The sequence below is a fragment of the Anser brachyrhynchus genome (assembly GCF_964034855.1).
Source record: "Anser brachyrhynchus genome assembly, chromosome: 3".
Taxonomy (NCBI): Eukaryota; Metazoa; Chordata; class Aves; order Anseriformes; family Anatidae; genus Anser; species Anser brachyrhynchus.
This window is the reverse complement of record NC_137696.1, coordinates 81693074-81765162: the sequence shown is the minus strand read 5'-3', so window position 1 is coordinate 81765162 and position 72089 is coordinate 81693074. Positions and strand designations below refer to the sequence as shown.

Genomic DNA, 72089 nt, shown 5'->3' with positions numbered 1-72089 from the left:
TTATATGTACCTGTTGCCTATCATTTTTATTCTGCTCAGTAATACTGAGATGTTAATCCCTGCAATGGGATTTCCATTTTACCATGTGCAGAGAATTTAACTGTAACTTAAGTTATAATTCAGCATGTCAGATCAATGATGTCAATGAATGCTGATTTGTCCCAGTAGCATTTGTTGCTATTACTACAATAATGAAAACAGGTGGAATCATTTGATGATGTCTGTTGGGAGAACCTTTATAAAAGGCTGATCTGAGTTAGACTTGGATGGTGTGCTGAATTACTTTTCTGAGAGTGACATAAGCTTTTACAATGCTCTACAATTATATATATATTTAGCGCATTAAAATTACGAGGCAAAAATGGTGCTTGTTAATAATATATCTTTACTTTAGGTACACCATTTTTACATTGTGTTACTTGTGCTGCAAAAACTTAAAGCTATAAAAAAAGGAAAATTTTAAATTCATATTATCTTTCCCAAGATAACTTCTTAGTGCTAATTCTTCTGTTATCTACATTTTGTTTAATTAAAGTATTTGATTCAAGATTCCTTTCAAGGGGCATCACATTCTTCTCTGGTTTTTCAGTTATGAGTCAACCTATTATTTATTAGTTTCTTCTGATGTCCCTTGTTCAAAGGTTTGGCACATCTGCATGAAACTGAAAAACAGAATAATGTAGAAATATAACATACTGATTTAATATATCAAATATATACTGATTTAATATATCAAATAATTGCATACTGATTAATGCTTTCTAATTTAAACTAGTATCCCTCATTTTTTAAAAAAAATATCTTTCTCTCCAGATTCTTGAAAACCTTTGAAAAATAGCATCCAAATAATCAAAACCTATTTAATAACCTACAGGTTGTTAAATTTTACTTTTTGAAACTGTACACTTCTGTATATTTAAAGATAAATCACACCTTTTATATCATATACTGAAATAGATAAAACACCTACATTACACGATTTAAAAATTCTACTCTGTTAATAGCTGATGGAGCTTTTTCAATCCTGTTTCTTTTCACTTTTTTTTTTTCTTGATTCTCTTCCTTAATTTGATGTCTTCCATGATACCTTGTCACAGAGCTCAATCATTTCAAAGATTTTCTGAACCTTAAGAATCTAGGAGCATGGAAAAACGTGAATATTTATAAGAACTGCCTTGAGGAGTTTAAGAAATGACAAAGACAGAAAATAACCAAAGTTATAGCATCACTAAATATAAAGTGAAGGATGTGGTTGTATAGTCCTAGACCTCTGGTGCTAAAGAAAAAGCAAATGAATATTTGGAGTTAACCACTACAGCAAGCTGATGACTTGAAGTAAGGAGAGGCTTTTTCACATCTATTTTATGTCTGTGCTCGTCTCCTCTGTATGTAAGTTGCTTTGGACATTGTTTTTTTTCTTCACACCTAACCTTTCTAGTGTCAATTTGATGCTGTAAGAATCCATGCCTTTAAAGAAATGATGAATGTGTTTTTTTCAGCTGCAGAATAAACATTAAAGTCCAGTTGTATTTTACATTAAAATAGCACGTTTACATAGGTAAATTTCCACTAACACATTCTGTCTGTGTCAATACATATGCATGCAAGTGTTCAAAACTTAAGTACTCTTGCTTACTTGGAATAGAACAATTTTTTTTTTCACTGATTGAATGAGCCCCCTGGAGTTTCCAGCACAAACTATTGCTGTATGTGAATGTAAAAGTTTGTTTCTGTCTGTAATTATACATATCTTTTTGAAATTGGTTTTATATTTACGTCGTTCAAATTGAATTTCTGCAATGTTTGTAGAAAATCAGCACACACAATAAAAATGCACAAAGCTGGATAAAATCATGTAAACTTTAACCAAATACCAGTGGAAAAGTTTTGTCTCATTCATAAAGCTCTCTTTAATTTTGTTCTTGTAGAAATGTCTTTTCATTTTATTCAGAAAACTGCAAGGTTTCTGTGCACTGGAAATTAAAATCTTGACTATGTATTAGATAAGTGGTCCTTTTCAAAGTCGACCTTACTTTTCACCTGTTCACCCTTTGAGGTAAAGCATATTTGAATGGAAAGGCTGAACTAATTGCAAATTAAGGATCCTTCTATAGAAAGAGCATGGGAAAGAGGGAAAGGAAAGAATGGAAAGATTAAAATGACTATTAACCAGATAACCATAGATTTTAATGTACTTGTTTACTCCAAAATAAAGACTGTGAGATAAGACACTATTGTTAGTAATTCTGGAGATTTACTGCTGCTATAAATTAAGATTTATGATGTATTTTCTTCATTTGTTAGATTTTAGGTAGATACACTGACTGCAATAGTCAAACAACTCTACTAGATGCATTGTTGAAAGTACTGAAGAAAATGTACAGATAGCAAGGCATGTTGTAGACATTGAAGATGAAGGCATGCATCTCCAAATCAAATGGACACAATTTTATTAAGACTCTTAGATTAGGACAGCTCCTGTTCTAGCAGCAGTTCATTCTACACAGTTGGCATTAAGCAATTCTCTGATCTCAGACTTAATGCTGTTCATTTATATCAATAGTCCTGTTAGACATGATATTTTCTAGGTCCTACAGCTTCTTCTGGCCACAAGGGCTAGCTACAACTGAGGGCATACTGAGACCATACAACTACAACTGAGGGCATACCATAAGACCACTCCAGTAAGATCCCATATGATGTGTTGGTTCTAATAAACTTGCTTGGATCAGGTGTGTTGGTTCTAGTAGACTTGCTTAGATCAAGCTGAGGTGGGAATGTGGATTTATAACACAAGTTCTCATATTAGTTGGGGGCCGCTGTAATTTGCTGCATTCTAAACAGTCTATATGTGGTCTTCCTGCTTGCAGCAAAGAACCAGCATAGCCCCCATCTGGAAAAAATATGTGATTACCTCTACACAAGGCAATCAGAAAGTGTTACCTCTTAGGAGAAGTTGCAGAAGTAGTTAAATGCATTAAGGAAAGCAGGGCATGCAGCTGAAGGACATCTCACATACTCCCTACAGCTATACATGTATATGACTACGTACTTCAGTGTAATTTTATCTGGGTGAAATGGTCTGTATTGGGGCAGCACGATAGGTTGCCAGTGTGTAAACAGTCTCTTAACATTTTGCAGCCCATTATATTTTGCTGCCTGAGGCAACCTCCTGCTCTGTGTGGTTATACAGCCCTGTTTTTATTTTCAGTTGTTGTCGGATATGAGCCTATATATCATTCCCTTCAGGAGAGGCTGGATTCAGCATTGCAGTATGTAGCTTAATATCAGAAGCTGTGATGGCAAACAGCTACTTAAGGATCCTGTTGGCCAGTAGAAAGTTACTGTGTGAAAAGCAAAAGTAAAATAACAATAAATAGACAAAACATGAATAATAGGCTTTACTAACTACTTTCATTTCTATAAATAGGGCATGTGGATAATAAAAGTCTGTTTCCCATGCCCCATGCCTGAAGTGCCATGTGCAAAGGACCAACCCATAGCTGGCAATGATTCCAAATATATTGTTTTCATGTCAGCAAGTCTGTTTGGGGGATTAAACTGTCCTTCCCAGATGGGCAAGCATTTGGTACTTCCCAAACCTGCAGTCAAAAGGATTCTGAATGCAAACATGAAATTCAAAGAATGGGCAAGCATTGGTTGGGACGATAAAATAAGCAGATTAGCCAAATGACACAGTCCTTGTGCTCAGAAATATTGAAGCCTTTACAGGGAAGCTGCTGTTAAAATGAATCATCTGGTAATTGTTAACACATGCTGGTACACCACTGCTATTTACTGTTATAAATGCAACAAAAACATGGTATCTTAAGATGTATGAACTGATATTTAATCCTTTTTCATCTTGAACCATGAAGTAGAAGCATCATAACATCTTATTTGGGACATTCTTACATGTAAGAAAAAGCAACAAAAAGACTTAAAAATAAATATTATGGTGAGATGTTTCATTGAGCTTTGAGAGAGAAGTCTCATATAAACAGGCAGTTGAATGGAACACTATGGGAATCTATGATTAACATCATAGAACGCTAATACTAGTTAATTTAAATAGTTCTACCTAGTCTTTATCCAAAACTCAGGATCCTGTGGGTTGTGCTTGTTGGGAGGAAAAACTGACTCAGCAGTCAAACAGGATGTCATCCTGTTTGTTTCCAAAGGAACACAGTGCTATTTCCCTCAAGACGGCAAGAACCATTTTCTGTGTTTGCAGTTCTGGGCTCCTTTCAAGCCAGCACTTAGCCAACAAGCTTTTTCTTAGTGCCACACAGGCTGTGCTTTGGTAACTGCATGTCTCCACTCCTCTTCCTACTTCCACAGCATTTCCCGTGCTTCTGTCTTGTATGCACAGAGACATCTATTTCAATGTGACCAGTTCCCACCCTGTGGGTGAAATGACTCAGGGCTGCATCACTGGAGGAGCTTCTTTTGGTACTCGTCCCTCTTTATAAGCTCTCTACTCAATAAAGGAACTCAAGAGCTTCTTCCTGTTAGTTTAAAATGTTAAGAGCTACAGTTGCTGACAATTCTGTTAACTTTGACTAAAAACCCTCTTTTACCATTTTTGTTTTTTTAACAAACTTGTGATTTTTTACTACCTCTGTTTTCATGCGCCCACATAGACATATTTGGAGGTCTGTTTAGTGCATATTGTTCTGTAAAATTATGTGTTCATCAGACATTAGTAAGTTTCATGTTGGATATGCAGGAACTTCAGCACCAAAAATCAGTTCTTGGTTTTGAAAATATTTGTTGTTGTTTTCAAAACTCCTGGATTTTTACCAAGGGCAAAGAGAAATATTTCTTCCAAAGCTGGAAATGTTTTTGAGTTAACAGTCTCTACAAAACCATTTCATTTGAGACCTTTAACTTTTGTCTGATGTTTCTGGTTTAAGAGCTACATGTTAGTTGCCTCAAGCTTTCCAGATGGTCAAATGCACTTGATATTTTTTTATTTGAGGAAAGGATTTCTAAATTATTTGTTATTAATTACATTCCTACGGATAGTTCCAAAATAACTTCTTTCTGATTTTGTTGGCATCAGAACACATTTTTTTTTTTTTTGCCTCTGAATTCAGTGTGAACAGGATTTTATTGTTTCCTGTAAATTATTTGTAGCTCTGGGGGAAAAAACTGACAGTCACAGAGAAGGAAGGAAGGAAGGAAGGAAGGAAGGAAGGAAGGAAGGAAGGAAGGAAGGAAGGAAGGAAGGAAGGAAGGAAGGAAGGAAGGACAAACAAGGAACTCACATATACACATCTAGTCTCTCACTGAACCCATAAAAATGATGGGTGTCAGAACACATAATTTAAAATTATTTTGTCAGGAACTCTTCCCACTACCACCTCTCAGTTCAACAGCAGTACAAAGCCACAGAACAGATATCAGCACTCCATCCCCATTCTCAAAATTATTCAGACAGCTAACTTCCTTGGAAATATATATTTTTTAAATGTCTAATAACTTTTAGGGTCTCTTTTAAACTTCATGCCCAGTAAGTTCACATGTTAGTGGTGTACTATTCTGGACAAAAATGTGCATCCCTTTATTTTTCCAGAGATGTATCCTTAAAATGGTTACCTTAAACCAAACCTTCATACTTCCAATAGAGTGTGTGCATGTGCATCTGAGTGTGCATGTCTGTTTTTTCTGCTACTCTTAGCGTGAAAAGGCAAGGGAACTTGTGTAAATACAGGTCCTACTTGCAGTAGTGACTCAGGAAAAAAAAATGCCCTGAAGTCTTCTGACTGGAGCACTAGTTTTGGCTTTAATTACTATAGCAACAAGAGTCTACCTATTCAGAAAATAGCTGGCAGTGCCTCAGAAAGGACACTGAAAATCTTTTAAACAAATAAAATATATAAAGAACAATTTTCTCTAAGCAATAGCGGCAGCCTTCCTAAGAGACTGCTACAGCTGGCTGAAAAGTTTTCAGTCAAAATTTGCTTTAAGGGAAAATAGATTTTTGATGGATTTTTTTTTTATTTTTCATTTTTTGAAAAGCATGTTCTTTCTGAAAAAAAAAAGGAAAAAAAAAGAAAACAAAAGACTCCTTTTTACTGAACTCTTGTCCAGTTCCTCATGGGATTTCAATGCTGGGTGCCAAATGCTGCTCTTCTCTTTTGTAGACAGATTTTATTCTCTGCTCTCTCTCACCACGACAGATATTTTTAAGGCATACATACATATTGACTTATGGATATCATAGTGTGTGACTCTCAACAGGTGATGTAGGAAAACTTATGCACAAGGCAACTGTAGTGCAAGTTCCATGGAATGCTACAATATTTCTGAATCCAAATGTGCTGTTTTCAAAATTAAACTAAAGGAGTATAAAAAAAATTTCAGTTTCAGGACAAAGGAAATCTATTTTGATGCTTTCTAGATTTCCTCTGGGAAATGCTGGCCAAGAGGGAGTGCCCTGATGACCTATAAGGATTCCCATTTTTGTATGTTAATTTTTGAAGGTTAACTGCAGCTTTCTAATCATTGCTCTCAAAACCTTGGAGAGGCCTTTTGGAAGGGGCCCCATCTCCTTAAGAAACAGATGTGAGAAATACAACAGAATTCAGTTTAAGACTGAACTCTTCATGAATAAGCCTTCTGTAGTTGTAACTAAGGCTAGAGCTACATTTCCCTCACTTCTGCCAGAAGAGCAGCTCTATCAGAGTTAGTAGAATACTTGCTTCCTCCCCCCCCCATAACTGTTCATTCCCATTCCTCTGCTGTCATTTCCTAACGCTCATCTGTTCCTCTGTAGTTATCGTAGTGGCTGTGCAGAAACGGGGTTAAAAAGCAAGTCTGCATAGCTGAGTGGGTGGCAAGCTGCAACACAGACATGGAAACAAGCAGCCAGACTGGGGAAGTTACTCTTCAGTTTTGCTGCCAAGTTATTATAAAACTACACCCTAATGTGGGAAGATCCTTGGCCTTGGACTGAGACTCTATTCCATGGGGAAAACTGGGTTGTAGGTACTATTATTTGCAACAAGACCTTTATGAAACTGCTATATTTTCAGTTTGCTAGTTCCAGTGATGATTTAATTAATACATTCCAAGTGGTCTGTCCCTTTTCTCTCTCTCTCTCTCTTTTTTTTTTTTTTAATTATCCATAATAATTCTCTTGCTATTCCCATACATTTTCAGTACTCCTTTGATCTCTAGCATTCCTCCCATTACTGGGTTTTGTTGTAAAGTTTTCTTGGAGAAGTAAAGCAGGGACAGGAGGTGTGGTCAAGGCATGGTTGAGACCTGAGGCTCAGCCTCCTTCCATCACTGACATGTGGGAGAGATGCTGCAGAACTCCCTGAGGCTGAGGGACTGCTCCTTCCACACCAGGGACTCTTCTCCATACACCTCCACTTACATACGTACAAGCTTTTCAAAAGGGACATTCAAAAAACAGTTTATCCACATTAATTTTTCTCGTCAATGAGTATCAAGCTTCGATACGGTACATCACAGATGACATATGTAGATTTTGGGAAAAAATAGCTTTATTTTCTGCTGAGTAGGAACATTTGCCACTCAGTGATTTTCAGTAGTGTTGAGACTGAAGTCAAAGCATAATGCTTCATAGCTACTACATGAGGATAGGCTTTTTAGAAAATGAAGAAATAATGGCACAGTTATCTGATATAAAGCCTTTGATGAAGCTAAGAATGATATCCACAAGTATTGAAATTACTGTTGCTGCAGATATGAAGAATGAATCCCTTCCTCAACTGTTCACAGTATTTTGTGATAATGCAGGCATTTGTAAAATGAACAGGGGAGAAAAAATGTCCCTCAGAACAATACTAAAGTTTTTGCTCCATGCATATGTTGCTCTTCACCAGAGCTTCCTATATCTTAAATTAGCCAGGGGCCACTGGTACCTTTGTACTTTGCTACTGGAGGTGAATACACTCTGGGAAATTTAAAACATGTGTGAGGAAAGTTCTTTTTCTTATTCTTTGGTCAGTTCCCTTTTTAGAGTTGTGTCTAGCATGAATTTTATTACCCTCGTATCTCTCATTTTTATTATGCTTAGAAATGGCCAGGCCACAGAGCAAGAGAATGGTTCTCTGATGTTCTTTTCCATCACTTCCTCGCTCTCCTTTATTTGTATAACATTCTTTTCCTATGACAGTGTTCCATACCTCTATCATTTCCACACTCCAGATTCCATATCTCTGCTACACTACATCTTTTTAATTCCTGTAATAAAACATTTGCCTTATACCGGTAAGTCATGTTGGAGTCTTCATTGCTTATTAACTCTATAGGCAATCATTCATTTCTACATTTATAGCATTTATAGCCTTCAACAGGATATTTAGGAAATGAAATGAGAAATGTTTGAAAGGGAAAAATGGTTACTACTACTACTAATAATAATAATTACTCAATGCACAGAATACTTATGTAGAGATAACATGAAAACTGTTGGATGTGCAGTGCTATCCTCCTCATCAAACTCTGTTTAAAGAATAACACTTAGCTTTTCCATACGTGAAATACCCCACAGCTTATTTCTGTCTCTACTAACTGTACTGCATGACTGCTTCTAGGGCCACCTCACTACTGCATCCAGCCTGAAGAGACAATGTGTATGAACTCTAAATGATAATCTCTGATACATTTAGAACTAGAGTCCATCCTTCCCTTTGAAGGAAAACACAGCCAAAAGTTTTATTTCATCTACCAGAATAATTATCAAGCCAGACTGGTGCTCACCAGTTTAATTCAGCTTGAAGGAAATTAGAACAATACTCTATGGGTATTCTTTTCCACTGAACAGAATTTTTCTTTCTTGTTCAGAAAAATTCTGATCAAATTAAGGATTCTATTTTTAGAACTTTCCACCACTGGACGGAAGAAAAGGAACCTACAAAGAGTGATTTATCCTGCCTAACATCTGACCTCTCCTTGATGATCTTCATTGGTGCCCATAGACCAAAATCCTAATGAGGCAAACGTGCAGAGATGGGAAAAAGCTGGTTTTTGGCTTTGGAAAAATCCAAAAAAAAGGTAAGAGAGGATGGAATTATTTATGGTTTCCCATGGTTTTGGCTATTGTTACATTATTCCATGATTTTTAATTTATTTTTTTATTTTATTTTTTATAGGGACTTAAAATTTTAGGTGCAATTTTGTCTTTCACCATGTCATCTTTCTTTTGTCATAGATCTGCCAGGTGAGGACTGTTTTGATTAAATGACTGTACAATTCATAGTTTTTGTTGTTTCATTTAACAATATAAAAATACATTATACCTTGGTCCTATTACTGACCAATACTAGAATAGGTATCTGACTTTTAAGGAATGTATGTCATACAAGTACTTGAATTCTGCTGATGTGTGTGTAAATGTCGTTATTAACAGTTTGCATTGTATAACATACATTTTCAGCGGCACAAAAGGCACTTCATCTTGACGTCTAAATTAGTGTATTAGAAGAAAGGAGAGGAATGTCTATTACAATTGTTGGAGTCTTATCTCTTTCACTAAGTGAGAGTCTTGAGGACAGCTCTCCTATGAAGAGATTTCACATCTCCTTTTCTTTATTCAAGTGTCAATAAAAGAGATGGCTAAATGACTCATAATATATTGTGCAAATATATTTTCAAATATTTACATGGCTACTCCCATAGATTCTTAGAATTCTTAGAAAATTCTTAGAAAGCTTATATCTAATGTGAAAACTGATTTACCTGAAATGACTGTTGTTAACATTCAGGTATATTCTGTGTTAGTCAGCTCACACAATTTGGAGTCAAACATTTCTGCATTGTCTTGCATACATTAGGAGGAGGTTTTCTAACTAAGAACATTTTTTTTCATTCATTTCTCCCATATTTTATGTTATTAGTATAACAAATTAACTGTAGTGGTGGGAATGTTCTCTAGGAAAGGGATTTTTAGTAAGCTATTTGTTTCATTGCTGTAACACTGAGAAAGGTACTGGAACCCTATTACAGGATACAAGCTGTAGGCCTTAGAAACAAATAGCAAAAGATTTCAAAGAATCGGGGGAAATGTGAAGCATTAAGTTATTTTAATGAGAATAGATTAGGAGCCTACCCTAACAGGATTGCCCATCACTTTAACTTTTCATCATTAATTATTTTCAGATTTCAGATATCAAAAATATACTATGATATTTCTACTAGTTGTTTGGCAGAGTATGGCTTATCTCCAGACACAACATCAACCTTGTCAAAGAATATATGAAAGTCAAGACCTTGTTCAAATAATGGGGCAAAAAAGCTACAATTATTTAATTATTGGTTGTTTCACTAATCATCTTTGATCTCTCCATTTTCTTTTAAAGTTTTGCCAGACTGCCTCTTTATTAACACTCTTCTCAGAAAGAGAAACTACTACTAGATGTCATGTCACAGCATAGATGTAGATACTCTGACTGTAGATGTGTATTCAGCACTGTCTCTATCAATGTCAGTAGGAGCTTTGCCACTACTGTTTACGATAGTATCGTTCTGCACAGTGTTGAGAGAAACAGTGGAGAGCTTTGGTGCACAGCACAGTGTGCGTCATGGCATGCAAGGTCTGTTGGCTGATGCAGGCTTTCCATAGCAAAGCATCTGTCAATCTGTCTGAATATGGATAAAGACAGAAGAAGTATATCTTTCTTGGTATACTGTTTCATCATTTAAAATCGTATTTGTAATTACTTTGTTGAATACACCTATACTTGTTATATTCCAGTGGAGAAATGTCAAGAATTTTCCACACTCAGTGCAAATGCATGCCTACCTAGGAATCTAGAAATAGAGCTGAACTACTTCAGGAAACTTAAGCTACAGCCATGCAGGTCAATCATTTTCTGTTTTAAAGTGAAGGCCTAAAATCTGTTAAAAGCAACATGGTCACCAGAGAGATGTGGGCACATGGTCCCCATAGGAATAACTCAATACAAATCCTGAAGAAAAGAATTAGATCTTTATGACAGCAGTGAAATTCAACAAGCAATCACTATTCTGAAAGCTTTTTATTTTTCTTTATTAAAAACATAAACTGGATTACATTGGAAAATATGTCAATAATTGTATTTTGGTGGCAAGTGGTTAAATAGAAATGGAGATTGTGTCTTTTATTGTAAAAAAGCTGACAAGATAAGGAAGAAAAACTTCAATAAAAATTAGCTCCCAAGCAAACTCTCTGCAGTAACTCTGTACTGGAGGAACTTTTAAGCAATGTATTACTGATCAGGAAAAAATAAATCAATTGTTAGGTTATATGCTATAAACAGTCATCACAATAGCTCACACTCACCAAAATAGCTTGAAAGGATAGCTGAGTGACAAATCATGAGCTGTTTCAGAAATAAAGAATGCATGGTTTTCTGTAATCCTCCTGACTTTCTAGCACACTAAAATGCTGAAGAATACAGGCCTTTGTGAACTTTAGCTAGCCATTTTTCATTAAAACACAAATTGTCTTTTATGGTTAGTGCTTAATGACATAAATATATAAATATATAAAGTGAGATAAAAAATAATCAAAGTACACCTGGTTATTATTTGTAAAGACTTAACTGTAAGTTTTTAATGATTAATTTATCTGGCATCTAATACCTTAATAGATCATGAGAAACATCAAGGGAGGAATGTGGTACTGCATTTTTAAAGTCTCTTTCACTCTCACTGAATGATAATAAGCATGGAAGCTATCATTAGTCTTGTTAGATGATGGTTCCTTTAGGAATCTCTTATGTGTTACCTTTTAGAGGGAAGGTCAGAAAAAATCCCCCTGGGAGTCCCCTTGCAGGATACAGCTAACACAAGCGTAAACTGTATGGAAATGGCTAAATTATCTTTAGAGAGACCTTGGTCTTTCACATCAATCAGACCTTTCTGAACTAGTAAAACAGATAAGCATCCTGCTGGTAAGACTGTTACTATCCATATGTTTGTCATGACTGTCACAACAAATTTTGAATGAAAAGACCATTGTCATACTTTTCTAGAGGAAAGTATGTCTGTCGGTAAATGCTAAAGGTAGGTGCAATTTATTTTAGTAAGAGCTACATGAACTATCAGTATAAAAATGTAATGTTTAAGGTTATAGTGAAAATCCACAGAGTCAGGAAACATAAAAGTTAATGCTGCAAGAGCAACCTCAACATTACCACTGCGCATATCTTGTATATTTTATGGTATAGATTTTACAGCATAATCAATAATCTATTAAGCTTCACATTTAACAAGAAAACAGGATTACAAATGGAGTATTTATAGAATACAATCAGTAGTTGTTGAAAACTTTGTGGATTTCTTGACTTTTCTTGACTTTGGCTATATAGACTTGATGTTCTGTATTTAAATTTGTTATAGTTTTGAAGATTTTGGGGAAGATGGGAAGAGAAGACTGCCTGCTCCAAGTGGTTTATTGCTTTTTCTTGTCAAATGCAATTTTTAGCTTCCCATACCATTAAGGAAAGGTAGAAGGAAAGACAAAAAAAAAAAAAGCTTCACACTTTCATGCTGGTCTGTTCTTGTCCTACTAAAACAGGTTACGTGGAGTAGAAAATAAAACAATAAAAGAATGTTTGCATTTTGACCACAGTGACTGTAAATCTTCTTACTAAAGAAATTTGTTACTAAAGAAAGAAATGTTAAATGATACAATTTTTATTCTCATACAATCAAGCTGAAAATTTGGATGCACTCTACAAAACAATTGGAAATGCAATGGAAGATCCTTGGTAACTGTAATGAGAGAGCTCTTTCCAAAGCCACACAGCAGAACTGGTAGGAAGGATACTTTTGCAATAAAAGTCACAGTTTTGGCAAAGTGCACATTTTCCCTAGGGACATTCTGATTTTCCTTTAAGCTTTAATTTTTAATCTAAGTTTTAAATTTCTTCATAATAGAAGTTTTGAACAGTAATTTAAACTTTAACTTAGCTTTACAATTAACACACATGAGATATTACCGTTCCTCAGAATTTTATATTTGGATATAGTGATATTTTGATAGATTATTATATTGCTGTGATAGTTATAGAAGCATTCAGGCATTGCAGAAGAAATAATTAATTCCTTTATTAAATACCTTAGGGTCATACTCAGATGCTATTATGGCACCCAAGGGGAACCTTGTCATGTGCAATCAAGGTGATGAATAATTTGAGCCAACAAATATCCAGGGCTCCCAATTGCCCTGTGGGAAATAATGAGGAATGCTGGACAGGCTTGTGTGAGGAACTTCACATATGATGCATAAACAGCCGTTCTTATGAAACCTTGGCTATTAGTCCATCTCTTTTGTAAGAGTAACATTCATTTACAGTATAAATGAATTTCAGAAAGCATAGCTTAGCTTTCTGAAGTTAACTGTAAGTTCATTTTACCCCTAAGCTCATTTTTACCCCTACCTTCTCTGTGTCAACTCCTGTCCTTTCCAACTCGTATTTATTGGGTATTAAGGTTATGCTGGCAAAATTGTACAGGGTACGGCTGGCACTATTCCAAAGGTATGATGTGGTAAGGTAATTGCTAATTATTGTACCAGGCCATGCTGAGATACATCAGAAAACTCTGTTTGAGAATCCCACCAGTGTTTAAGCATGAAATATCCCTAACAGCCCTCACTGTTATAGCTCTGGAGGTCTTTGACTGTCTCCAACTACCTTTGCTGGCACACTTTTGTCCATGCTTTTTGGCAGGAATGGAAGCATTCCAGTCAAAAATATTGATATCTCTTAGGACAGGTGAAGTTTTGAAGATCTGATTTATTTCTTACCTGAAGTAGCAGTAAAATTCTAAACAACTCTTTTTTGAGATCCTGATTTTAAAATAATATCCTCTGCATGAGAGGTAGTAATAAACTTCTTTAAATCCACTGAACACAATCCATTTTGAACAGCGCTTCATGTCTGAGATACATTTTAGATTCCCTAATTCAATTCCCACCATAGTCAGGAGTATTCCCTTTCCCCTTACCTCATTCAATATTTTTAAAGTGTATCTTTCTCTTCCAGTCTAAGAGGTGATGGCCATTACGTTTTGTTTTGTTTTGTTTCAATGGACTAGTAATGTTCACAATGATGACTAAAAAACATATCTTGCTGGATCCTGTGAGAGATGCTATAAGTAAACAAAAAAAACTATTGAAGTACCAAAGTAAATATAAGTGTTATGCTTAAACTAAAATTAACTTACTGATCAACATCTTCTCAACAGTTCTCTGGAATGGAAATATATCCAGGTATGGATAAGGAAATGAGGATGATAACCTCTCCCTAAAATATCAAGTCTTTTTCATAAATCTTTCTTTTTCAGGAAATCTGTGACCAAGATTACCTCCTTATAACAGAGGAGAAAAGAATATATCCACAGAAATTTCCCCCCAAAAGATCTCACAGTACTCTGGCTTCGCTGACTTCTATCCTGTTTGTATGACTATTCCCATATGTTGCTGCCAGCAAATCTCCTCAGTGAAGTCTTTCCAGTGATTTTCCATACTTACACTCACAGAATGGATACACATGTGCCTGTGAGTTCAAAACACATACCCTTCTGTTTCTGTGGCACCAGGAGGACACCACTTGTCTCCCATTTTTTGGTCCCTTTACCTCATTTCTGCTTCTCCATTTACACTTCTCTGACTACTTCTGTATGTTAAAAGGCTTTTCTTCTATCTTATTTCTCCTGAGATCTAGCTTTACTTTGTGTGTGTGTGTGTATTCTGTAATTCATTGTTGTTTTTTTACAGTTCTCTCTCTCTTTTTTTTTTTGGTCAAAATGTTCATCAAAAAATGTTTGTTGTGGCTTTAAAATTTCACTTTTTAATTTTCCAATTTTTTGAAATCTGCATTTTGTTTTCTATTTCTTTTCCTTTGATTAGCGGCTTCCTTCCTCCCGCCTCCAAGCTGCATGTAAGCTGTGAGGGAATTATCATTAATTCTTATGATCCTGGCTACTGCTTATTTTGCCTGTTTCTCTACCCACCTATATTTGGTATGACTTAGAATCAGGAACAGGAATGACCACCAGAAGAAACATTTTTCTTCACTTCATTGGTACTGCCCTATTTACCTTAGCCAACCATGAATCTGGCTGGTCTCTTCCAGTGAAAATTAAAATAAATCTCTTTTGAATTAGGTGTTCATCTTTTGGTCACAAAAGTGAAATTAGTCACTACTAGGTCTTGCACTTTAAAGATTAATCTGAGCCTAGCATAAATATGGATGAACTCCTGGAGCCAGCAGCTTTGCACAGTCTTAGTTTCATCAGTGAGATCCAAGGAATCAAGTCCAATTCTCCTTCAGTTTATGGCTCTGGAGAAAACTCTGTGTTTTTTTTTGTTTGTTTGTTTTTAGTTTGCTTGTTTGTTTGGATGAACCTATTGCTTCTCTAGTATCTGTACCTCTTTTACCTATTAGACATTTACCTTGGATGTTAACTCTGCCCATAAAGAACAGTTCTCCACTTCTCACAGGAAGATCTGTTTCCCTTTTTCAGGTCTCAGTGTAGGAATATTTATGTCAAGAAGACTGTTCTGCCAGAGGAGGTTTCCCATGATCTCTCTGTCTTTACCTCTCTCCCTCCCTGTCTCTCTCATTTGCCATTAAGAATTTATAAAACGTTTCTCCTAAAAGGAGTCAAATACAAAAATCTTCACTTCCCTTTAATGCTTCTTACTAGTCAGTGAACTCAGAGATAAGTACTGCTCTGTGTCATCCACCTCAGCATGAGAGAACATGAATCCAAAATTATCATGAGATAATGGACACATTCACAGTAATCAAAGCAGCAGCGCTTTTCTGTATAACCACCAACCACCATATGAGACCCAAAATTATCCTGTTAAAATAATCAGAAATAGAATAGGATAGAATATCTTGACCTGGAATATCCCAGTTCAGGGGATATCCCCAAGATTCAACTTCTTTTTCTGGAACACCAACAAAAAGTGTCAGTTATTCATCAAGCTCCAGGGTCAGTTTGTTCCTGAAAGAGGTGCCTTTCCCTTGATACTAATTTTTCTTGATGTTCCCTATGAAACTGAAGTGAAAATTATCCAGTAGGACTGGATGAGATTATTTTTGTTTCAGCACAGATGCCCAGATTTGCTTCAAGTAAAAAATTTATATCACTGTATCTTAAATTATTCAAATAGGGTCCAATATTAAGAATATTTGAAGATGATTATTTAAGAAGGTATACTCATATCTCTTAACGTGGAAAGAGAGTAATCAATAACTGAAAAGAATAGCTTAAGTAGATATGATTATGTAGGAAGAGAAAAAGTTCAGTTTTCCTGGGAATGTCATATTGTTGCACAACTGTAGCTGTTTTATCTATAACAGAAATTTTCTCCCCAAAATTATCAATAAAAAACATTATTTAAGATGTCACTAGCATTTGCTTTGCCTGTTTAGAATGAGTCTGTGTCTTACTAGAAAAACACACACACAAGGAACACATTATGTTTTAGTGATGATAGTCCTTACGTTACATCTACTTTTTGTCTTCACTAAGATTTTGTGTTAAAAGTATTCTTGTTTTGTCAATGGCAAAATTTAATATTAGGCAACAGCTTCTTCACCCATCATATAGAAAGCTATTTTACTTTCATATTGTTACACAATACATTGAATTAGAATTATATCGACAGAAAACTTAATGTGGAATATTGTTAAATAGTGAAATAACGTTTCCTCCATCAAAACCACATTTTAGGTAATCAAAGTTATAGAGCACAAAAAGTTGTGTATATTTGCAAGTAAAACATAAAAAATCTTCTTCCTCCAATATTTATAACACTTCTTACTTGTACTACTATTGTTTCTCTAAAACTACGTTTAAATGAATGCCTGAAATGCAACCCGAACCTGCAATTTAGCTTCAAGTAAATCAGAATATTCGGTGTAAAGATTTAAGGTGCAGCTGTTTCTGCCATTCATTTGGGTAATCACTGTACATAAATTTATACACCATGAAAAGCTTTTATTCGTGTTCATATGGTGTGAAAATTGAAAGAAAAACTCTAAATTAATTACCTTTTTAAACAAAGCAATTTAAATTTATCACATGCAGCAAGGGAATTTGTTCACATATCATAAAGCTTCTGTGAAATACAGAAATGAAATATGAGCTAGGAAAAAGGGTTTACGCTCTGCAGAGACTTTAAGATGTGAAAAGCAAATTAACTGTGCCTGACTTCAATCAACATGCTCTTATGAGTTTGGATAAAGTCTACCTGCAGCAGCAGCCTGGTGCCCTATGGACACTCCAGAGGAATGCAGAGCAACGCAAGCCTCAGTCTGGAACCACCTGAGACATTTCCATCCCCAGCTGCAACTTTTAGGATACAGACTTCAGCTGTTGAGGTAGCACATTATTATTTTCCCTTCACACCTTACTAATAAATGTCAGTTTAAAGCCATTAGAGCGCAATATGTCTTCCTGAATACAATAGAAAGAACTTACTCTCTTCTGCTAGGAAATGTCATTTTCTTCAACATGAAATAAGTTGGTGGTTATGTAGAAAAACATCGCTGCTCTGATTTCTGTGAATGCTTCCATTATTTCTCATTATGAACCTCAAATTCCTTACTGCATATGCTTGATTATATCCAAGTATACTACCAGTGATTTATTCAGGTAGTGTTTGCCAGCATGCATCCACCTTTAATTTACACTAAGAAAAAGAAACAAAGTCTGATGAAATAATTTGCAGCCTGAAATTGATCTCATGAAAAGAAAATATAGTCAATGTATTTTGCCATAAGAAAGCAATGCTATAGTTGCCCAAATACAGGGGTGCAAAGATATTTTTGTTTGCTTTTATCTTTCAAACTTAATAATGCAAAAATGTTTGCTTCTCAGAGAATATAAAATGACTAGAGGATATCATTCAGGAAAGGAATATATTTTAAGATCTAATTCTTAATCACTGTTGTTTCAGCATGCTAACAAAATCAATGCTAACAAAAATCACTTCGTTTTAATCTGTTATTCTTTTGTTCTGTTAAAGTAACTCAAGATCAATACGTATTGATTCACTCCCTAATTATATTAATTTTACTTTAGAAATTAGGGAGGCCATAATGAGAATGTGAAGTTACTTGAAGACAGTACATTATACGTAGTCTAATTTAGCAGGAGTCTGTGCATGAGATTAATTCATTAAAGGCAGCCAATTACCATACAAACAGGGAAGATAAATAAGATTTCCTCCTTTAATTTGCATTTTATATATTCCTTTGTAATTTTTAAAAGCATAAATGAATTTACAGCCTAACTATACTTTTAATGTATATCCATTTTATTCCTGCGGCACATAATTGTATTTAATTTTAACCTCTAACTTTTTCTTCTAGGCATAGCATTTCAGAAAAGGAGATCATTAGATCTAGATATGAGACATTTTACGTGACATTTTAATTATGAAAAATAATGAAATGTTAATAGTTTTAACGTTCCAGCTATTCTTTGCACTAAACTTTTCTCCACTTACAGATAGTAAAATGTTCAGTTGATAGATAAGGACATGACATATCTTGGCTGAGGATCTGGCTCACAAATATAACTGTGACACAAGTAGGTATCCATAAAGATAATCAAAAACTTTTTTTTCAGTTGGATAGCTACATATTTTATCAATGCAAATGAATGTCTGCAATGACTTCTTTGAAGGACTTTTTTTTTTTTTGATGAGGTTAAAACTGACTTTATTACTTTTTATTTTATTTTTTTTCCCCAGGATGATTACCTCCTGGTCATTTTTGTACTTTATCCCTGTGTAATTTGGAGAATTTGAAATCTACATGAGGTACTTGATTCCTTGTTGTCTTACAGCAGTAGGACTAGGAATATTTCCACTGAAATATCACAGAAGTAATCACTCTTTTGTAATTTATTGTCTGTAAAGGGAGTGTCAGAGACAAATTATCTTTAAAAGAAACTTACTGTGATATTAGGCAATTTGTAATTCTCTTTAAAACAACAAAAGATCCTTTAGCTAAATGAAGATTACCATTTGCAAAAGACAATAAATCCTGTCATCCATTTTTTAAAGTTGGAAAGCTAACAAACAAAAAAGAAAACAAAACATTTTGAAGCTAGAAAAATAACCGAAAAGGTATACTGCTTGACATCCATAAAATATTATGTAATAGAGAGAACTGATAATGGTTCTTGCCATACATAATATAATCATACAAAAGGTTTGGTCCAGTCAATTTCCTTCCCAACAGCCCTCCCCAACTTTTTTATGTTGACCTATGATAAAACTATGTTTGATAGTACCTCTGTTCAGGAGCTTTCAAGTTGTAACTATAGTTATGTAATGTGGACCTCAGGACAAACCCATACAAAATACAGGTCATGGGCAAGGGGAAAAAGTTTCTTAAGTAGGAAACTCTGGAGCTGGTGACCAGTTTCAAATATATGTATTCACAATAACTCATACTGAAGCTGATATTCAGTGTCAAATCCTGGCCCTCTGCTGCCAAAACTCAGTGTAAAATATTTTGCTAAAAGGAAAGACATTTGGTTTTCAAGTAAACTTATATGTTTCTTCACCTCAAGCTAAGTTGTCTTTTGGTATGGATTCCAGTCATGGTTTTTATCAGCAAGGAAGATATTAGCTGCCATCAATATCTTTAACTGATGCCAGTGGACCATACTGAGGACCTGGACTAGATTTACTAGCTTGCTTGAGTGTCCACAACACAGACACTAGTGCTAAAGAGTAACAGAAACAGCTGAAGAGATTAGGCTACCAGTTTTGGTGAAGCAGTTTTTTACTTCAATTTCTCTGTATGCTGCAAGCTCCAGGAAGCAACAAAGAGGAGTTAAAAGCAGTTTTAGCAACATCTGGTGCCTTCTTAAATCCAAGCTGCCTTTCTCTGCCAGCAATAATTATCTGCTTCATGGAAAAACATGACCAATATGAAGAATCGTTATTCGTATTGCAAGCAGATTGCCAGACAGATAACACATCATGATAATGATGATGACGATAATGATATATAAATGTTATACATACTGCATTCCTATTACATTCCTGCATTGAATACAGCCCTGCAGAGCGTAAAGGAAGCTCCTTATAGAAGCGTTCAGCAAAAACGGGGGATGAGATTTTCAAAAGTGATCAACATCTATTTGTCATAGGATTTTCTACTGTTGCCCATGACTGTAACCACTGAACACATGCTGCAGCAATGGAATGCTTCCACTGTATCTGGGTGCAATTTGAGAACAATGGGAACTGTCATCCCATTAAGCTTTTATTTCATTCCCCCCCACCCCGTCCCACTAACAGTCTGAGGGTATATCTTAGCTCGAAAGGCTGCAGTAGTAACATGAGGGTTACTGTTAAATGAGAAACAGGGTAAATTAGCTTGTGCAAACCTTTGGGTTGTGGTGCTCAGACTACCAACAGCACATAGGTTAGCTAAAAGAGAGCTGACTCGGCTGTATCTGTAGTCTCTAAGTCTTCACTGCAGCATTATTTCACACTCTTTGTCAGAGTTTGACCTTACCATAGCCATTTTGTACAAAACTCTTCTACGAGCCTATTCCTACACTACTCAGAGTGCACATGCCAGTAGCAGTATACTGTAGCAGTAGTACTGTAAAGTATACCTTTAGTCTATTCACCCAAATTTGTGGTGAGAACACACATTCTTTCAAACACTGCTAGATCTATGTATGGTCCCTTCCAACTAGTGCTGCCCCTACAAACCAAGGAGTGACAAGACCTCACCCTGTTCAGAAGGAAAGAGTCAGGCCCTGCTAAGATCCCTCAGATTTGCTCCCAGAAGTAGCTTCTCCTAAAAGTGAATACAGTTCCACTAATGTAACTATGACTCCCTCACACTAAGATAACTCGAAAGAAAATTTTAACTATGTAGTTACTGTACTGAGGAAAACAGGTGTAGAAAAAATACTACTCTGATTTTGTACCTTCTGTATCTACTAGTTATCTTCTGAAAAGTAAACTAATTTAGGTTGGACGGGACCTCGAGAGGTCATCCAGTCCAACCACCAAAGGTACTTCGTTATTTTTCTGTAATGTAGATATGAAAGACCAAACAGCAGGAAAGAAGTGGATCAGTCTGGATGACAGTGCTGAGCAGACAATCTCCATGTTTCTTTCTCTGCCATCTCATGATTGGGAAACTCTGTTTAAAAAGAAAAGGCAAAAACCTTCTTACAATTCCATGCATTTATTTATTTATTTTTTTTCAGACAAAACTAAACTATTTTCCAATAAGCCAAGCTTTGTGAGGATGTGTCAATCATTTCTAATTTACAACGTCTAGTTAGTAACTTGAAGTTGATAAATCAAAATTAGCTGACAGTATTCACTAGCCACTTCAAACAAGCTTAGATATTCTTAAAAGGTTCCTTGACTTATATATAGGCATAATATAACTGGAAATGAGTTAAACATTGGATTGCTGTCAGCTTCAGAAGTCTAGAATAGCTAGAATTGTATTACACGTTTAATAAAGGGAAGGAACAAGCAAAAGTTCAGTTCCCAAACAAAACTTTTCAGAACTTCACCACAGGCACCTGAACATAGAAATACAATATATCTTTTATAATTAGAGTTTTATTGCCACAAGAATATTATGTATATAGCTACAACATTCTAAAGAGTACAGGCACTTGATCTTTCAAACTACACCCCAGTCCTGAAAGAAGGTAGTCACACAATCTGCGTTGAAAGCAGCTACAGATTTGGAGTTTCAAGGGTGACTATTCCTCCCAAGCACCAACCTCTACCTTCTATCTACAAATTCTCTTATAGTACCCATAAGCATGTTTTCTAGCCCTATATTTAGGAGGCAAGATGTGAAAGTTAAGTTTGATATATTTGTCAATATTATACCTTTTCAAAAACCACATTGGGGTGAGGGGCAACAAGCAACACAAAAGTAATATATACAGCAGTGTTTGGAAGAACTACCTACAGCTGAGTGTGAACAAGCCAAGTAAACAATGGCACAGTATAGACACAGCTGAAAGCATTTAATTAGTTTGTACAATTAGAGCAGTCATGTGAGCAGCCTCAGCTATTTTCCTTTTCCAGCAGGACTAGATCTTGCTCAAGCAAACACACTGTCAAAATACATAAACCCTTTTGCTTGAGACAAGAATTTAGGAATGCTCTGTATTCCCTAGTCAAGATTTTTAATGACAGAACACCATAACTCTGGAACTTCAGAAATCTATGGGTGGTTTGCTCACTGAATGCGGCACATTTTCAGTACCCAGTACAGCTGATTTTATTTGCTGATTTGGTCACTTATGTCATGCTAATATATCAGAGAGGTCTTTTCACAGTATGAAGCCCAAAGCCATCTGGGGTTTCAATTTATAGTTGGCAGCATAACATATATGCTTGGGTTTGTGAGGTTCAGTCTTTGGACTGTTATAAGACTACTGTTGAGAGCTACCCATTAGGGAGGTGGGTTTGGAGGCATAGCTTAAAAGCTGTCATTTCAATAGATACTAACAGTTTATAAGCTATCTGTCTTGTAATTTCATGCATGAAACCAAACAGCTACCTTTCTAAAATAGCTTTGCCTTGCCACTTCTGGTCTACTTGTGTACCATCTTGGAGACCTGTTGAACTCTTAAACAAGGGCCTGATTCTGTATTGAACTGATTGGCAGACAATCTCCACACTCATTCAGCATAAAAATTTCTGAAACACAGAGGTTTCTGAAATAAAAATTGGGCTTTCACAGTCTCAGAACAGTTAGAAAGGCTGCTTTTCTTTTTTAATGTTCAGGTCCTGTGTACGTTTCTTAAATGCAGACCAACTGAGGGAAATCATGTTCTCTCACAAATGAGGTAAAACGGCCTTATGTGACATGTGGCTTCAGAGCCACTGAGGCTGAGTGGCTCTTCTCCTGCGTGACTCCTTCCATCAGTAAGCTGTCATGCAAAAGCAGGCACTAAACTCTTTTCACCAACTTTCCAAGAAAACTGTACACAGGTTGCACACCAGCTGGTGATACTGTTGTTTCTGTCCAGGGCATACTCTGGGCTTTTGGCAAGCCTTCATGGTTTATGTGCATATAAAATCTCAACTTCAAGCAGGTGAGAGGGCTTCCTGAACCTGTGCCTCACATACATCAACTGTGATCATGGATACCTGTGCCCGAGTGAAGAACAAGTCACGAAAAAAGGGAGTTTTTAAGGATGTATGTCTTCCTCCAACACATGACGTCATGAGTGCTCCTAAAAGATCCTACCACAAAAATAAAACCAAAGTAGCCCAAATCTCTGCTGAGGGCTGTTTGAAATAACCAAAATAACCTGCTTGGCTTTGCTGTTACACATGCTGGAAGAGTTCCTCAGTCAGCTACAGCTGACAGGCAATTAGGAAATTGTTCCTTACCATTTCACAAGCTGTCAGTTAATGGCTCCCAGCTGAAGCACAGACACTGACTATGCAAGTGCTAATGCTGCTTCACCAGAAACCACTGAAGAAGCAAAGCTGAAGACAATAATTCACTCAGAAACAGGCAGGAAAGTTACTGTTAAGAAACAGTGGATCCCAGCTCTGATACCTAAGACGTCTTATGGGGTTTGCGTCCATCTCCAGCACTCATTTGCAGGGGACAGGCTAGTAGAGAAGCATTAATGCAGTGAGTTCAGCTGGAAGCCATTAACTTACAGCTGGGAGGCAGTAAGGAGCAGTTTCCTAAACTGCTTCCCAGCAATACCTCTGTGAGCATTTACTTTTCAAGACAGAGTCAAGCTGATAATATAAGACTAAAAGTTAAATTGAACTTGCTGCATGCCAAAATCAAATGAGCAGGTTGGAAGTGCTCATATGCTTGGGAATAAGCAAGAAGTAGTTTATGGAGCTGTTTTCTATCATCTCTCAGCTGGTTGATCCTGGCTCCCAGCTAAGACCTGGTAACAGACTGTGAGGATGCATGCAGCCCCTTTGAAAGCAAAATCAAAGAGGTGAAGACTGAAAGCCATGATTCTAGTGGTTTAAATTTGCATCTTAACTTTGCTCTGAAACAGCAGAAGAGCTTGCTCAAAAAACAGTAAAGCAAATTTGAGAATAGAGAGCAACCCATTATGTACATCTTAAAAACACCACATAAGTCCCCACATTTGCACTTTACAGTAAAAATTGTTGAGCCCTATTTCAGAGCTCGAGGACATGCATGTTTCCTCCAGACCCTCCTCTATACTCCAGTCCTGAAACATTTTCTGTTCGGGTGATGAAGACAGTGAACAAAAAGAATAGGCTCATTTAGACACTGATGTGGTTATTTAGACAATGCAGACTGCCAATAGTCCTTCAAAAATTCTTTGAGGGATTTTTGGTGTACATGGTTTATTTCTGAGCATGCTCATTGTTTTGATACCTTTCAGCTCTAGCTTTTTTCCTTTGGTGTTTAAGGATGGAAGGTGTCCACTGCAGGTTTGCCAAGCCCACTCCTAATAACAAAGACTGTAGTAGTGACACTCAGTTGACTTTGAGAGGTGGGCAGAAATCACTCAGTTGACCTCTGAAAGCATGAAATAGCCATTTATTTTGTCTGAAGGATACTTGACAAATTTGACATTGCCTTATAGTGAATTTAAAATTTTTCCCCTTTAAGATGACCAAAAAATGAACACTCAGTTTCAGACCTGCAACATATTTCTGAATGTAAGTAGGAAATATCAAAGCCTTTTTTGTTTCTATATTGATCTTCTCAACAGATACATATAGGACAGTTTAAATATGTTTTGCTCCAGTTTCAATTCAAGAATATTAAAAAAAAAGTCTTTCCTATTTGCTTGATTGGAATTATTATTTCAGTGATGTTCAGTTTCACTACATGAATATATACAAAACGTTGATTTAGAGAAGATTTTAGGATAGTCCATCAGTAATAGAACATTCCAGTTATAGCACAGTTGTACTTTCGAACTAACTTTAATATAACAAATTGTTATTTCTTGCTTTTATGGTAACAACTGCATGCACAGAACTTTGCAAATAGATTTAAAGTTTTTATATTAGTGCTTAATTAATTGGTTTACCCAGTCAACAACAGGGTTTTCAGTGACTATTCCTGTATTCTGCAATAACTATGACAATATGAATACAAGCTTTATGTTCTTCACTAGCAAATTAAGGCTTGCTATGTGAATCTTGAACTATATTATATATATATATCTTGAATTAATATGAATCTTAATACATTAAACTTTCTTCAAATATATTTTCCTCTGAGGATTTTTTTTTCTATAGTCTTATGTGTACTACTAAAAAATTTATACAGTAAAACTTACTTACTCCAAATGGGCGTTTGGTCTGAAATGTCAACTTCAAGACCTAATTTAAGTTTCTCTATGACAAGCAAATAAGTGTTCAGTCTTTCTGTTCTGAAAAAAAATAAAAATTCAACTGTGCTTTTTCTTTATTTATTAAAATCCCTTATGCACTATGTGTATTCTGTTTATTTACCCTTCTCATATAGGCCTAAATTATTTTTACTTCCAATATAGCACTATACGAAGCTTGATAGCTTTTGAGCTTATATATCATTTTACATTAATTTTATATTAGTACTTCTTGAAGCAGGTGTTCTGGCTCAGGAAAATTTTCTCCTTAGTAGTATAAAGAAATACTTGTAATATAAAAAAATTCCACAGAATTTTGCTTTCAGCTAGTCATACATGGTTTTAAACAAATTGGAAATTTTTAAAATTAGGAAGGTAACATCTAACAGCTGTTATAAACAGCATAAACATTAATCAAAGAGCCCATTTGTTCTCAGTGTGCCTACTCTGATTTTACAAAAAAAACACTATTTTGTAAATACAAATTAATTTTGCCAACTACTGTATCTGTGTAAATACACTGAATTTAGGCATGAATGAATTGGTATCTATTTAGTATTTTCAATGCTCATCTGAAAAATTAGTTTTAGTAAATTCAAGCTTATTTAGGAATTTACATAATGTTTTACAAACAGTTTTAACCCAAAAGGAACAACTAGAAATGTCAAATAACTTGTAACTATTTGGGGATGAGGTCTTATTTTGTTTTGAGGCTTAGATAGTCTTGATAGCGTAAAGAATGATAGAGGAAGAGGCAGATTCCCTACACATGCAGATGAGATGGCCCGGTAATCGGTATGCTCATGCAGAAGAGTGAAGATCAATCCCTCCTTACCTCTTTTAGAGTATCAGTTTGAGCTCAGGACATCCTATTTCTCTCAGGCTTTCTCATAACAAATTTGTAGTACTTGAATTCTTATTTTTACTCATAATTATCCATTATTTAGATTTTTAAATTCAATGTTAATACTGGAAAGACTTGCTTCAGAAATCCTTTTAAAAATACAAGCTTTTTAATCATCAGATATGCACAATAAAATTGCGTTCAGAGGTTGTGGTGTTTTTTTTCTTTTTTTTTTTTTCTTTGTCATTTACATGAAATGACAAATTCAGAAGAAGCAATAAACTCATTGCAACTCCTCTGTCTATACCTGGAATGTTTCGAGGTCATAAGAAATCTGCTAATAACCTCTGGCTTCCATTTTGTGAAAACAAATAACAGGGTTGGAAATAACCTCAGAATGCTATGAATCTTCCAAGGTAAAATATCAATAGCAGTATTCAATCGATATTTCAATTATCACCAGAACTTTCTCAGTATTTCTAAGCCATTTTTCAATCAAGGATTGTGAAAATAAATAGAGTAGCTCAGGGATTATGGAATGTTGTGAGAGGTAGCTGGAAATGAACGCTCCAGTCCTGCAACTTTGCCATGTGAAATCACACATGCTTTCTCCACCAATTAATTAAGTGCCCAAGCTGAAAGCAAGCCTGATCAGTGCAGTCCCCAGCTCCGGGATAGTAATCCCCCAGTGATTCTGTGCAAGGTATTATCCAGTACTGCTCAATGACCTCTTTTTCTTTGGTGAGTCAGAGCAATGCTGAAGTCAGAGGCTAAAAGATGAGAGAATTTATTTATTTATTTATTTTAATTTGCCTGTCAGCTTCATTGACTTGGGAGAAGAGAGGGAACACTGGAGCAAATGAAAGCAACCTGCTGTAGGTGTCCCTGCTTGAGCAGGGGGATTGTACCAGGTGACCTTCAGAGGTTCTTTCCAATCTAAACAATTTTGTGGTTCTGTGAAGGAGCCCTTGCACAGATGTTGTTGAGGGAAAGCTGAAGAAAAAAATGCTTTATTGTTTTCAGCAGTTGTTTTCTGTCATCTTCCCAGCCCCATGAGATGGAGTGCTTAACCACAACTGCTACAAGGACACCAGAAACCTAAGCTTAGGTTCTAAACTGAAACGCCACCTTGCCTAGCCTGGCAGACATCAGTAATGTGTTGACATGTGCAATGAATTGCAATGACATTAGGTCCTAGATTTCTTGCACGCAAAGTTTTAGTAATTCTGAAGGGGACATAAGAAACCTATGCAAAGTTGGCAATAGACAGTAGTCTCATTCATACTCAGTACATCATGAAGAGAAATTGCTCACTGATGCAAAAGAGGGACAATATGATCCTGTGTAACGTAGATGGCACAAAGGTCAAGAATTAAACACTTTCAAATTTTTCCAAATGTTAATTAAAACAAGGAGAAGCTGATGTTATCTTCAAAACTGTACACAGACAAGAAATAAAACCGATAAGTATGAAAACAACACATCCTTGCATGATATACTGTTGTTAAATCAAACTCAGCAGGGGAAACGGTTTGTCCTTTGAGTATTATTTAGGTATTAGGAGACAGTGGGAACAAAGAAAATGTATTTTATTTAATAGTACTGATAAATGAAACCAAATGCAGCTGGTTACCACTGGCACTAGGATGAGTCATTTTGAAATACAATATCTGAACAAGTCAACTCTTAAGCAATCCAACAATGCTATTAAACACTGGTCTGTTCATATCCCCATTCAGCCTTTCTGTTCTGACTCACTAATGGACAACGTGGTACGTGAATAGAGTCTGAACAGAGTCCTGTGAACATATCATACTCTTGCTATAGAGGAGAAAAAAGAATCTACAGATTTGCAGTGTCATTTCCATCAATGCAATGACTTCCCTAAACTAGTTCTGTGCTAGCACCTATTAGCTTTATGGGCTAAAATACTGTTGATGAAATCAAGTGCTTGCATTTAAATGTGATGTTGAAGGAAGAATAAAATCTCACCTCTTAGTGTCAAATGAAAACTTTTTTCCTTTACCTTTCTTTCTTCTTTCAATAAAAAGTATCTTTTAACCAATGGCAGAGGAGATGCATTTTCACAGTATTGTGTTCCAACGTCATGTCTGCAGGATGATTAGAACATTGTAGAAGAAGACCTGCACAACCTTATGATCTGGAATAAGAAAAATGAGAGATTTTGCTCATCCAAAGTGCAAGACCACACTCATGATATCAATATTATGAGCAGGAGGAAAGGACAGAGCCAAAAGGGCTTGCTCATATTACTCGGTTAGAGGAGACTGATATAAATCATGGTATCACCATTAGAGCTGGGAAATATGGCTATGGTGTAAAACATTCAGTGAGATTTCATAACAGTAACATTGTACTGAAGGTACAGTTTTGGTCTCTTGTGTCTCAGGAAGGTAATTTCTGTCCTGAGGGATGAGGAGAAAGGATGCCAGCATGTTAGCAGACAGGAGTAAAACTCATGTTTTCTCCGATGAAAAGAATATTTTAGGAGAAGTTAGTACTGATATCTATAAAACATGAAAATGGAGAAGCATTAAAAGGAACAAGGCTTTGAAATAGCTTTCCAATATACATACTGGAATGATGTTTTATAAGGACCCATATATTCCGTCTGACAACAATTCCAAGGGATTGTCTTCAGTCTCATCAAATGTCCATCCAATTCTGTGACTATTCTTTTACATTTATACTAAAATAATGACTATACAATTTACTGAAGCTCTGATCATTACTTTTGCATGCACATGATGAAAAGAAGATATAACTATGGCTGGGAAACCTTCCATTGAACTGGCATGGAAGAGCCTTTCACAAAACTTATTGACAGTAAATCATCCCTAATTTTTTAACTCTATTTGGGACTTCCTACTAAAAAAATAAAAAATAAAAAAACTCTGACCTCTGTTATCTGGAAGTACATCTGATGCATGAATTCCATGTCATGCAATGTTCTGTAAGAAACACCTGGGCTATCTGTATTTGTTCAGTTCCTGCAGTTCACAGAGATGCATTAGCTTGGTGTTTCATGTAACAGCACTAGTTTCATCTCTCAGCAGAAACAGTTAGCCTCGGATATCACAGGTCTGGCACAGCTTTAATGCCAGTGGTTTGTAATCTAGTGCACAGAAAGCTAGCCCAGATATTTCTGAAAAATTTGCTGTTAGGTGATACAACAAAAATCTTCATGCAGCATAAACTAAACCTTAAAACCCATAAGACTTCCATCTTTTTGAGAACTGAGTATCATTATACCACCCCAGTTACTGAAACAAATCTGAATCCTTCCAGCTGAGAGCAACAGCAGTGAAGTCATACACAATGGTCAACCTGTTACATAATTTCTCCTTCACTCTTATTCTAAAAGAATAAAATGGGCAAAAGATGAATCTATCCAATGAAAACAAGAAAATTTTCCAAAAACTTAAAAGGCTATTTGTTGCTTGTGAAGGTCTTCATTATCCTATACAGAGTTTTGCCGTTGTGTGAGAACCACTGATCATGTAGACTGAATCATTCCTTCTAGAGTAATGCTAAAATTTTGCCAGTTGCCTCTACATGATAATGCAATTGAAAAAAATTCATTTGCGTTTATTCATACAAAGCTTATTCATTAAGGTATTAATCTTTAATGACAACTATGATAATAGTTGTGCTTCAAGAAATAACTTTTCCTCAGAAATAATATACCTTCATTTTTGGAGTACCATCAGCAATTTCCTATGCTCTGAATAACACCTTATTCCTAAGAAAACAGAAATAAAAATGTAAAATTAATTTTTAGTTGTGTAAAGGATTTTGATTTTCATAATACCACAACCATATAATTCTCAGTACAAAGCAATACTTCTGTCAGTTTTTCATTTGGTAATTATGAAGGCAGTGAAGAGAAAAGAGTTCTACAGTTTCAAAGGATTTCTTTGATTCTCATTGACTAATATTGTGTGTCCTGGTTTGCAGCTACTGATTATTAAAAAACATGCAAACAAACAAACAAAAAAACCCAACAGGTTAATTATATGATTTTGGAAAAAAAAAAAAAAAAAGTAGACTTCAATTTCCAAGTCACAATAATGAAAGAGAAAATACTGGGTTTCCTCTATGCACTGAGTGCTAACTGTAGGGAAACAGCACATATTCCTCCTGGGTTTAGTCAGTTATTAAAAACAACATAAAATGTGGAACCTAATTTGTAAAAGTAGTTTTCATTACACAGAGACAGCAAAGGATTGTAGCTGCTGATGTCATACCTGACCTTCTCTATGGATGTTCCTGAATGGAAAAGTTAGCTTACTTTTATTTATAGCTAAGTATCACTGACTTAACTTTTGCCTTTAGCCTAGGAAAATGGTGTGTTGCCTTTCTCACAGGAAAACACAATCCATTTAAGCAGAGATTTTACAATATGATTGAACAATTATCTTTTCTCCCTTTTTTTTAAAGAGAAAAATATTTAACAATATACTCATTCTGAAAATGAGCACATTACATGTTGCATTTCATTGGAAAAAAAAAACTTTGAAATTTCCCTTTGTAATTACTCTGCAATCTCCTTAGTCTTGCTTCATTTATTATTTCCTTTGATGGCACAATCCAAAACATATACTTTTTCTCCAAGGGAAAAACAAATTTTTGCTTGTCCTGGGTTGCATGTATTCAGTGCAGTCCATTATCATATTTCCACCCCACAAAACTGTAGACAGTCAATCACCAAATATCAGCAAGTAGAAGAATCTCAGCTACATGCGAGGGATATTCTTTCATCAAGGTATTGGTCCAAATAATGAAAACATGACACGCAAGGAGGAATAGAGTGAAAATGGAAAGACAGGTGCTAATGGGGAGCTTTTGCCACATACTCGGTCATCTTATAATTCTAACTATTGCATACAAAACAGACAACACGGATGATTGTTATTGTTTTACTGATTAACCATTCTCTCCTTTTTTATTTTTTTCTCCCCAAAAGGCACCCTGGCAAACTCTACTTAGTAAATATTGACACCTGTAAACCAAGCTGGCTGATGCCTTTGGCTCTTCAGCTCTCTTCCCATCTGTTGCCTGGGAATTTTAAGCGAAGTATTTTGGGACACTTGCTCTCTTTTCATTGAAAATTTAAAAAAAAAAAAAATCACTACCCAAAAGCTAATCCTAGAGCCACATGGCTCTAGAGAGGCCCGTAGTAACTAAAGAGAAAACACAGCGTATGTAAAATGCATATCCTACTGGCCTCTTCTGACTACTCTTCTTTGGTTAACAGCATGCCACAGTAATCTGCTTAGTTACCAAGTGGAGCGTTCTTCCCTTTTCCCCATGAGATCACCCTGACCACGATCAAAGTCCAAACACATTCTCAGCTAACTCTATTGTTCCCAAGAGTGGGATTAATGACTAATTATGTCAGGTCACTCATCCAGATGGCCTCTCAGATGTTCCTTTGTCATTGCCTGACCTTCCATATGCCCCTTTGACCTTGAGGTTTATTTCCATGGCAACATGAAGCCTCAGTTTCCTTGCCGAGATTGCCAAGAAGTGGCCAAAAGGGGGGATATGGGATAATCTACCCACACTTTGTATTCTGCTTCCATCTCATGCCTTGTTAAATCCAATGAATAGATAAAAAATGCTATCTGATCCCAGCTGAGTGATGACCATGGTCATGATTCTATGTTACATGCTATGTTTTTTAAATTAGCAGACAGCTTTGTACATGGAAACGTGCATTTAATTTGAAGAACATCAATCGCCATAATGTGATCTTTTTATCTCATTAATGTTAAGCAAGGGTAATAGAATGGAATTACAAAATATCACTGTGAAAGGAATACAATTCAGAGAATTATAGATATCCCCCATTAAAGCCCTAGAGATGTTTAGATAAGTCTACTTGTTCAGTTTCATAAATTAAAGATTCTTTTACCTTTCCTGAGGTTTAAATCTAGCCTGGGATGTTGATCTTATTCTGAAGAAGGATTTTAACATGGTTAATGCAATGGAGAATTATTCTGAAACAACCAAATAAGTAAATAAAAATATAAAAGGCCAGTGACTGATGAACTGAATTAAATAAAAATGGTGAATAGGTATTTCCATGAGTTAAGCTGTATTCTCTTTTAGCATTTAAAAATGCATATTGGACAAGATGTGAATTTACTACTATGTGCTGTCATCTGTAGTAAAACTGGTTAACCATGTTACTACCTAGCTATATAATAAAATGATAATCTGATCCTTTTTTTCAACTTTCCTTAAATTTTATTCATTAGCTGGCTAAAAACAATTATGAGGAACATTTTATGAAGAACAGTTATACATGAATGAATAATGAGCATCAGGATTACTGATTCCCATTCGAAAACAGAATCTTAAAAGAATAGTGTCATTGCTTATGCCACATCTCTAATTTTTTTCCATAGACTGTTTTTTCAAAGGAGACTCTTACATGCATTAAATAGGACATGGAATATACTAGCCAATTTGGAGGGTTGTATCAGTTGTATTTTTTTCCCTGTTTTGAAGGATCTCATTGCATAATATTTTGCAAATTGCTTTGCAGATGAATTTCAAAGTCGTTACATGGTGTTAGTGGAAATTCCTGTAAGACTCAGAAAGATCTGTGAAGCAAACCAAAATGGAATTCAGTGCCCTCAAACTGCTTATTTGCTCTTCATTGCTGATCTCTTGGAATAGGCACTAAAAGTATCTCAGTGAAATCTACCCCTATGTCTGCCTATCTACATAAAATTCTATAAAATCTACACTGAAGTAATTGTAAGGATTTTAAAGGTAAATGCAGATAGGTCCAGGGATAAAGGTGACATTAGCGTGTAGGTCTACCCTCTGTATATATGTGTTATCAGCCAGACTTCACTCAGATTATCATTTCAGTTTTATAGTGGTACAGCTACAGTTTGGGACCAGAGCCTTTAACTGAATGAGATGGATATAATTTACATAGCACAGTGGACATCATTTCTGTCTCATGCCCTTCTATTCTGGAAGGAGAAGGACAAAGTAGTAATACATCACTGAACTTTTCAGAGTTCTGTTCAGAAAATCTCTCCCAGTTTATCTTCTGCACCCAGTCAGACACTGAAAGAACAATGTAGAGGAACTCTGAGCTGACATATACTTTCATAATTTTCATCTTTATTTTGGAATCTGCAAGATGGACAAAACTGTGGAACTGAGCGGAGCCTGATATATCTTTGTAGCGACAAAGACTCTACAAGTAGGTATTATTATTTAGGTACAGAGGATAGTGTTATGATAGTCTTCATTACGTCCAGTTTGGTCCTTCCAAATCTTGATTTCTCCACTTTTCAACTTTAGAATTCTTATAAATTTTATTTAAGTTTCTAAATGTTTCTAAAGAAAAAAAAAATATACAGGAAATTCTACTATATGATACAATTTTCTAAGTATTAGTAGCATTTTCTGTTCAGAAACAACCAACCTCGTGAAGCACAGACTGGACGTGTATTTCATTCAGTAGGGAAGGCATTCCAGTGAAACCCATTCTCATAGTACTGTGAATATACTCTTATCTCAGAGTAATGTTCTACAAATACAAACATGAAAAGAAACATTTCTGATTGTTGTCTTCACAAATGTACTTACCTTCTACAACCTCTAAAGTCTGTTCATTGACAGTCTTATGCATAAATAATTCAGGTAGTACAATGGCAATGCACAATATTAAGAACATGTAGGTTTTCAGAAATACTAAGAACAATTTTAAACACTGCCAAAACAACACTAATATTTATTAGATTATTGAGAGGTATTGGACAAACAAATAAATAAATACAGATGTACATTGTAAAAAGGGAGTAATGTGTAATAATGGAGTACTTCTGGAGGTACTTCATAGTCCTATTTTGGTGTTCTCAGAAGCCAAGTCTGAATAGAGAAGGGAAAAAAACCACAACCCTGCACTTTCCAAAAATGGCCTCTCATCATGGGCATGAAAGCAATTTTCACATCTAAATGAGGTTTGATGTGTACACATTCTATTGATATTGAACAAAAGTGACAGGTTGGTGAAAGACCCATAAAAATGATTTGCCTATGAAACTTGGGTTTATACAAATGCAGGCTGCATGAAGGACCACTGGAAAGTTTGCAGGATGACTAATATACTCAGAATGAATTATTGAATCACTTCTTTTACAGGGAATAACAAGAATAGTTCAATGATTTACCGTAAGTTTGAAGCCAACATATACTAGTATTCAATTTTAAAAAATGCTTAACATGAATGAAATGTCAGAAAGATAGAAAGTGTTTGTTAGTGTTCAGAATATCAAATTCTTCAGCAGTGATATGCACACAGAAATGCCTTAGCATAGAAATGCAGGCATGACACAGAGAGAAATCCATATAGCAGATGGGAGGGACATTTCTATCTTTATAAAGTAATTAATTACTTTAAAAGTAATGGTAGTGGCCAATCATTAATACTTTGAAAGTGTCTATTTCATCAAAGTTTATTGGTGAGTGTTTTATCATGCTCCAAGAAGTGATTAAGTAGAATTCAATACATCTTTTTAGGTCTGGCAGGATTGTCATGTGGTTAAAGATAGATCTGGATGTTCTTCATCGCTTTCCCATTTAGTTGAGGTAAGTCTTTGAACAAATTGCACAGATGTTCGATGTCTGTTTTTCTACATAAGAAATTGATCTAATAATAATAATTGCTGACATTATAGATGTGCAGTGTGATTAAATTAACTAGCAACAGTTAAGCACAATGGATGATGATGACTCATATTGTAACATTACTATGAATTAGAGACAGTTTGGGGTATGCAAAGACTGTAGGACTTTGCTTTCCATTATTAAATAATTATTTCCTTCTCAATTCACAATATCATAACAAGATCTTGTAGGACACCCCACAACATGTAAAGAATAGGAAGTGAATATCTCACTAAAAGGCTTATATATGCCACTGTACATCTCAGTTCAACATGGAAACCTTGATGCAATGCTGACCACAATGGAGAGTACCAAATCATCAGAAAAATAATTTTTGAATGTTGAATGTTAAAATGTTTCCTACAGATTTGCAAAACAACTGAACTTTTACCTTAGCATAATGCAGTGCCAACGGAAAAAAAAAAAAGAAAAAAAAAAAAAAAAGGAAGAGAAGTTGTTTTAATCTCAAAAATCTGTATGTGATTTTGAACATTAACAATGCATTAGAATGACCAAGGCATGATTATTCTAGACTGCCAATGCGTTAAGGCATGTTTCCCAGGTATTTGATCAAAGGAATGGGGGATTTTAAGTGAGCTGTTTTGAAGTGTATAGGGTTGGTAAAGCTCTGCAATGATTTTTCTGCAGTTAACTATGTTGCGAAGTTGTTTGGCATGTTGATATATAGTGCAAAGATATTCTGCACACTTTGATGTTTACTAATTCCATTAAATTTATTTTTTAACGAAGTACTAATAAGAGTAAGAAATGCCACTGACTGTCACTAATACCCATGCTATAGTACTTTGGGTATATGGCATAGATATCTTGCAATTAATAGTTCTGTGATGAGCAAGGAAGAAAAAAGAAGACGAAAATGCCAGGTCAACATTGCCACACAAAGAATGTATGTTTCTCTATTTTTGGTAATGTATACCGTTGGTTTTACAAGTATTTTTGGAAGTTGCACACATAATTTTCTAGGCAGTAAGAAAGAAAATAAAACCTCTTCTTTGCAAACAGTTATTTATTTTTCATTTTTTTTCCTACTCACAACATACGTGAAATATTTTTATAGAAGTATTTTTGATATTGTATACTTACAATTAATTATTTGGATAATATAACAACAATACTATCATTATCATCACTATTTTAGAAGTCAGAAGTCCTGATCCAAAACATGCTGTAGCATATGAGAAAAGGGTGGAAACCATTTCACTTACAGACATTCAGAAGATCTCAGAAGGACCTATGCTGTGAACTGAGACTGAGCAGAATAAAACTCCAGACCCTGCTCTAATGAAATCTTCTTTTTAAAGAGAATGAATTGAGAGAGATTGTACCTCAACAGCAGTAGCATCCAGAGTACTCACCTAAACTGTGGGATACTCAGGTCACACCTGTGAGCAGGATCACTGACAGATTATAAATTCCTGAGAAAAAGTTTTGGTTAGAAATACCAGGTATAGGTATAATGAATATTGGAAAGGCAATATAAATAAAAGACTCTCTTAACAACACAGGGGATTCATAAGGGAATAATCATAATCACACAGGAATGTATTCAAATCATTTGGGTTTGTTGCTTAAAAGCAAGCAAGCAAACAAACAAAAACACTAACAGAGCATACAGATAACTCTGATCCTGATCACTGGCAACTGGATGTCAGCCTTGGTACAGTTTTTCTCTAATCCTTGCCTAGGTCACTAAATTCACCCTAAAGCATCTCCCTTTTCCTTTTCAGTTTCCAAATCAGTCAGAAAGTTGGCCAAGGAAGAAAGCAGGGTCACTTACCCTGTCATATGCTGGTTCTCAGGGCTGTGCTGCCCACACAGATCACTCAACCTGCTTTCCTTGATCCCCTTCTCTTACAGACAGGCTTCCTTTTCCCTGAAGTTCCTCTGCAGTGAAGGAGCCAAATGATGGGGTGCCTGCTCCTAACCTCACACCCCTGGGCAGGGAGAACAGGATGCCTGTACTGCAGCTGTTCCTACAAACCTGCCTGTCTGAAACATGCTGCTGAGCAAGGAAGGGTCCCAGGTAAAGGATGCCTATCAGAGCTACAATGCTGCCAGATGGTCAGAAAATCTCGTCTCCAGAAAAGCCTGTAATGCTTTCACGTGGGAGGAATAGAGTGTGGAAACGTTGGCTTTCCTCTCCCCTTTTCAGTAAGCAAAACTGTCAACCATGAGAGCAAGCTATGCACACATGTAAATAAGCTACACATCCTTGTTCAGTCATGGCATTAAAGATTCTCAGAGCCAACAGTTAACTTTTCAAAGTGTAAATCAAGACTTAATGTGAAAGAAACACTGAAATGGCCTCATCAAAGAACCAGGATAAAATGGTCATAAAACAGGCTTAGGGATAGGCCTCATTAAAGCATAGGTACTTTATGCCTGGCCTAGTCTAAATTCCTAGCTTCATATGCTTATGTCTCAGTCTCAGTTTTCATTTCAAAAGAAATTTTATCTTCTCACTCTCCACATTTTTAAGGAAGGGTTGAAATTCAAACCAACTATAACCAATGTAGTGATGTTTGTCTGGGTTTTTAAGCAACCCTAGAAAGAAACTCTATCAGAAGAAAGCAATCTGTTGCAGCTCAGTGCAATTTTACTCTCAAAACCCATTTCTATTGTAGACCAGAAAGTAAGAAAATACCATTGGGCATGACATAGTGCCAGGTGGAGAAAGGAGGAAGGCTCTGAAAGTAGTCACCTACAATGCTGAGACAAACATGATATGAACCTTTTTCTTTCCCATCAGAAGAGGACAGAACTACTTTCATAGTTCCCCAGGGCATGCTGGCTGTGTTTCTACTCTTAGAAGAGGATTTGCCCATCCTGAGACCCTCAGTTTTTATCACTCTACATATAGGCCATGATGCTAAAGAGGGCTTAGGGGTTTGAAAAGCATGTGCTTGGGACTCTTCTGTTTTATCTACCCAGTTATCTGAAGCATAATAGATTGTGTTTCAAAGGCTATCACTGTGTAAGTAAACCTATAAACAAGTCAGAAGGTTACAATTCAACTTTTCTTTTAACTTATCCATTTAGTGGCATTGCTGAAATGGGCTAGCGCTATATTAGTAACCTTCCTCACCTGTCATACAGTACTCCCAGCCCAGCCTACAGTTAAGAAATTATAATTGTTTATTTCTCTCTCTCCCTCTCTTCCGCATGTACAACCACCCACTCTTATGCCCATTTCAGACTCACCAACTAACCACTGCAAGGCACAGAGTAAGGGCAATACCTGTTCACTAAAGATTCATCAGATAGCCCTTTCTGGAGAAGACAGAATTCACGCCATGCAACCAGTTCTTCTAGGAAGAAACATCTCCAGCAGTGATGATCCCTAGAAGTATCATTAGCCACATTGTGTGCAATGAAGAGCAGTATTAAATTACAGCTTCACGAGGAGAGCTAATAGCTTTACGGAACTTTGCTAAGATGCAGGATTTTCTTTAACGGCTCATTTTGATAAACTTGTGGATGAGTTACGGAAGCTTAAGAATTAAATGGGATTTTGCTGTTTAGTAAAGAAGTATTATTCTCCACTGAAGACGTAATGATTAACTCCACTTTGTGGCTTTGTTTTATATTGCAGGTTGAGACATAACAGTGTTGGTCTACAGTTGGCAACGATTTATAAATTCTCATTAAAAATGCTCTTGATTCAATCTTGGCAAACCTTATCTTAGAAGCTACAATTTTCCTCATCACTGTTATTATTGGAAGGGAACCTATTGCCCATGAAGACTGTGAAGACTAGCAAATCCTGCAAGAGGGAAAAAAGTATTTATTTTAAGCTGCTAGGATATGTTCAAGCTGCACAAATGTGAACAGCACTCCCAACTATCAGACTTCTCAGTCTATAACAACCTGACAAAACCCTTTGTGAAAAAATCAAAATCTGAGAAGTAATTGATTTTATCAAGTGTAGTAATCAGAATGACTGTGAGAAAATACAGACACACACATGCACCGATAATCATTTAAAGGGCATATAGCTACTTCTTAATGGAAAAAAAATAAATAAATTAAAATCTCAAGGATTTGTAGAGCCTAAGTTTACGATGAATGGGGACTAGCCAAACTGGCATGTTATATGTGACCTTTTCCTGTCCCTCACACCGCAGGTGATAGGAGGGTGTCTCTTTCTCTGACCCATGTAGCAATAACCAATTAAAGTACAATTGATAGCTGGTTCAGTGAATCAACACTATTTTGAAATTACACCCTTTGACTTTTGTGCTACCCTCAGCTTCAAACTGAGGTCTAAATTTGCAAAGCAAGATTTTGGATGTGCTATGTTAGAGGAATGGATAACAAAATATTCCTTTGAGCAATTTCCTCACGGAGGCATAAAGTATAACGTATGTGCAGAAATTATGCTAAGTGACCTGACAACTCAAAGATCCATTGGCTAAACTGTTCTGTCACAGTCAATTAGTTTTATTGTCATTTCTAGGGCCCATACATTTTTAAAGAAGACCTGTAACTGAAATAAGAAGATATATCTAATTTTTAATTCCTCCAAACCTGCTTTTAAGTAATGACTGCAGATATTTTTCAAGTCCTAACATGTGGCTTTGTAAAGGAAACAGACTACTTTGAAGTCATTTGTAAAGGTGTTGGTTGCTGTGAAAACATTCACTTTCAGATGGTCACTTTGGAATTCTAAAAAGGGAAAGAAAAGAAAGGAGAAGTCAAATGAATTGCATATGGTTCAAAGCCATCACCATCAGAGAGCCCCGTTTCATCACCAGACATCTGCGGGAAGCTCCTTATGTAAAATTAAAAAAAAAAAGAAAAAGAAAAAGAAAAGGGCACAGAATAAGGTAAAATGGGCAAACTCACTTTCATCTGCATGCCCACTCTGATGTTGCAGGTAACCCACCTGGCCACCTCTGCACTGGACGAAGTACCCTCGCTCACTCTGGCAGTCCAAGACAATTGACGTGCGCCCATCACAACCTCGGCAGCTCCCCACTGTACACATGTGCGCAGTGATTGACAGTGCTTCCTCTTCCGCCGCACGGGACGCCATGGGGAGCAGCCCGGCAGTTGTTTGCTCAGCTGTGGACACCCTGCCTCCTGCCTGCCCGGCTGCAGGCCGTGGATAACACCCAAATAACATGGTACTGCCTCCCCTCAGATGGAAGGGGGGAAGATGAAGGCAAACAAGGAGGGCAGCAGCAGAGCCTTGGAAGTCCAAGACTGCAGCTATAAAGTCTGCCCAGCTGAGTGAGAAGTCAAGGACTTGGTGACTGTTTGTTTTTATACAACACTTGGATAGTTGGCTGGGTTGTTCCTCTCGTGTAAGTGGTAATGCCTAAAAAGAACAGAAATGAAATCAGTCTGGTATTTGCACTATAAAATGGGAGGAAAATTAACTAAAAAGGGAACATAATTGTTTTTTATTTTCCAGTCAACTACGAGCACCAAATTCAGAAGACAGACTTTGCCCCTTTTCTGAAGCCGTACATTGATCTTGCATTTAAACTTGCTTATCTGCTCTTTAGGGAAACAAAAGAAACAACATATGTGCTGAGAACCCAGGCAATGCACTTCCAGCAGCAGATACCTTACTCAGGTCTTGTGGTAGAAAAATCAAATCAACACAGACTCTTTAGAAAGCATAAGACTTCTGTTTTTACAATACCTTATGAATTACTTCTAAATTTCATGCAGAACTTTCAGTTTTAAATGTAAGTAATTGCACAGCCATGTCTTGCAGGCTTGGAGGCTTGGATGCCTCTAAGCAACTCCCTCAGCTGCATGGCAATGTTCCCACTCTGACCTCAGTGCTACTTCTAATGCACTTCTGTCCTCCAAAGAACCATCTCCTTCCCCACTCTTGCCTCCCATTATTTCCCAGTTCTTGTGGAAGTGTTGCCACCTTTAACTACCATCAGAATACTGTCACTCATTCTCCCCCTTCTAACTCACCATGATAACTAAAACTGGTCTGAAAATTTGGGAAGAATGAAAGCCAGACACACCAATTTTAACCACATAATTGAATGATAGCTGAGGGGAAGGTTTTCTTTCTGAAATAATGCAGCATCACTCAAAGCACTTTTAGGCCTTTTGACTGTATAAATAACCTTTTGCACTTTAAGGGTCATTAGATCACGATAGTTTGTAATACAATTATAGTCAGCACTCTGCTCTTATGGGCTGCCTGGTAATTTGCTTGTTAATATATTAGCACAAAGCATTGATCAAGTAGCTAATCCAATCACACGCTTGTTATTGATCTCTTATTGAGCATCCTGCCAGTGATCACTTTTTGCTCAGGACTAGTCAATAGCAAATGCCAGATAGGCTCTCCCACACCTAATGAGCTTACGAAATAAACCAAACATTTTCCTTTGCCCTCAAGGCTAGGATCAATTGAGAGCTTTTAGAGCAGAATTCAGATGATTTTTTCATCAACTTTTCCCCTTTCTTTCTGCAAGCATGCAGGTTTGCATTAAGACCTCTATCTAAGACTTTCATTCTAATTTGAAGACATCTGAAAAGCAGCTGCCATGTCTGAAATGCTGGAACAGCTGTAAACAATAAATCATGCGGGTGAGGAATTCTGGGCTGCATGTTGGCATGTGGTCTGTCAAGCCAAAAAAATAGAGACATACAAAAGACCAAGAGGTCAGGGGTACCTGGAGTCTACAAAAAAAATGAACTAGTCCCATATTTCATCCCAGAGAGCCCTATTCTGGAGGAAGGCCTACACAGCATTCTTTTATAGGAGGATCACGTGCTTATACATTAGGGTAGGGGGAGGCCTTGGGTACTGCAATGAATTAGACATGAGCTTTTTCATATTGCTGCCATTGCATTAAGCCTTTTCCAATATCAGCTAGTGGAATTTCACACTACAGACACAGATTCTTGCTGATGAAAAGCACACCCAAATTATGCAAGAAGAAACAGTATTTCAGTTACATGCATAAGTGCCAAATACTAGCTCTTTAACTTATAACAGTTCCCAGTTGCTTACCATGCAGCACGTGAATGTGAGCATAATGGATTTACAGTTACTCAGGAAAGAAAACAGTGATGGAGAAGGCGAGAAAGATTTTTCAGGAGAGGTAACTTATCACAATAATTTTGTAAGTTTTATCAGATGTCTTTTCAGCTAAAACAGCATATTAATTCTCTGAGGAAAGTTATTTGGAAAGAACATTTTTCCATTTAGTCAGAGGCCTTATAGCATAACAATAGTGCTGTAATAGTAGCTTCTATTAGATCATAAAAAAAGAATGTGAGATCCTTAGATCTTAAATATCCTTGCTTCAGCTATTACTATTAGCACTATTTTATATAGCTAGGTTGCATTTGCACTTTAATCACTTTTATTCCATGATCTTGTTTTGATTATTGTGCTTACAATTTTCCTTATTACCGTACCAGATTTAGATTGCAGAGAGACACAATCTGAATATAAACCAGGTACAGATTTAAAATCTTTAAAAGCATTTGTAACATATAAGCATGCAATTTAAAACCATTACTACAATCTGATTACTTGCCTGGGGAAAAAGAGAAAAGTTCAGCTAGAAATATTAGTGATATCTTTTAATATTTTTTCTTTTGAATTAGTCTCAATTATGCACTACAATCACATTTATTTGGCAGACTTTTTTGATGTCCAATGAAAATGTGTGCATCTTGTGACTCCCTATTTTGCAATATTCTACTATCTATTTCTGTGCATTTGCCCAGATATACTAATCTTTACTGATGAGGAGCTTACATAAGAGGACTTTCACTTGCATGAATATCTTGCCATTACCAAGCCTTACAGGATCGTTCTCCACCAACAAATATTTTATCTCCATGGTTCGGATCTATGTTTCAACCCCTCGATTGTTTCAGTCTGCACTTATTCTCAGGCTTTCTTTTGGAGTGATCCAGCCAGTTTCCTCCAAGATCAAGCTACATTTCCTTCCCAGGATGGTTTAACCCTGACATCATTCCTGAAAAGACTGAACTCAGTACAGGCAGCCTCCACCTTCAGCCCAGGCTGAGCTCACCTTCTCCAAACATCTACCATCAATTTCATACTGCAAAGAATGCTCTTCTGGTGACCATGACACTCCTCGCACTGTTTAGGGCATTTTTGATGAAAAAGACACATCCCAAAAAAACAGTATCTGAGTCTACAGGAGCACTACAGCTTGTTGAGAAGATAGTTTAGGCCAAGAGCTCTGTATGTTATTCACTCTGCTCCAGAAAAGACTAGCCATGCACAGTCAGGAGCCACATTACACCATTTGGTTTGGAGGCAAGGGATTGGTCCTAGGTCATCAGGATTCCTTTGGCTGTGCAGGCAGAACCATCTGGCTGATTTGCATCTGTTTTATGCAATCTAAAACCAAGGGAAACTCCCCTAAATCAATAGATTCAGAGTAGTATACATGCTGTGTGAGCTCAACACAAGTGTGTAAGAACTGTTTGGATGAGTCAACACAAATGTGTAAGAACCACTTGAATGAGTCAACCCAATAGCCTGTAAAACTGAGGACTTCACTCTTTTTGATAAAGTTCCTAAATGTATCACATTTGGTAATACAAATAGTAATCTGCTGCTCCAACTCTACCTTCAGCTAAATCACTTAATGATCTGCTGCCTGCATAACCAATTATACAACTACTCTGGAAGACACTACTTTTGGAAGAAACAAGAAACTAAAAGTTAGACAGATATGACACAAAATGTGAGCTTAGATCCCATTGACCTTAAAATTTAATTGAAAAATTCTCTAATATATTACTCAGATTGGCCTGTTTTGTAAATGGTTATTTAAACTTTTTTTTTTTAATATAAACCTTTGAAATATAAACCTTTTCTTCTTTTTAAATATCTTCTAACAGACACTCAAAGAAAGGACACAATTCCCAAATTCTGTATCATATCATGTCCTTGAGTTATATACTCTCAAATCAGTAACTACTTACGTTTTCAGAATTACATATTTACTCTTTAGTTAACTTCTGGAGAGGTAACCAGGCCCTTCTGACTGTCTGAATAGATAGCAAAAAGAACCCCACATTCCTTGTACTTTTAAAATTTATTGTGTAAAAGGCTACATAATAGTGGCAGAAATGGGAGGAATTTACCAGTCTGGAGAGAGTTTCAAAGTCCTAACTCATCTTTCTCAAAATCTGAAAATAAAGATGTCTTTCTACATTGTTTTTTTTATTTTTATTTTTCCACATACTATACTCATTACCACCAAAATATCTCAGCCAACAATTCAACAATTCGTTGCCCTTCTTATTAACCACATTTTCCTGCTGTACAGATTTTCAAAACAAGGATCGAAAATAGGAACTGACCATTTATATTTTATTACACCTTTTTACTCATGTTTAGCAGCTTACTCTGGAAATTATTTTCTGCTTTCATGAACCCTTCCATGCCTCTTGGGGAAATAATTTTTTTAAAGTTTACATTTCATATTGTATCTCTTTATGAATACTATACAGGCCTTGACAAACAAATATTACAATCAGCTTCTTGTAACTGGGAAGAGTGACATAGATAAGCTTGGGTTTGTCTTCTACTGGCCCACTGTGAACGGCTATTTAAATAGGTCTGCACTTTAGATGCATCTCACTATGTTGTGCACTGGATATAATTAGCTATGTTACAGAAGATGAAAATACTAGAAATAAGGCCTTCTACCATAAGAGTTTCAAAGAAAAAGACTGAATTTATGGAAATAAAGATCCATCTAATAATGACATTTTTCATATGTATTCATATAATACATTCCTCTAATGAAGTTAAGTTCATTAAGTTCAACAAGGCCAAGTGCCGGGTCCTGCACCTGGGGCGCAACAACCCCAAGCAGAGCTACAGGCTGGGAGATGAGTGGTTGGAAAGCTGCCTGGCCGAGAAGGACCTGGGAGTATTGGTTGATAGTCGGCTGAATATGAGCCAGCAGTGTGCCCAGGTGGCCAAGAAGGCCAACAGCATCCTGGCTTGTATAAGAAGCAGTGTGGCCAGCAGGTCTAGGGAAGTGATTGTGCCCCTGTACTCGGCTCTGGTGAGGCCGCACCTTGAGTACTGTGTTCAGTTTTGGGCCCCTCGCTACAGGAAGGACATGGACGTGCTCGAGCGAGTCCAGAGAAGGGCGACCAAGCTGGTGAGGGGTCTGGAGAACAAGTCTTACGAGGAGCGGCTGAGGGAGCTAGGCTTGTTCAGCCTGGAGAAGAGGAGGCTCAGGGGCGACCTTATCGCTCTCTACAGTTACCTTAAAGGAGGCTGTAAAGAGGTGGGGGTTGGTCTGTTCTCCTACGTGCCTGGTGACAGGACGAGGGGGAATGGGCGAAAGTTGTGACAGGGGAGTTTTAGGTTGGATGTTAGGAAGTACTTCTTTACCGAAAGGGTTATTAAGCATTGGAACGGGCTGCCCAGGGAGGTAGTGGAGTCACCATCCCTGGAGGTCTTTAAAAGACGTTTAGATGTAGAGCTTAGCGATATGGTTTAGTGGAGTACTTAGTGTTAGGTCGGAGGTTGGACTCGATGATCTTGAGGTCTCTTCCAACCTAGAAATCTGTGATACTGTGATACTGTGAAGCCTATCCATGAAAGGTTTTTCTTGGCTTCCTGGCAAGTACCTGACAGTACCTTCTCTGAAGTGGTGAAAGCTTTTTGATGAAAATGAGAGCCATTTTTGAGGTAGCTGGAATAAGATTTTAGCATATCATGACTTAAATTTGTATCCTTCTTGGTTATTTCTTCAGTGCATTTCTTCAATGCAAGGCATTACAAAGTTCCACAGTGGCATTAGAACAGCTTATCTCTATGAAAACAAAGACTAGTTGGCTACACACTGCAAGGTGAAGCATTGTAAAATGCAGAAAAGAAGAAAACCAGTATATTATCATTTTCATGATGGAATGACACTGAAATGAGACTGGAATGACACATTAAATAATATAAATATTATGTTAGAAGCATAAGCAGAAATATTTATTTTTCTCATCCACCTATGAAAACCTCACAACAATGTTAAGCTTGGTCAAAGGTATGCATGTGTAGCAACAAGCTATGAAAATGCTCTTTTTCCCCAAAACATTTAGAGAAGTGTTTTTCTAAATAAGAAAAATTCTTTGCTATGATCAGAGTAGCCATTGATGTTTCATACAGAATGCTGCATGTGATCATTATCTACTTCTTTAACAAACATTTCACAAACAAGCAAACAAACAAAAAATCACAATTTTCAAAATCAGCTAAGTTCCCTTGTGAAACAAAGGCACTATATGGATTATGAGAGACATACTTTGGGAGAATATGCCATTTCTGGAATGTCAAGGAGGTTCAGAAAAAACAGTATTTCCAAACACAAGGCGTTCTCTCCATGTGATCTGATTGAAATAAAAATTACAGTTATGGGGAAATTATAATATGAAACACTGTAATGTTGTTTTGCATGTGCTGCTTTGGATATGCATATTTGAAAACACCTCCTATAAGAAAGAACTCCCCCCCCCCCAAAAAAAAAAAATCCATGCTTTAAATGCTAAAAATAGACATTTAAATAGCTATGAAAATCTGTCCTTTCAATAATATTATGAAAGAAATCGATAAAATGTATAAAATTTGTTCCTACTGTACTTCTTATCCAGAATATTTTTAAAGCATTATTGTCTCTTAAGATATTTTTTAAATTTTTTTTTGTAATTTTAGATAATTTTCAGTTTACAGAATAACATGCTGTTTTAAAACTATCATCCAAACACTTTAAATCAGCCAACAGAACTTTCTAATAGCAAGCAGACTGAAAGGAATGAATGGGACACCTTCAGAAAACAAATGAAATCTCACAGAGAAATCCTGAATGTCCACATTAGATGCCTAACTTAGACTTTAAGACACTAAAAAAGGTTACGGACCTGCAAGGATGAGTTAGTTGCTGCTGTGATGCTTAGTTTAAAAAAAATAAAAATAATAATAAAAAAAATAAACAAAGAACAACAACAACAAAACAGCTCAAGAAAGCCTGAAGGTATATAAATCACTTTCACCATCTTCTTAAGAGCTGTGAGAGAGAAGACATCTTAAAAATTTCTGATGTGCCTTCCTTCACCTTTGCTTGTGGACCTGTGTGGAAGTATTCTGCTCTCAAAATCTAGACCTATATTGCTGTATGAAACTAATTTGCACTGAAGTGAAATTTTTATTTTAAGAATTACTCCCTACAGAAACAGTGCTCAGAGCACAAGCCAGAACTAAGATATCCTCTGGCCTGTCTGAATATCCTGACTATCCCACTACCAACATTTCCAAGTCTTGTATGTCCTTCCTTGTTCTTCCTCTAACTCCATGACTGCTGCAATTTGTTGTTGCTGGTGTCAATCATATAAGAAGGCAATGTCTCTGAACCAATGTCTGGAGTGAGAGCAGCATGTACTTGTGAAGGAGGTAGGAAATTCTTATGTTCTCAGGCTAGGAAGGGGACTGATGCTCAGCTTCTGCCTTCCTAGACAGTTGCTCTAACCACTAGATCATTACACAGAAACAGATCCACATTTTAACCTTCCCTTATAGTTATTCTCTTGTAACAAAAATAGGCTTTGTACTCTTTGTTATAAACTTTGCGTTAACACCATAGAGACTAGCTTTTCTCAGGACTAAGGTACTCATGTGTTTTTCTGCTTTCCAGATGGATCATGATGAAATTGAGGGAGAATTTGGTCACTCAGTTGCTCAAGTCAAAGCATTTTTGCATATGTACAAAATGTGAACTTAAGACATCATCTTTCAAAATTTTGAGACCACCAGTAAGATATCTAGAAATCTGTAGATGTCTCTAAAGCTATATAGTGTTGGGGATAATCTTTCTAAATCACTTCAATGGTTTAGGTGCCAGCATTATACAAAAGCCTGAATCTAAGGTGATTTTGTGAGTTTTATCTTGCTTTTTAAGTGTGCTTAAATCCTAATCTGCTGTTTTTATTTTTGATCTGAAGTTATGTTTTTTGCTGTTGTTGTTGAAAAATATTTTAGAATTAATTCTAATTTCTAGTTAGCCTTGAAAGAAACTGACACTTGACATCCATTAATAGGATGAATGGTTGGCTCTATCCATAAGGTTTTGTTCACTCCTAATCAGTCAAACTCCCACAGAAGTGGAAGCAACCAAGCCAGAACTTCAGAATTCATTCACTGTTGAAGTTTAATGATTTTTTAATTTGAATTTGAAAAAAAAGAAAGAAAGAAAGAAAGAAAGAAAGAAAGAAAGAAAGAAAACAAGCATTGTTCTTTAATGTGGTCTCAAACTTTCCTGTAAACTCTTATAAAGCACTGCCTTATTTCTACTTATAGGTGCCTCTGATGTAAGAACCAACAAATTGTTGCAATAAGCAAGGGCTAAGTACATTTCAGGTTGTTGTGTCACTTCAAGTGAAACATATAAAGATATATATCTTGAAGATTTTGAGTTCCAGCTTGAAGAATGTCAGACTTAAATTGTATTAAAAAGTTATCTGAAAAAATAATTTCAAGATTATAACTCTATATGTACCTTGCCCATGATATACATCTACTATACCGTAGTTTTAAACTAAAAATAATTAGTTCTAAACTAAAAATATTTGGAATTACAATACATAAGGGAGGTTGAAATAATACTTAAATGCACAGATTTATAACTATATGTGATTGATATTTAATAACAACTTGAGAATGAGAAGGAACATCAGAAAGGTCCTGTCAGTCATTGGCACAGGAGACTCTTATGTTGTTTTGGATATCTATCTATTATTCTAACATTTAGCTATGGATACAGAAGCTAGCAAACTGAGGTACAAGCAGTCACTTAACTGCAGCACCCTACAGCTCTCTGTTTATCTAATTTCACTACATTTTCCATGTCTCAACTTCATGGTCATCTTATGTAGTGCAGTCCCATGGGTTTTCTTCCTCTTAAATATTTCCACACTTGTTCTGTGTATAAATCATAGTTATAGAAAAAAAAAAAAAAATCTCTCTCCTCTCAGCACAGAAACAAAAAAAATAACTCCTGGAAAAAGGGGGTTGGGGGCGTGGGCAGGGACACATGACTCCAAACAGTGCCTTTGGTCATCCACCCTACTTAAGAATGACTAATCAGAAAAAACAGGGACTTTGTACTACATCCATTTTATACACTTAAACAAGCAGAAATGGAAATTCCAGAGTCAAACCTTTCACTGAAACTGCCTTGCACTAAAATTCCATGTTAAGCTCTATGAATATGGCATTATCTGAAGAAAAATCTGTCAGGACCAGAAATACAGGGAGAAAAATGCTATTTTCCAAAATAAATTCATGGCTGATAAAGGCTACAAATCATAGATCTAATGCACTTACTGAAAGAAGTTGTGCTTAGTAAATTCTTGCCACAGTCTGCACCACTCAAATGTCTAGTCACCCATGAAACAGAAACCCCAGACATGCACATTAGTGCAGGCTTGTCTAATAGGGTTCTCTGTAGCAAGATTAATAACTAATATTTTAAAATATATCTTGGCAAGAACAGATGCAGATTAAGATTCCAGCAACATTTTCTGAATACAGCTCTAGACAGCAGAAAAACAGCAAACTCCTGCACACTGACATGTTAGCAGCTCCACAGACAGCATCCACAGCATTGATTGCCTTTGACACAGTCACAGAGAATCCATTATTTAAGAAGGAGATATTCTTCAGTGAATCCCTGCAATAAGCAACAGCAAATACTTTGTGTTCTTGGTTTCCTCATGGAGTGGTAAATGGGCAGAAACTCAGGGAGTTATTGTTGCCATATGTCTCAACAGTCATATTGATTTAATTGGTTGTCATAAAAATCTGACAAGAGGGAAGCCAGTTCATAGCTGGGTATGAGCCAGAGAATACTGGTAAATGGATTACTTAAATCTCTCTAGAGCCTCCTTGCCTTCTACCAATGTCATTGAACTGGTTGCCTTGTCCATAATCTAGAAACAATCCATTTTATGGATGAAAGTGCAAGCCATTGACTTTTGGATCTAATTTGTCTTACAGAATTGCAGAAAATCTTACAGTGTGGAAACTATCCATGTTAAAATATTAATTCCCTGAAACACAAAATGTTTTCATTGAGGGCAACAGATGGACTGCCTCTTCATTTGTCTCCATATCACCCATCCGTAAATCTGTGCCGTATTTAAACTCTTTCAGTCTTTCCTTAACATCAAAAGGCAACCACATGCAAGAACATCCATATTACATAACAGAATATTTAGCACTTGCACGAGAACTGTCATACAAGAAGCTTAATACACTCTTACATATCTGTGGTTTACTGCAGGGTAGCATTGCTACCCACATTTTACAGGGAAAAAAAAAAAAAACAGAGATGCTAGAGAAATTATTTCACTTGGCTACAGAGTGCAGTAAAACCAGGAGTGGAATGCAGAGGCTCTGCTTTCAGGCTATGGGTTTTGGTAACAGAACTGTCTTCCTCCTTTCTTTTTTTTTTTTCCTGTCACCCTGACTCTTGAGTGGTATGAAAATGTTCTCCCAGTTTTGAAAGAAAGCAAAACCTTTCCCCTACATAGAAAATACAACAGCAACTACATGCTCTTTGTGTATTCATTTTATAGCATGTACTTCATATCACTTAGGTTCATCCACCAGGAAGTTATGTGTCCAGTCTCTATGAATTATGTTCAGCGTCCTCTTAGGCAGGTCTTTCCATGGTAAGATAAATATCCATACAAAGCAGAGACAATTATCCTTAGAAGCTGAGAAGAACATTATAAACACCATGTAAGAAAGGATTTTGAACAATTTTGAAGCAGTTTGGTTTATTGACAATGTACTATAACTTTATAAACGCTTTCAGATGTGTCAGAGCTGTTGTAGTTTCAGTGCAGACTTGGTTTAGCAAAAATACAATATGTTAAATATATTACATTAACCTATGAAAAGGAGATACATGAACTTAAAGCCAATGTTCAGCTTAATTTTTTATTGCCAAAGATGCTTGATAAGTGTTATTGTTTTGACAGTGATCTAAAAATTAAAGTAAAAATGATGTAACAGTGATACACTAAAAAGCATGGGTTTTTTTGTTTGTTTGTTTTAAACTCTAGTAAAAGATTCACCAGAGTGTATCCATCAAGGCTGACTATCCAAAAATCTGTATTTCGTGGCTCAAAGATCTATCAATGTAGGTATAATTTATAAATCTATACATTTATGCTGATAAAATTGTACTACATAATAAAAAGATTTGACAAGCTCATTTGAAAAAAAAATCAAAATGAATTCTTATTTCCTACTAAATGGTCAGCTAGTTATGAATGAATTTAAATATATAAATTAGCTTCAACCTATTCCTGAGACATGATTACTGAAAACAACATACCACCATGGTAAGAACTGTACAGAAGAGGAACATTTCCATGCAATTAAGATGATACCCATTAGCTAAGGACAATGTATCCAATCCATGAAATTGATTGAACATATTCTTTACAGTAACTTAATTCTTTTTTCAAAATACTCAAGTGAACAATCATCTGTCAAAATACTACATTGTTAAATTGAAGATAGCTTAGCTGATTTTGGCTACTATGGCATAAACCTTGAGAAGAATCCATGCTACTAATAAATGTAGTCAGTTTTCACTACTAAACTTGAGATTAAATGACTCACTCTAAGGAGTGTATTTGATGTGATAGGAAAAGTAAACCAGTTAGATCACATTCTTTGGTGAATTGCACCTGTGCAATCCTACTTACTTCTGTTGGTTTATTTCAGATGAAAGCTGGTGCAAAGCTGAGCATTGAACATTTGTATGTTAAAACCCTGATGGGTTTTAAATTCTTAAGAGCTTATCAAGCTCTAACACAAAAATCAATTGCATTAAAGCAATACTAAGCAGTTTATTGAAGACACCGTTTTTCCACTGTGAAAGGCTTATCTGAAATTGTTTTAGACATTGGTGACCAATTATTTTTAAAACAAGGCTTTCCATGAACCCAGATAAAGACCTTCAGATATCCAATAATCAAGGTAGCGCATACACCTTTTGTAGGCCTATGTAGAAAAAGAAGCGTCATTAAATTTATTAAAGCTAAAAGAAAACTCTGAGATATTAGAGCAGAAAAAATATAAAATGTTGATTCGCCTTGACAATATGGAGTGAAATTCTGGGTTTGGACACACCAGTTCAGAGCTCCTCCAAAGAAGCAGACAAAATTATTTACTCTCAACCAGAGAGCAGTTTTTTGCCTTTCCTCTTCTAACCTTACATCTCCATAGGTATTAACCTGACCTTATATACACTCAAGCATACTCTTCAGATTTATCTGCTTGAAATCTACATGAAACTTTACGGATGCAAGTCCATTACTAAAAAAAAGTGAGATGATAAAAACCACTACATGCATAAAGTAACTGTGCTTTCCCTTGTAAAATTAGAGCTGGTCAGAATTTGCTTGAGTGATGAGCATTTAAACATCCCCAGACACATTAGGAATTTATGTTAATTTAGCCCACAGGTATCCTATGAGGCAGATTCAAACCTGTGTGCACCCAGTGCTTCGTGCTAAGGAGTAGTGCAAGATTATTGTCCCAAACTTAGTGGGAGCTGAGAGACCTTGCTGGACACCACTGGCTAAAATGTGCACAAAGCAGTAGCTGCCAGTAGTTGCTAACCTCAAGAAAAAAGATTAAGTCAGACATTCTCAGCCTCACAAGTGCTGATCTTAGAGGTCTTTTCCAACCTGAAAGGTTCTATAATTCTATTCACAGCCTCACAAGCTCTGTCAGCTAGTGCTGAGTTCTTCCAGGCTCTGTGATGTCTCATGCAAGGTAGGATCTGCCCCACGCCAGACAGCATCTGCTATGGATGTACACTGCACCTCTTAAAAAAAAAAAAAAAAAGTTAAAAAGTCTCAGAGCTAAATCTTTTAGAGAAGCGGCTCCCAGCTTTGTCTTCCAATGCATTAAGTGCTTGTTCACTGCACAGCTGTTCAGTGCACAGTTCCAATAGACAATAAAGTAGCACTGCTAAGCTAGAAGAGTGCTATAGCACTGCTTGGTATTTGTTTGTTTGTTTGTTTGTTTTTTAATGTCAGTATGCTGTAAGTGCTTTTTGTTGGAATTAGAACTGGATTAACAGGCACTTTGGAGAATTATCTGTGGTTTTTCCCTCATGGCTCTGCTCCTTAACACTTATGTCCACTGCTGAGTTGAAAAACTGTATAGTTTGAATCTGGCCAGTGAAAGCTCTTGAAAATTAAAAATAAAAATATTAAAAAAAAATAAAAAACAACAGACTCAAACAATGTGCTTCATGATTCCAGCTGGAAGATGAACCAAGGATAATTATTAAACCAGCCATAGCCACATCAAATATTACCTTTTCACATATCACTGCATTGGTTTTGCTGCTTGTATTGCATCCCTTCCACAGAGACATGTCAGATGAACAAAAAAATTAAGCATTATCAATTAGAGTAGCTTTAGAGAAAATAGCAGTTAACCTTCTGCAGAACTTAATTTCCTCCAATGGAGTAACCTCTTAGTTATTTTCCCTTTACTTGTCCTTTTCAGCAATACTGCTTTATGCTGACCAGGCTGACAGCATTGCTCATCTGCATTGCTTCTTGCATTGCTGTTCTGCAACATGGAATCGCAAGGTGTGTTCAGCCAGAACTATATATGAATATTTAAATTCTTAATGCATTTTTAGGTTTTACTCCTGTCCCTATCTTTTACTGTACTTTGTTTATTTAAAAAGGGATAAATCATGCCAGCAATCAAAAAACAAAACAAAACAAAACAACAACAAAACAAAAAGAAACCACAAAAAACAGAAGTCATATTTTCTATTTGTGAGGCAAGTCCAAAAGGACACAATAAATAATTTTTGTAGTGTCTGGATTCATTTCAAACCAATCTTTTTTAAAAGGGAAAAAAGTCACTGAAAAATGTCAAGTGTCTTTACAATTTACCAGAACTCATGATTTGATTTCGATTAATGTTCAACTTAAGAATTCCACCAGCATTTGAAATCAGTTCATCAGTATTAAATCTTACAAAAATAGGTAAGTGCTACATTCAGCTCCAAAGTGCATACAGTAATTAACAGTTCACAGCAAAATAGCACACCACTCTAGGAGAAGAAGCTAAGTACCTATCATTCTACATCAGAAATAGCCATCGCTCTTCTTTGTCTTGTACCAATGCACACATTCTGCCAACAGCCACACAGATCAGAAAGTTAGGGGGAAGAAAAGTTTTGGTAAAGCAGTCCAAAAGCAAAAGCAGTTGCTCTCCAAGGATTTCACTGTTCCTCCTCCTAGAGGGGGTTAAGGCGAGCCAGAGCAGGGCAGAAGCCTCAATGGGCTTGATTATCCATGAAGCTTCAATCCTCCATTTTGCCAATATCACTCATTCTGGAAGCTTCATGTCAGTAGCAGAAGAGCTACATATGACAGCCAGAAGTCAGGACAGGTCACTCCTGCTTTATATAGTGTGACCATTTGGAGAATTTGGAAAATATAGTCACTTGAATGGCATGAGGGCTAGCATCATTAGGCTAACACAGAAAATGCTGCAAGCTCTTTAGGTGGCATCAGTGGTTAGTTCTTTATTTCACCTGGATGTTGGCATCTCCAACAGCTGAGCATCCACTAACTTCATGATAAACCATTGATTCAGTGAGATACAAAGCTAAAGTGCCACAACTTACTGCTCTTCTTATATCCTTCCTTCAGGTCCAGCACTCATACTGTTTGTTGCTGTCTAAGTTGCAATATAATTCAAGAAGCATAAAATAGAGAAGTTCAGAGGTAGCTTTAGAAAAAAATAAAATTAAGTTGCAGAAACTAATATTTGTTGTTTTTTTTTTTTCAAAATTCAAGCACTTTGGTTTTAATAGTGCAAATACATATTTGAAATTCTTCCAGTTAAGAAATTGTATTTTCAGCACACTAAAATTATTCCTATTTTAACTCTTTGTTAGAGTGTTAGTTTGCAGGTAGAGTAAAGCTTAAATGTCTTGTCTGCATTAGTCTAATTCAGAAGTAATTATCAAACATTTCAAATATCCTCACAAATGAATCAGTTGTGTAAGTAATGGGCAACATTGGACAAAGAAAATAGGAGTTGTGCTTGTCAGCATGAGGGATTTCACTGCAGGAGAGCTGCTGTGGCTTTCATTATTTCAACAGTCAATGGATGTTGCTATAGAAACTACATAGTTAGTAAGACATGTAAGCAAAAGATATATGATAAAAACAAAACTAAAACAATGAAAGGGTAAAAAGCAAGGGTCTCATATCTGTCCAACAACTGATATTCATTTGTCAGTTTTATCTTTCAAACATATCACCAATTGATGGAATTCCTACTAACAATACCATATATTCCCATAGCACTTTTATCTAAGTCCTATCATGTATTATAACACACAATCAACATTAGCATCAAACCAAAACTCTTTCAATACCAATTTAAAAATGAATTAACATTCAGTTATTTGAATATGTGAAAATATTATTTAGTTTCATAACAAGGTATCAGCCCTATAAATATCAGCTCTATAAATACTAACAACTAATTATTAATCTCTTGTATGATTTATTTTCCTTGCTTAGAGGAAAAATAGCCTTTTAATATTTAAACTAGCTTTTACATGTCCCAGAAAGTACTTGCAAATACAGTTACCTGCCTGATATATGAAATTGATGCTCACCTGCATAACAGTTGAATTTGTCCATATCACACACTTATACTGATCTGAATATTTGTAATTAATGAATGAAGCCTGAGATTCTTCTTGCTTCCATTTTGGATAATGAAATAATAGCCAATTTGAAACATTGCAACAAGTGGGATTAAAGAGATTTAGAGATTTTATCATTCTAAAAAAGAACAATGTATATGACAGGTGATCATATTTCATGCTTATAAAACTTATAAAGCTTTATAAAGAAGCCATGCTTATAACAGAACCATGTTTGGCATTCTAGAGACATATTTTTTGTCAATTTTTGCATAATCACATTTTTCTGTATGTTGATTTCTGTTGTGCACCCTTTCAGCAAAAAGACAACATGATTTTTTCCTTCTAGAACTGAGTACAATAAATGTGTATCAAAAAAGAGGTACAGATCAGAACCTACAAGTCCTCTTATTTCCTTTCCAAGTCCTGTGATCAGGGTTTGGTAGCAAAGCCCTGAGATTTGCATTCTCGCTGCTACCTGGCTGGAGGAGCTATTGATAGAGGAGTTCCCAGCATTAATCACCCAAAGAGATGCATTAAATTGGCAAAAGACAAGAAAATGAGAAAATCTGATATATCGAGATGAGAACTATGCCATGTAGCCAGAAACAACATGAGTGTTAGCTTCTTCAGACAAAGAAAAGCATGTTGATGAACACAGCAAAACCACACATTTGCCCTCTATTCAGCTGCAACTTGTTCATCTAGCCATCACAAATAAAACTTTCATTATCACATTGCTTCCCAGGTCTACAGAGAAAAAAATACCAGCATATAGAAATAATTGCTTGTATTCCCACTGAAAGCCTTGGTGCTTTTAACTCCAAAGTCTCTTGAGAAATGCCAATAAGCTCTTGCCACTAGGTAGCATTGGAAAAGAGAATATCCAGTGTTTCACAAATGTTTGCATGGGCACTATAGAAAAAGATACAAAGACAATTAAACAGAAATAGAACATTCAAAATATTTTTTTTCTTTTTTTTTTTCTTTTTTTAATAGAAGAAGTAAAAAGCAAGAAATAACAATTTAAATAGGACACTTCTGGTTTGCACTGGTCCATGATTTGGTCATTTTGGCCATTTTAGCTGGACTATTAAAAGTAATTCTCAGAAAAGACACTGAGTCTTCAAGGGTCTCATTCCCTTAACCATCCCAGAGGACTGAGATTAATGTCTACTATGGGACTGTGCCAGGAACATAGTCTTTTCTTGTTAAAGCTGCTCCTGGAAAAGAGAACTACTGTAAACCTCTTAACACAGTTGCCTCTTGCCGTGTCTCTCAACCCCGTCACACAATTTGAAAGGATATTAGAACAGACAGAGAGAGCAGAGTTGAAATCAAGCATAAGTCCTTATTGCATGGAAGCTTTGCATATCACAGAGTCTGTGTTATGAAATGGTCAACCATTTGCCCCTGAGTCCTCATCCATTATATCCACATAAAAAAGACCATCTTACAGTCAGAGCTGTGCAAACTGTTGGATGCTGCCTCAATATGGCAGGAGAGAGGAAGTTCATTGCCCAAGCCCGCTAGCTCGATATACCCCAAGGGACCAAAGTCAAGTCAAAGCAGCCGAAGGACAGATGTAAAACCAATTTGGATCTTTGCAGATGAAAACATCTGAGGCTGTTACTGGTTTGCATAACCTGTGGATTAGGGGTCTCCCAGGTAGAGAGAGTTTCCCCAGTGATTGGGGACGAGCATACTATTGCAGCTGGTAATGAAGATCACTTGCCAAGACAGAAATTCCTTAGGAAGGGAGCAGATTTGGCAAGATTTCTGCAGAAGGAAACTATCAGTATGCAGCTGAAGCACCTATGTTTGATGTTAGAATACTCTATGCTTAATAAAGTATATTAATTTCATCAGACAATAACTTGAATAATTGAGTGAAATCTACTAAAAATCAGCCTGCTGCAAAACCACAAAGCATACTATCACTCTATAGCAAAGAAGGAACAATCGGCAGCCGTACAAGATTTGTTCATGGGAAATTCTATAAGTGTGGAAAACAAAATAATTTTTCTCATCACCTCAGGGGGGTGAAGTGGCCTTTTTATGGAAAAAACAACCAAAGGCAAGAAGATCTGGACCCACCATCCCCAGTTCACACCCTTCAGTGAGGAACCTTGCCTAGATTCATAGTGTAGCTACTACAGGAAAAGGATAATCCATGGGAGAGCTAGCACACCTCACATCTGGATTAGGTGGGGAGAATCTGGCCAAACAGCTTAATTCAGTAGCCAAAAGCCACATACCAAGTTAATGATAAATTTCAAAGTAGAGTACTTAATCATTTTGGTGTTTTTCTTGGTCAGCCATGAGAAGAAGTGGGTTCTAATTACAGGAAAATCGATACTAAGTGGAACAAAAAAATGAAGGAGAAGGAAGGCTTATTTTATGTGACTACATGGACTACCTCTATCCTAGTAAACTTATCGAGGACCAGACTTTCCCGTGTTGTTTAATTGTTATTAGGCTTGGCACAACTTTAGTCAGTGTCCCATTGGTCCAAGCAATGCCACAGCACATTCAGAAGAGAATACAAGCTATAGTCTGCACCCAACAGGTTTAACAGAGACCTGGGGACAAAGGGATACAGATGAGGTTAGCTTTGCAGATATATCTGTCCTCTTCCACTTGCAGCTGGGGACAGAGATTAGTCCTGGCCATGTCTGATCTACATGTAAAGCTGTAGTATAGCTATGCTTGTCACTATTTCAAAGACCACATTTTAAGTCATGTTAACGTATTTCCATCTTTGCTGTGTTCGGAGGAATGTGAAATATTGAAAAAAAAATTGCTAGATGAAATAACTATCCAATCTCAATTATTCCTCTAAGAGTATGTTTTACTTATCCAAAGAAAGCTTAAGAAGTGGCCTAAATGCAAACTATATATTCACAATATTTCAGACCTCCAATAATTCTGATGACTTTTCTAAAATACCTGTAGGTTTTCAGGTGTGGTTTTTGTTTGTTTGTTTGTTTGTTTTTCAGAGTGGATTATAGAACTTTAAACAATACTGCCTGTTGTGCTCTCTTCTAACCCTGAATTGTACTAACCCTTGTTAGTAACTAGCTGTTTCCTTACTGCGGCTCTGGATTCTCTTTCATGTCACCAAATTCCAGATCAATGTCACACATCTGGTATGTATGACCTACATACTTTGTAGTCCTACATCATCAGGACTAATTGGAGAAAAATTGATGGAAACACATTCCTTCTGAATATGCACTTTTATTACATTTTCTGGAATGTAATTCTAGAAAAAATAACATTAAAGGCAATATTGAGAGCTTCATATCAGTTTGAGAGCAAACACTTCTTTTTCTGATTGGGAAAGGGTTATGGCATGAAAAAAAAATCTAATGATGTTAAATTAAATACAGTCAATTACATTTTTTCTTTATCAAAGAATGTATAAATTCATACTTTTTATTTCCTACTTGGAAATTTATTTATTTATTTTTTAATCTTTATCATTTCATAAGCAATGATTTTATACTTTCTTTAAATCACAATAGAAAATGAGTACAGGTCACTCATGAACAGGACCTGGCAGGATCTAACTAGACTTTTTGGCCCTTTTTGGGTGTACATTTTTTCCTTTTGGAATTAGTGTTTGCAGATCAGTTTAATTTCTTCCATATGGGCATCATGATATTTTTCATTAAACTATTTTAAACCAGAACTCAATGTAGTACTGAGACCTTACATTGTTTATGATGTCAGTACAGCTAATTTCATCAGCTGGCATTGATTATATAAACATATTTTAATTTGTTATTTGACTATTGTTTGTTGACTGTTGTTTGATAGGAGCTTTTCCACCGCTTTCTTCAGAAAACTAGCCATCTTGAATACTCAGAATATACTGTTTATCTTATTTATTTATTTTTCCCCATGCCAGGACAGTGTACCTATGTTCCTCAAGAAATCAATAAAAACAATTGAGAAAATTCTTTAGCTGTCTTTTATATATGGTGAATTTAAGTTTTCCAGTCTTGCAGTTTTAATTGTCTTATTATACTAGATTTGACTTAACTTTCTTGCTAGTTGATGGTAGCTTTTGCACCATATTAGATAGCTGTTCTAACCTTATTTCTTACTGGAACTATATGAACAGCACTTTCTTTTTCTTCTCCCCTCCCCCCTCCCCTTCTTTTTTTTTTTTTTGATTAATTCTTAAATATCTGATAGCTTCCCTTTTCTATTATCAGCCACTGATGTCATTTACTGTTGATAAAACACTCATATCTATATATGTATGAACACATTTCCATGGGTTGTGCAGTGTCTATATATACATTATGTATGGCATTCTTATGTCTCTGACTGGGATGACTTTCTAATCACAGAAAATATTTTGTTTTGGAATTGCTACTTGTTCTCCTAGAAAGCACTTTTCTGCAATTTTCAGCAAGTTTGACTCTGTCCTGCTGTAATGGATATATGCAAAGCAAAATTCTGAACAAATTATGAGAACAGAATTAGGATTTTGCAGACCATCAGCCTTCAGTGGTTAGCTGGCAACACCTGTGGCTTGAATTTCAGTGTCACACTGCTGGTAATTTACACTGAATGGAGCTTTAGGGTTGCAACGTTTCTCTTCATATGAAATATTAACACATTCACACAAGAAATCCTAAGGGCTGGCTAATATGGTGCATATTTATCAAGTATTAAACATTCATCCTCACAATCGTTCAGATTTCAAGTGCAAACACAGAAATGTATTTAATTTACTTCCACCTCTAGCAAGGCAGTTGCAAAATAGTGCGAACAATGTTTAAGCTACTAGCAGTTTTGTAACACCATACCATGCATCCCTTGATAAAAAATTAGGGCGTTAACAGAGTGAACAGATCTTAAAGGGCAAAAAATCTCTTCAGACATCACTCACTTAAACAGTTGTTATTGGAAGAAGTTGTATTAAGCGCAGATGTTAAGTGTCCGCAGAAGCTGCGGTGTGAAAACATCAGGCTTTTCAGCTGTTGCCAAGGCTCTCAGTGCCTGAACCTTACATGCCATTCAGACTGAACATCCACTGTGAAAGCGGCATTTGCATGGAGTTCTGACTCCATCAATACATTGCACACTAAGATCTTATTATTTTAACATGGCTCCTAACTGTGCCAGTTCCAAATGGACATTAAGGCCGAACACCAGAGTAAACAGTGTGGACAATGAACTTCATCACCGCAAACACCTGATGACTACTTCCACCAGCCCTTTCCCTTTTCTGTCTCTTGCAGACTGCCCATTATTTTGGTCCTCTGGGCAGCAATTAGCTGTCATCAGACTCCCTCGCTCATGCATCTTTTCTGCTAGAGACTAATACCCATCAACACAGTCCATTCTTCTGTCTGTTGCCATTCTTTGTTGGTTACACCGTGTGCTCAAATTAATTAGAGTTCGATTTAAGGGCTGACTCAGCTGGTTTATAGCACAAATGAGTACAGCTGTTTTTCTGCATACGGTTTTCAGTTCTTTTTATTATTTTTTTTCCTCTTGGTTTAGAAATATACTCTGTGTGTGTATTTGTGTGTGCGCACACACGCACGCAAATTAAACATGAGATTTTTGGCAGATGCAATTAGCTAAGGAAGTTGACAACATGAATCTGTTTAGCCCATTTGCCCCTGAGGATCCAACTCAATTCTTTCAGAGCTTCAGGGTTAGGACTACTGAGTTTCCAGTGTCAAAGGGTGGCTTCTGTACCTCAGACATGCTGGCATTCTGATCCTGGGAGGTCCTCTGCCCCCAAAAACCAGAAACATCTGGAATCACATGGACAGCTTGTTTGCTGAGTTCAGCAACAGGGATCCCTGTAGCTACAGCTCCACCCCACTGTTAGGGGACCTACAAAGCACTTAGCAATTACTGTCTTTACTATAGGATTACAAGTGCATTTGATATCATATGTATAGTGTGAGCCTTCAGATTTTACACAAAAATATTCTTAGGGTATAGTTTACACTGAAATATTTCCTCAGAGAGATAAACATCATGAAGTTTTAATTTAATTTAGGGAATATTCCTGAAATAAAAGGATATTTTACTTAAGTAACCATGTTATGTTTATATCCTCTTACATATGCCTGAATTTTAAAATTCTGTATAATGATTCAACAGTGGAGCAATAAAACACCTCAAGTGATTGGGAAAAGTACATTCTGAATATGCAGATATTATTCTTCACTGTTCAATTCAGAATTTATTCTTTGATCATGAAGTGTTTGATTCTGTTCTCACTTAAGTCAAATGAGAGTGCTGCTGTTAACTTCTATAGATGCCCATAAAACGTTAAAACATTAGGATATATGTGTTTATGAGACTTCTGTGTCTGGGTTCGGCTTCACTGTTACTGGGCCTTAAACACAATAAACAATATATAAATGGTGCCATAACTACCTGGTCATTGACCACATGACACTCATAGACTTCATGGAGTTTTGCATTCCCTGCAGACAACTGAGGTCTTATTTTATTGGAACATACCATTATTTTATGGTCTAATTTTGTAAAAAATATTCCAAAACAAGTAAAGGCATAAGCCTCACAGTCTCAGGAATTTATGGCAACATGGAATGACTACTTTATATTTTATGGGTATATAGCTATATATGTATGCATGTGTATACACACACGCACATATATATACACATGTATGTATATTTCATAGGTTTTGTAAACTCAGTGGACAATCATTGTCCCTGACTAAGCATACAGATCATTCAATAGGGACTTAGAGAACCAGAGGACTATTTACATGCTAAAAATTAAACAGCTGTTGAAGTGCTTTATTAGACTGGGTTAATCAGTCTCTCCCCAGAACAAGACTATTGAAATGATGATTTGTACTCATATTTACTGAAGCAAAAATATTTAGTTTCCTTCTATTAAAAATATATAAATATGTATTTTTTTTTTATTCTATCATCCTTTTTCTTTTTTAAAAGTAGGTACTGAGCTGTTATCAGTTCAGATGTGAACTACTACCTTGAATGTCGAATACAAATACTGTATAAATTATACGTTTGAATCACTCATGGAATAGATATGGAATTATTAGACATACAGTATGTAAACATCAGGGCAAAAGTCTCTGTGAATTGACCTTGGAAGGGAAGTTATTTAAATCAATAGAGTGAAAACAAGAGGTAAAAATGGTACAATTCAGAAGAGAAACCATCTTCCTAATTTTCTAGAACAAACATGCTAATTTAAATTCCACTGTGCTAAAATAAAAAATATATAAAGAAAGGCAAATATTTACGTGAACAGAATCTCACCCAGCCCACTCCCACCTCTGAACACATGAATAACTTTGCACGCTTTAGCAGTAAGGTTGTCTTGAATGGCATTCCTCTGTCTGTCCATTACCACATAATTGTTACGCACCATAGGAAAAGCTTTTGACAATATATTTTGCCCATCCAAAATAAACATTTACAATATTAAAAAAAAAGTACATTTACCTGTAACCTTTGTAATTAATAGCCACTGATTATTAGGCCATATCTCATTAAGAGCTTCTGTACCAATGAAAACGCTTTCCAGATTGACAGGTGGCTGATTTCACAAATATATATATATATATATATATATCTTATTTTGAAGGTTTTTATCAAGAAAAGAACCCTCTCAAACAGCCCAGTGCATTGTGATTTCCGTGGTTCTTTTTCTTCTGAGCTGTTCAATTAGTTGGAAATCTCTCTCTGATGGACTGAAGCAGCTTGAGTGAACGCCTGAGCGCACAACCAATTAGGCTCATTTGAAGTTGCAGAATTGCCTTCTTTGGTGTTAAAACCCCATGTCAAACACTGGGTCTAAGATCATTTGTACTACAAAATGAGATTGACAGAGCAGCTGCAACAGGGGGCATGCCTGCTGGACGACTTAATTGTAGAGACTGAAGGGCCATCATGAACTGGCGTGTGGAGATTGTATCACCACTGCTGCATTACAAATGCTCTTTATTAACAGTGATCTGTAATCAATGAGCTCAGGCTTTTTGCCAGAGCTCCAAAATCAGATAGGCAGCTCTCCTCGCAAGCAACAGGAGGAGCCACCGGAGCAGGGCGTTGTGCGCAGAAATGAAGCAGCGATGTAATGTGCGTACCCTCCCTGGCACCTTGTTGGGGCTGTGAATCTGCGGAGAGGGAAATAACCATCCAATGGCACACAGCTTTCCTCATTTAGCAGAATATGCATTAGCTGGGTTGAGCACGCGTACGGGCAATTGCGCTTATATTGGCGTGAATGAGTTGTGCTTACTTCAACAAAGCAATATTTTATTAGTCAAAGAGACTACACAAACTCTCACTGGTCTGAACAAAATAGTTTTAGTGGTGGCGTAATGTCTGTGATTTAATGGTAGTACAATGATACAAATTACCTGAAGTAAAACCAATAGGTTTAGTTTCAGCAAAATACTGAAAAGTCAGTATATTTAAACCTCTTGGGTAGGAAGTCTTTTGCTTTTTTGTTAATAAACCATCTTACTTTTAATAAATAAATAAATAAATAAATAGGGAAAAAAAAACAAGCAGTTCATTCTCACTGATGCTTCTAAGCCAACATTATGTTTATTCCTTTATTATTATAAACAGTCCTCTTATTGCAACCTACTGTGTCAGTCAGTCTTCTGGAAATATACATATATGTGTGTGTGTGCATAAATATTCACAATTTACTTAATGATGAGACATATGTAAAGACAATGTTGAAGTCAACCATAAATTTAGCTAAAAACAGCACTAACTGATTGTAATTACCTACCCAGCACCATTTGCTATGAGAATAACTTCACTACTTTTTTTCAAGGACTCTGCCTCACTCTGAAAACCTACCAGAGAAGGAAATGGGAAACCTGAGTGAACAATACAGGAACAGTTCAACTAGTGTGGCAAATCATATGCAGATGAGCTCTGGTATCAGAAAACAGTGCCTCATGTTTCTGCTCCTCAATTATAAGAGCAATCAGTGCTTGAATGAGTAGACCTAAACTTTTGGCTTCTTGCATGAGTTAGACTGACAGGATTACTTTTCACTGCAGGCTTTCCCCCCCCCATCATTCCCCCCCCCCCCCCCCCTTTTTTTTTCTTCCTAATTTATACCACAAAGGATGATTATCCATTCAGGTGCTTATTCCTGAATGAGTAATTTTGCTATTACCAATAATTCCCACATGTTTATAAAGCCTGTTCAAATTAAACAGATTCACTCTGTGTCATTCTGCATTGATTACAACACAAGCAGCAGGCAGCTGAAATCAACTTGTTTTAGGAAAAACTTCTGAAGTAAATACCTGCACATGTACTCATGTTTTAAATTATCTTTAAGAACTCTCTTTTACCACGGTACATACAAGAAACTTGACAGTGTTTGGCTGCAGATTGTCCAACAGTTACCTCATGGCCCCTGTATGACAGTCCATCTGCTGCGTCTCCTTACAACTGAAGAGTGAGCTCTGAGGTAGGATTTGTGTTTCCCTGCTTTGTCTGCATGGTGCCTAGCTCAGCACTGTCACAGCCTATGACTGGTGACCCTGGATGATACAGTGGAACCACTGACTGCTACCATTAACAAAAATCATAAGAAAAATCCAAGTATTCAGCTTGTTTAGTGTTGGAAACACAATGACATTGTATTCTATTTTTTATGCAGTTTTTATTTACCTGTTGCCAAATCTGTGAAATATTTCTCCTCTGACAGCAGTTCCTGATGCTAGGATGGTGAGAGGTGTAGAAGAGGGATATATAGGTAAGCATAATCAAGACATTAAAAATGATCCTGCTTTTTCTTTTTTCTTTTTTTTTTTTTTTTTAAAGTAAATGAATAGTTGTTCAGTGTACCTATCAGCTACCTTTGACCATCTTTTTCTATATTTGCTAGCAGTGTTACACGGGTGTTTAGACCAATGTAATTCAACCAAAATAAACATCTAAACTGATATGGCACCTTAACCTAAAGAAATAACTAATCAATACATGTGACTGAAAATAAATGGATATGTGTTTGTTCATACTAATGCATTTGCAACTAAACTAATATGCCACCCAGTCAATAAAGATATGAAATATCAGTTCTTTTCCCTCCCACTTGTAGTTTCTGCAATGTTAAGTTTCACTTAACATTGTCTTTCCCACTAATCTCAGAGTATGGCTTTACATAAATTTATTGTTAGGCCACTGAAATCCAACTGAATTGTTTTGCTGTTTTTCTTTTTATTCCAAAATCCCTTATTCTTATCTTGTTCACCATTTCTTGTAAAACTTTAGCGTAGCTCTGAAATACAACCCACGGGTATTTGCTGCTTTGGCTGTGGAAAGGACTGGACGATTCAACCAAGGCAGAATTATTCTGCAAATTTGTAAGTTATCAGCAGCCTGTGAAATTTTTCTGCAGCTATGCTGATGAATAGGTCCATATCTTGCTGTCATCATTGAGCCGAACTATGTGGTTTCAAATGTCAGTGTATGGAGATTTCACAGTGCTGAAAGACTGCCACAGCCTCCCTGACTAGATGGATGTTCTACCTCTTGAAGGACGCTCTAATGATAAAGATCACATTTCCTTTCTATTTTCCAGTTACTCTTGGAAACAATATATATAAGACATACATATACAGACAAATATATACAGCTCTCTCTCTCCGTCTCTCTATCTTCATGTGGATTCCCAGCTTACTAAAACTCATTGCCACATGCTGAAATTAGAAACTAGAATTTTATTCGAGCCATACACAGAAATGGTTTTCTTGTCACACTTTGTTGAAGTACCAGCACTTTCCCCTTCTCCCACTCACTTCTGTGAGAGAAGTGACCATGATATGTGCCCATTGTCATTTTGTTGAACATGGTGATGTCCCATGCATGCATGGCAGAGCATCAAATTCAGGATGCATATAATTAAACCAGGTTAACTTTTGAATTTTAAAATAAATAGAATATGATAAAATGAGAGGAATAAAATAAACAAAATGCTCACTTTTGAGCCTGGAATACTATTGTAAGTTTTAATATAATTTTTTTTTAAACGATCGATAGAAAGAGCCACAAAGCAAAAATACAGAATCGGGAAGAATAAGTTTACCATTCAGCTCTTAAAGTAAAAAGAGGTAACTGCTAGGTTTATTTATAAAAACTTAACTCACAGTTAGTAGCACAAGATCAAACAATTTCAATTCATCACAGTCCTAAAAGCACAGCAGAGCATATTGTGCACCCAAGGAATTAATAGCATAATACTGCCTGCAGTAGGAGTATCAAGGCCCAACTCTTCAATCTTTTTTTTAGTTGAACTAGTTTAATATAAAGACATTATTGGTTTTTGTTTGTTTGTCTTGTTTTTTCTTACAATGTTATCTTGTCTCCTGGAAGGCTGTCCTGTAAAATTAAGTTATCCTTAAAGAGTTATCCAACCATTTCTGCCAACAATTCTAAAGTGAGTACCGTTATTAGAATATTATTCAGTACTTTGAATATATACCCCTTACATTCCACCGTCTGGAGGCAACAGCTGCATCCTCTGTAATCTAGAGTAAACAGGGGAAAACCTGTCAGTGCACAAACACTTTTTAAAAAATACATTTACCTTCCTTAAATCTGTGCAAATTCTTCAATGCTTATTGTCTTTAAATAATGTCACAGATATAAAAGGAATTAGTGCTGATGCTTCAAATGTTCATGCTCATTTGTATGCTATGGATTTTTGTACAGAGAAATAAAATTGCTCACATCTGTGGAAATACTACATAAAATACTTATTTGGACTCCCATTCAGGGAAGTTAAAGCTCTTTCTGCAAATCATATTTAAAAAAAAAAAAAAAGTAAAACACGGTATACCAAATGTATTGGTATTATTAATCAATAATCTGTGACTTTATATCTGGTTATCAATAGGAATTTTCATGCAACTGTTAGATGAAGGACAGAATATTGTCACAGTTATTCTCAAAAAGAATCCTATAAAGAGGAATCAAATATTACATGTTAACAAGAGTACCCAGCACGAAACTAATTAATACTACCAACAGTTGTAACTGGGACATGCAAACACATCTTTCAGATTTTAAAACAATCTCCAATCATTAGCTCAATATAGACTTACTAGAAGAGGACTTACTATTTATCAAGCATACATGGGTATTTTGTACTTTTCTGTCCAGTGGCACAGTTTGGCAAGCATTAAGTGAAAAGACTGCATATTTAATTCTATTGTTCAGAGAACAACACTAATTGCTATTATTCAAAAACTAATAATAATTTTCAAATATAGCTTTGAAATATTTATTGTATTCCTTATCTCTGCCATCTTGTGTTTATACTTTATCAACATTTAAGTCTTAAATAAAAATATTCTGATTCTGAAGTTATATATAAAAATTCAAAACATGCAATATAAAAATAATATAATATTATTTTTAACTAGGTTACAAAGATCTTTTCCCCCTCCAATCAAAATGGAGAAACAAAGCTGGCAGTCTGAAATGCCAACTAATTTGTAGCAATATACCCAGACTGGGACTCATCTTCTCTAATCTAAGATACCTCATTTTAGAAGTCCAAGTTCTGGTCTCCATTGTGGTCAATCATGTAACTTCAGAAAATAATTCATGTTGCCTACCATAATACAACCAGTTTAAGATTAAATGAATAGTTTATTTCTTTCATTCACTATAAACGGTCCCTAGGGAGACTAACCTGAATTTAAACAACTAATTTTTAACCTAAATTAGGGGAAATGAATATTCTCCCAATCTGTAGAATTGCTTAATTTACAAGAAAGACAGAAAATCAGCTAGTATACCATCATGAGAAAGTAGTCTTCTGTGGTGACTCTGAAAGTTTTTACCATTTTACTTTTGCTCCAGTCATTCTAAATCATGCATATCTTTTTTTTTTTTTTCCTCATCTAACAGGATGATTCAATGATTCATTTCCTTTCTCAATGATTGCTTTTCTACATGTAAGGAAATGTTGATCTGCTTTTCTGATTGACATTTAACAATAATATTTAACATTAACAACAACTATTGTTTTTCTTTGTGACCAAGCAAGACGCAAAACTTCAGAAAATCCTTTCTTATTGATGTTTTTTTCCCTTCCCTTCCCACTTCCCTTCTTCCTTTTCCTTCTTCTTTTCCTTTTTTTTTCATTTTTTTTCAGGTGTAGACTTACTATTCATTAAAAAAAAGTTATAAAATAAAGAGTTCAGCCCAGGAATAATGTCCTAAATGCAGTAGAACCTTCTGAGGACAAAAGATGCAAAATCTGAACAGGCTAGAGAGAATCTTGAAGTATTCTGAATGTTTTGTTCATTTTATCATTCTATTATCAAGCCTACTTATAGATATTTGCAATAGTAAAAGAGACAAAAATATTTGGAAAGTCAGACTGTGAGTTAATTCAAACATACAAGAACAGTAATAGTACCTCTGTTTTATAAACAGTCTTCAAATTAGGGTGTACTCAACTCAGGTGTGGTTACTTTGAAATGAATGCCCATTTGGATAAATTATGAGGGTGGTTTGAAATTGCTTCATGAGTGAAAACTGATTATCTGGCAAAGATTATGTTCCTTACATTTAGATAAAGATAGAATCTTACTCCAAGAGGAAAAATATCGAAATAACTGATGACACGGGTTACTATTCCTAACCTGTGTTTTATTTGCTGATTGATCATTTAATATGTTAACAAATCAACTTCATTATATATCCAAGTGAAACCCTGATCTGTGCATATTTTGTGTCACTCATATATGTTTCACACACAAGAATCAAAATCTCTGTGACATTAGTACTGAATGAAGTGGTCTTCTGTTTCTTGCCCCAAATTCTAGTGATATATAATTGCTTTGTATGCTTCAAAGGCTTCTGAAGAGATTCTTCTTCAATGCCATTATACAAATTATGATAGGATATAATGTGGCTAGTATGGTAGCACATAAACTGGGGTGTTGACAAGAGATATAGATTCTCATCTGAAACAGAAGTCTCTGTGAAGATGGCCAATTTTTCCTGGGATGGCCGAGGAACAATCCTCAGGTTGCAGACCAAGTTCCATAGGTCATCCCAAGGATGAGAAATGGGAAACTGGGAAACCTAAGAAAATGCTAAGGATATTTCTTCTCCCTGTGATTCTTTCAGTGTTGTATTTTATTCTGTTTCCAAAGAGAAAAAAACAAACAACAACAAACACACAATCAATTTGATTAAATATACTGTATTTAATTTGGAAAAAATCATGGAAAAAAATATCTGTTACAGCTTTATCATGCTTTTTTTTCTTAATAAATTTGCTGCACGCTCAATTGGTAAGTTAAACTATTTTAGTCAACCACAGAATGGTTAATAAGCAATGCTTTATTTACAAGTAATGTAAATATTTCTGACAACTCATACAAGCCATTGAAATCTGACATGCAACCTGCTTATCTTTTATGTCACTTCAAATAGTCTAAATGGTTCCAAGAAACCTATAACTGTTTTTTTGTTTGTTTGTTTGTTTGTTTTTCTAAGATAACATGGAAAAAAATATTCAGGCATACTAAGCACCTGCCTGAATACTGCTTTTCGGTATTCTGTAGATATTTAAAAACACTGAGGTTCCAAAAGCCCAGTTAAATAAGTGAAACACTTCACTCACTATTGAACACTGCAGAAATGGCTGTAAAACATCATATAGTCACACATTAAACAATCAGTTTTCAATTAGGTCTTCTTCCCTTATCTAAATCAGAGAAAGAATCCAAAACTAGGTTGAGAAGTTCAAGAACCATTTCATGTGCAGAGGCTGATGAAAGGAAAAGCAGAACATGCTAGCTAGGAGAGATGAGGCAGAACAGCATATAAGCTGCAAACATTCCTCATTTAAAATAGCTGGGACACCTTAACTTAAAACCTAGCAGTTGTGAAAAGTGCCATGAGGCTAAACTGATCTTAAGGACTCAGTCTTATTTCTGAAGGAATTATATATTTCCTACATTTTCTGTCCTGAATTATACTCACAGCTGCATTGACAATTCCACAGTATTTTTTTTTCCCTAAAAATAAAATCATAAGAAAAGAGACCTTGTTCATCACATTTGAAGGACTTTCCTCTGAGTATTCCTTCAGCCAGGCAAAAGTTATTTCAGAATTTTACATCATATTGCAATGCAAGTATTACAAAGTATGAAAGCACCCCTCCTGACTTTTCTATACCACTCCACTTCCTCCAAAAAATGAAACCAGATGACATTACGGTTTATTTGTTATTAAGAAGAGTGGGAAGAATGTAATGTTGTATACATCCTCAGTCCATTATTTCTGTGCCAGCTTGAGTTTCATAATTTAATTCAATTCCAGTAGGGCACAGCACAGCAATACATTTCATAAAACAGTAAACTAAGCAAACATGACATCGAAGTTATAATGCAGTATTCATATGCATGCTGAGTTGTCATTTTTATAACACAGCATTTTCACCGGAGGGACACTTAATTAAAAGCAGATTCTTTGTATCTGGTATTGAACTAGTACCAACGATTAATTCATTCTAATACTATTTTTCTATCAGAAGCTAGTCTTTAATTGTGATGAAAAATGCGACGTGCACATTTGATATGAATTAAAGAAATCATACTAAGGCTCAGCTAGAAGCAAAAAGAGGATAACCATCTTGTAACAGGGAAAACAACCTTGTACAGACTACAGGAGACCATTCTTATCTGAAAAAAAAGGGGGGGGGCGAGGGCTGTCAGTATAATACAACATAGAAGATGGACGGCTGTAAAAGTGATCACTTAACATTATTGTCTATATGTTAATTAGTACTAAGAGTATCCTTACCTAATAAAATACACAAATACAGATGTTCCCTGCCTCTACTCTGATTCAGAAACATGGTAGCTTGGACGCAGCAGAAAATGGAAAGGCTAGCAATATTGAGTTTGACTGTTTTCTTTTCTCACTCTTAAATTCACTCCTACTGTTTTCAAAAATAGGTGGCATTTTAGAAAGCATTTGAATTAGTACAAAGTGATGGGTTTTTAAATGAAGGAGGTAAAAATAATTGATGCCTTTGAGGGCAAGTGTGAAAATACATTGAGAACTACATGTGGCTGCTATTGGTAACAGAACTGAGATGAATTAAGGTAGGGACTGGATGTTTCTAAGCAAGAGATTAAGTCCAAAAAAACAAAACAAAACAAACAAACAAACAAAAATCACTGGACTCAGTAAGCTTTAGACAAAAGCTTTATTACAGGAGATTCCTGTGAACATGTTCCCCCATAATGTTCCTCCAAACTTGGGGGAAACTGCACTTTCAGAACGTGAACATGGGCAGATATATTCCATCTTATCTTCCCTATTTTTAATTATGAAAGTTCTTAAGATGTTTTAAAATCA

The 72089-nt window shown here is 36.0% G+C and overlaps 3 long non-coding RNA genes across 4 annotated transcripts; 1 reads left to right on the top strand and 2 right to left on the bottom strand.

Moving 5' to 3' along the window:
- Nucleotides 1–39350: 39350 nt before the first annotated feature.
- LOC308191966 lies at nucleotides 39351–64754 on the bottom strand. The gene is made up of 3 exons (XR_013948432.1): nucleotides 63168–64754; nucleotides 39819–40253; nucleotides 39351–39598 (listed from the first exon to the last, which is right to left on the bottom strand). It is a non-coding gene; the product is annotated as an uncharacterized lncRNA (long non-coding RNA).
- Nucleotides 64755–64896: 142 nt separating this feature from the next.
- Nucleotides 64897–66103, top strand: LOC308191965. Its single transcript, XR_013948431.1, has 3 exons — nucleotides 64897–65166; nucleotides 65407–65454; nucleotides 65973–66103. It is a non-coding gene; the product is annotated as an uncharacterized lncRNA (long non-coding RNA).
- An 836-nt stretch (nucleotides 66104–66939) lies between these two features.
- LOC308191964 lies at nucleotides 66940–69091 on the bottom strand. 2 transcript variants are annotated; one of them, XR_013948429.1, is made up of 4 exons: nucleotides 68398–69091; nucleotides 68245–68316; nucleotides 67170–67228; nucleotides 66940–67079 (listed from the first exon to the last, which is right to left on the bottom strand). It is a non-coding gene; the product is annotated as an uncharacterized lncRNA (long non-coding RNA). The 2 variants fall into 2 exon arrangements; XR_013948430.1 differs by having other exon boundaries at nucleotides 66958–67079; nucleotides 67183–67228.
- Between the last annotated feature and the right edge of the window lie 2998 nt (nucleotides 69092–72089).